At 40.1% G+C, this 72,089-nt stretch overlaps 1 protein-coding gene across 2 annotated transcripts; it reads right to left on the bottom strand.

Annotated features, from left to right (window-relative positions):
* Positions 1–32,172: 32,172 nt before the first annotated feature.
* COG6 (component of oligomeric golgi complex 6) lies at positions 32,173–70,403 on the bottom strand. Of its 2 annotated transcripts, none has more exons than XM_087716926.1 (19): positions 70,190–70,403; positions 66,417–66,560; positions 65,516–65,587; positions 65,022–65,080; positions 63,075–63,186; positions 61,684–61,766; positions 61,429–61,499; positions 60,198–60,291; positions 55,787–55,915; positions 55,136–55,227; positions 54,412–54,476; positions 54,024–54,115; positions 51,366–51,483; positions 50,238–50,369; positions 48,262–48,429; positions 45,634–45,741; positions 41,351–41,404; positions 40,298–40,377; positions 32,173–32,527 (listed from the first exon to the last, which is right to left on the bottom strand). In XM_087716926.1, exons 1-19 carry the CDS (start codon positions 70,361–70,363, stop codon positions 32,485–32,487), a joined length of 1,890 nt encoding a protein of 629 aa, XP_087573052.1. In that variant the 5' UTR covers positions 70,364–70,403; the 3' UTR covers positions 32,173–32,484. The 2 variants fall into 2 exon arrangements, with proteins under 2 accessions (XP_087573052.1, XP_087573051.1); XM_087716925.1 differs by lacking the exon at positions 32,173–32,527 and adding an exon at positions 38,968–39,423 and having other exon boundaries at positions 70,190–70,401.
* Positions 70,404–72,089: the final 1,686 nt, after the last annotated feature.

The raw sequence follows: 72,089 nt of genomic DNA, 5'->3' as shown, positions 1-72,089 counted from the left end.
CACCTTGAAGCGCACCCGGAGACCAACAGGCAGCCAGTGCAGCTCGTGGAGGATAGGTGTTACGTGGGTGAACCGAGGCGCACCCACGATCGCTCGCGCGGCTGCATTTTGGACAAGCTGAAGTCGTTGGATACTCTTCAAGGGCTGCCCCATGTAGAGCACGTTGCAGTAATCCAGTCTAAAGGCAACTGGACTATGTTTTTTCCTTGAGGAAGAAGAGGACGTTTTGCTTCTCATCCAAGAAGCTTCATCAGTTCTGGTTGGATGGTAGAGGGTTCTGATAGGATGGAGTAGGATGGTGGTGGAAGGATTATATTTCTTTCCTTCCATCCCCCTTCCATCCCCTCCCCATCCTGTTATAACTAATCCTTCCACCCCACCCCACCCACCATCCAGCAAGAACCTATGAAGCTTCTTGGATGAGAAGCAAAGCATCTTCTTCTTCTTCCTAAGGGAAAAAAAAACATACTCCAGTTGCCTTTGAGACAACCTTGACCTGGATGACTCAGAATCTCCATAGACATTTACCCATACTGTGGTTTCTGTATGCTTGGTGGAGATATGCAGAACCAAAGTTAAGGGAAGGGAGCAAATGTAAAGCTGAGGAGGAGTTCTGGGGGAGCACCAGGTTTGTTCGGCAGCTTGCAGAGCTTCAGGGCTGTCTGAATCAACAGTAACACAGTTAGGATGACTGGCTCACTGAGAGCTTTGAAACAGGAGCATGGAGCAGCAACAAGGAAAAACTATTTTCATGGATGCAACCAATGGCTCATAGAGCCTGAGAAAGACAAAATATGCCCAGCATCCAGTCTCTAGACTTGCTGGTTGCTTTGAGATGTACATAAGTCACATTGAAGGGTTCATTTATTACACATTTCAATGCCAGATCTAAATGAATCTGAGTTTGTTTTTTAACCTATAGACAAGGTAATTGTATCATTTAGACCAGGAGTCCCCAACCCCCGGTCAATGGACCGGCACCGGTTCTCCACATGCCAGAAACCAGTCCACGCAAAAGAGTGAAACCTCATCTGTGAGATGCAGCCAGGACACGAAACCATGCTCCAGTAGTGGGTTCCGGCTTCTTCTACTGCCAGTTCGTTCAGGGGCACACTTCGGGCAAGCATGCGTTTGATTCGCACTATGTGTGCATGCGTAGTAGGTGAAAAATGCTTCTGCGCATGTGCAGAAGCAAAAAACAAGATGGTAGCATCTATGGCGCCGCCGATAGAACTGGTTCAGGGGCATGGCCGGCTGAGTCGTGGCACGACAAAACCGCGGTCCACTAAAGCGCGCACGATTAAAGCGCGTCGCTGACGTCATTACCGCGGAGAAAAAAGGGCGCTTTAAAAAGCGCTTTTACAGCAAGCCGATTCACGTAAAGGTAAGGGTTAGGTTTAGGGTTAGAGTTAGGTTAAGGGTTAGGGTTAGGTTTAGGGTTACGTTAAGCGTTAGGGTTAGGTTTAGGGTTAGGTTAAGGGTTAGCGTTAGGTTTAGCATTAGGTTAAGGGTTAGGTTTAGGGTTAGGTTTAGGGTTAGGTTAAGGGTTAGGTTTAGGGTTAGGTTTGGGGTTAGGTTTGGGGGGGGTTAGGTTTAGGTTTACGCGTTAATTTTACCTTTACCTCTCACAGCGTGCTTTTTTCATCGCGCTGTGATGACGTCAGGTACGCGGTTTCGGCGAGCGCGCTTTAGTCGACCGCGGTTTTGTGGTGGAACCGGCTGAGTTACTACCTACTCAGCCAAACCGGTCCGAACTGGTAGGAACCCACCTCTGCCATGCCCCCTCTGGTCCACAGAACCCACCCCCCCGAACCAGTCCCTAGTACCCCTAAAGTTGGGGACTGTTGATTAGACTTTTTCTGATGACTCCCTTGCGGACTTCATGTGACCATATATTTCTGTAGAAAACTCCCAGTATAATTATGGCATTTCAATGTTTGTTATTTAATATTATCGGTCAGAGAGAAAACAAAGAACAGAAAACATTGGGTTGCTATTTTCAACAGGACTTATATAAAAACCACAACAACGACACGTAGTTTAACTTTAATCCAAAGAAGGAAGTAAAGTATTTTATAAGCTACGCAGTGATCATTACCTCTAGATATGACCATTCAAAACAAAGGTGTTCATAACATTGTTATATTTGTCATATTTTATTTTCCTCTATCCTCCCCTGTTATTCTTCCCACACTTCTCCAAACATGGCCAAAGATAAATTTCTCCCAGAATAATAAGTCACAAAAGTTGTACACTGACCTATCTTTGGGGAAAAAACCAACATAACATATATTTCTACAAAGGTTGAAAAAATATTTTTTGCTTTTTTTCCCCCCTGCAACTTGTTAACACTGCTAAGCTGTTGAAAAATATTACCCCAAAAGAGATTTTTTTTACTAAGCACTTTATTGAAAAGCAAACCAAATGGATGAAATAACATTTAAATTTTAAATAAAAAGAAATGCATGACTCGTCTTAAGGAAGTCTTTTATTGCTAGCTTTGTGTTTCCTTAATGACGTGTATATGCATACTTATTTCAAGGTCCTACTTACCATTCACAAAGCGCTCCATGGTAGTGGATCTGGCTATTTGAGAGACCGCCTTCTGCCAATTACCTCCCTCCGTCCCATCAGATCGCATAGAGTAGGCCTCCTCCGAATTCCATCCGCCAGTCAGTGCCGACTGGCGACTACGCGGAGGAGAGCCTTCTCAGTTGCAGCTCCGACGCTATGGAACAATCTCCCCGTGGAGATCCGCACCCTCACCACCGTCCAGGCCTTCCGCACAGCCCTCAAGATCTGGCTATCCCGTCAGGCCTGGGGATAAGACTCTACTCTCGCCCCTCCCGAATGTTGATTGAATGTTGTGTTTTTACCGCTAATTATTTTTACTCACATTTTCTTTTTGTGTTTTGTCCTGCACTCCCCTCCCCTATTATTGTAAGGGAAATGTTTCTTAATGTGGAGAATTTAACATATTTTGCACAAATGCTGTCAAATACAAGTAGTCCTCAACTTACAACCACAATTGAGCCCAAAATTTATGTTGCTAAGTGAGACGATTGTTAAGTGACTTTTGGCCCATTTTATGAACTTTCTTGTCCCAGTTGTTAAGTGAATCATTGCAATTGTTGAGTTAGTAGCACAGGTTTTAAGTGAATTTGGCTTCCCCATTTTCTTTGCTTGTCAGAAGTTTGCAAAAGCTGATGACATGACCTCTGGACATGGCAACTGTCGTAAATACAAACCAGTTGCCGAGCACCCAAATTTTCATCACATGACCTTGAGGGTGCTGCAATGATCATAAGTGTGAAAAACAGCCATAGGTCATGTTTTACAGAGCAGTTGTAACTTTGAACGGTCACTAAACAAACTGTTGTAAGTCGAGAACTATCTGGACTTGTCTAAAACAGTCTAAATATTCACACCGTTTAACTAATTCCCTCCAAAATGTTTCCTTTCCTCCCTCCAAAGCTTCTACCTTTTTTATTCCCTTAAAAGCAAACAAACCAGAAGTTGCTACGCTGACCACGGAGATGAGCTGGTGGTTGCGAAAGCAGAAACAAGGAGAAAATCTCCAGGTCATTGAAGAGACTGTGTCTAGCCACAGCTACTTAAAATGCACCCTCAGGAGAAAATGAAGAAGTTTGCACCAGCTGAGGACCAGAATAATTGGCTTAAGCCACATAAGGGATAAAAATAAACGTGCTCATTTTCTCCCAAAGGAGCAAATCTTAGCCAGGCATGCCTCAGCTAGCCAGGAGTGTCTCTCATTCCCAGCCTTGACAAAACACCACCCATGACAAGGGTCTCCCGTTGCAGAAGCTTCATCCAGAACTTCCCGATCTCTTTAGAAGTGCTTTCAAGCTGGTCTTCCCCAAAATTTAGGACTCTTTCTGATATACTGGCCATCCTGGTTTGGGAATTCTGGGAACTGTATTTACGACCCAGCTAGAGGATAGCAGATCGCGAAAGGCTTGATTCAAGGCACAACCCAAATGCTGGAAAGCCATCTGAGGCTAGGGAGCAACTCACCAACTTCTAGAGAGGCATCTCTCGAAATCACACTTCGTTTTTCAAGTCTGATTTCATATCTGGAGGACACAATCAATCGCAAAGCTCAGCTGCTGAGCCGTGCACATTACGGAGGATAACCTGCGTGCTCAAGCATCCTCATGAAGTGAACTTTAGAATGCAGTATGCCAAGCTGATGAGTCCAGTTTCTGTTCTTTAGCCTCACCGTGTTCACAGTTTCCACAAAACTGCTTACGGGAGACTTTTTATTTGTTCATTTCATCTGTGGTTGTCTGACTAAGATCTTCTCGACCACCGCCGCCCAGTTGCTCTTCGCCTAGCTCTCTTTCCCCGAACGAGTGTTGCAAATCACTCCACAGCTTAGTTGGATCTTTAGTGTTGTTCTAACTTGCATCTGTTCTTCGACCTGCTCATGTCTAGTTAGCTCTGGTGGTTTTACTTTTCGCCTTCCTTTGCTTCGTGGTCCCTTATTGTATTTCTTTGCTGTAGATTCTTCTATTCACTCATCTCTATTAGTCTAATCTTCTGAGCAAAACTGAAGCAATGCATTTTCTCTCTCTGCATCGATCTGTGCGTCTTTCATCTTACTTGCATAGCAGGCAAAAATTAGTCATAACTATTAGGACATTTTATAGGCTTTGATGCTTGGTACAAAAAAATATTTTTTTACAAAAATGTCTTTAATAGTTTCTGATAATGCACCCGAACATGTGTCTTTTTCAAACTGGTCAAACAACCCAGTTCTTGTATAGTCCTGTGATCATAGGTGAATGTCATGGGTTCATCCCATGACTCTGAATTCCCATAATGACAGCAATCAAACCAGCTCTTTTTGAAAAGAGTAGGTGAAAGGCAGGCAAAGTGTGCAACTGATTCTTCTCTCTGCTGTGGATTAGGCTCATGTTGATTTTTCTCCCTCCCTTGCTTATTATGCTGTCATTCGAGGGTACAAATAACTGTTATCTCCCAATGGGCCTTACTGTAGGAAGCAGTTCTGTAGCCTACACCAGGGATATGGATCCTATTAGTCTCAACCAGCCACAGTTCAACCATCTTTCGAGCTTATGTCTTGTCTTCTATATGTTTGGAGCAGTGATGGCGAACTGTTTTCTCCTCGGATGCCAAAAGCACACGTGCGCTATTGCATGCGCTTGCATGCCCACCCCCATAATTTACCCCTCCTATGCCATGCCCCCTGCGCATGCATGCGTGATCCCCCCGCTTCCCTGCGCATGCACGCACGGCTTTCTTGGAGCCTGGGGAGGGCGAAAATGGCCTCCCCCGACCCCCACAGGAGGCCCTCCGGAGGCCAGAAATGGCCCATTTTCCGACTTCCAGTTTGTGCATTGGGCTGTTTTTCTCCCTCCGGAGGCTTTTAAATGGAAGGAACAGAACCTTTGCCTAACTGGGCCCAAGGCCAGCTCCAACGGTGATCCAGAAGGATACCATGATGAGTGCTATGAAGAACTGCTGAGAAGTTGCAAAGAAATATCATGGCGGCACTCTTCCCATCCGATTGCTGGTTTGTCATTCACAGAGATGACCAAGTTAATCTTGGTCTTATATCCTGGCCAAAGCCCAACTGGAGGAGGCCCTGATTATAAGTATCTTCCAAATTGATCTGGAATGACAAGCTGCCACCTTCTCAATTAGCTAAGCCAGAAGCAGAACGTTTGAGATCGGCTTAATATCCCAGATGGTTTCCTGGTTTTAGTGCAAGATTTAACATGGCTTTCTTGGAACAACTCCGGACCGACTCCTCCTGCATTAATAATCATCTTTAACCATGAGTCACTTCTCCCTTCGCCAACTTAATCAGCCACAAGGAGTGCGAAATAAATGATGGGGTGCCAGGCCTCGCCTTCTTCAGATGCTCTGCTATTCCCATTCTTTAAAAGACTCCCAAAAAACCATGACAAGCAGTCCCATCATCGTCTATGCCTGGCTCAACCCTGATATTCAAATTCCTTGAAATCTGCCCATTCTGCTAGCAAAAAAATATAGTAACTGGTCCAGGGGTGAAATTCAGCAGGTTCTGACCAGTTCTGGAGAACCGGTAGCGGAAATTTTGAGTAGTTCAGAGAACCAGTAAATACCACCTCTGACTTGTTCCGCCCCCATCTATTCTCTGCCTCCCGAGTCCCAGCTGATCGAGAGGAAATCCTTCCCCTCCCACGGCTACCAAGCCACACCCACAGAACTGGTAGTAAAAAAAATTGAATTTCACCAGTCAACTGCTCCCAGACTGGTCTGCCGGCCCCTTCCTGAGCATCTTGCGACAATAGAAAAAACAAACCAAGGCTGGCTTATGCTGTGGTAAGTACAATTCAGTGGTGGGATTCAAATAATTTAACAATCGGTTCTCTGCCCTAATGACCATCTGGGTAGGTGGGGCTCGGTGGTCATGTGATCATGTGGGCATGGCCAAGTCAATGTCACTCAGGTCGATGCGCGCTTCGCCTTAGCTGTTACAATGTAATAAGGGTTAACCGGAGAGGCAGTTTCTGTAAGCAGGTCAATAAAGATTAGGCTAGAAACAACACTAGAATGTTTCCTTCCTGCCTTCCTTACAGGATTAGCCCTGTAAAGTGGGGAAAAAAACAGAATGAGATTTCTTCCAACAATCGGTTCTCTGAACTACTTAGAAAATTACCAACCGGTTCTCCCAAATAGGTGCGAACTGGCTGAATCCCACCACTGGTACAAATACTTCCCACTGTCTCCACTGCACGGAATAGTGTTCCAAATGTGGATTAATCTCTGCTTGTTCTGATTTGCTTAGAGATTCCTCCCATGTGCGCTCAAGCTGTCCTGCTTTCTTTGCTGCCATTGCAGCAAGTCAGAAACGGCTGCAGGGAAAGCAAACATTCCTCTATGGCCCAGGACTCTGAACTTTCATTACCCAACGTCTGCTGTAATGAGTGAGTGGAAGCCAACTGCTCTACCCTTGAGTTGCCTGAAGCACAGGGGCCACCTGGGCCTGTTGACAGCCATAGGAAAAACCCACGGGCCCATCAGTTTATCAAAACCACCTTCCTTTGGTCTTACAACATCCGCGAAGGCCAAACTGAGTTGCCTTCTTATTCTTCGCCTTCATCAGAATCTGCTGTCCTTCCAGAAAGAAAAGCCCTCCCTTTTTCTTCTTTCTGGACAGCTGCAGACTTTCTAAAGCAGTCCATCACTACACTCTTCCTCATGATATTGTTTATAAAATCATATAGCCTTAATATTTTTTTTAAAAAAAATAGAGCACATTCGCTCCTCCAAGCTAAAAGTCAATTTGCAGACATATCAAACAACTAGCTGATAACCCAGGAGATTTATTTATGCTAATGCTGTATTAGACAGGAAAAGGAATGAATTATATCTATAGTGTCAAGTCAAAGTAATGCTGGAACACACACACACACACGCACACAATAGTGGTGGGTTTCAAAAATTTTTGGAACCTCTTCCAAAAGCAGGTGTGGCCTGCTTTCCGGATCCACTGGTGGAACCTCTTCTAATTAGTTCGGTAGATTTGACGAACTGGTTCTACCGAACTGGTGTGAACCAGTAGGAACCCACCTCTGACACACACACACACACACACACCTGAATCCAAAACACACACTATCATTGTCAAGAGTACTGTGATTTGACACTATAGATATAATTCATTCCTTTTCATTTCAGCGGCCCAGGCGTTCCAGAGTTATGCTGGAACACCCAGACACAGACACACACACACACACACGGGGGTGGGTGGGTGGGTGTTAGAGATGTCTTACACACCACAGTATTTGTTTCCAGAGAGTAAGTCATCTGTGTACCAAGTTTGGTTGGAATTGCTCAAGGCATTCCAGAGTTATGCTGGAACACACACACACACACACACACACACACACACACACACACACACAGATATTTTTAGATGATAGATAGATAGATAGATAGATAGATAGATAGATAGATAGATAGATAGATAGATAGATAGGTGTGGATGGATGGATGGATGGATGGATGGATGGATGGATGGATGGATGGATGGATGGATGGATGGATGGATGTAGATCGATTAAAAGAAACAGCAGTTTCTTTTATTTACATTCAGTGGAATTATATTTTTTAAAATATTGATATAGTCATATATTTTGTTGTTTTTAATCCACCCAAGGATGGGTAATACCTAGTTGGGGTCCAAATGTGACTCTTTGACCCCATTTTGTCTCTTGTAGTCACCTCTCATCCTCCAGTTCCTGGTAGAGGATGGAGAGGAAACAATGAGTTTTGTTTGATTTTTAAAGTTTTAAAGTTGCATCTGTTGCACCACTCTGAAAAATGCCACCTCCCAATCTGGGCTAACTGCAGACATCAGTATGGCATGTTCGTTCCCTAAAACTCTGGACCCACCAAACAGAAATGAGCCAGCTCCATTTCCACAATTTCAATGATGTGATTTCATTCATTCTGTTTCTAAGGTATTATAGTAATGTTTGGCAGCTTGTAAAAGATTAAAAAAATATATAATTATTACACTGAACAAAATACAAAAATATTTAACACATTCATAAAAACACATTGCCCTGGGGGCAATCAAGCCTGAGATGCATAATATTTGATGGGCTCATATACAGTGGTATTCAGCTGGTTCGGACCGGTTCAGGCAAACCTGAACCTGCAAGTCGCCACTATCGGTTTGCCTGAACCGGTAGTGGCGACCTGCAGGTGGAGACGCCCACCCACCCCAGTGCTGTGCCATCCTATTTAGCCACGCATGTGAGCAAAGCACATGCACGGAAGGCGTGCGCACTCACATTTTTGGTGTGCAGCGAACTGGTGGTAAAATTATGTGAAATCCACCTCTGCTCATATAGCATTTGACCCAATGCTTGAGAGAAGAGCCAGGTCTTTTAGACCCTGCTTAAAGGCCGTCGGATCTCTGGGGTGGGGTAATGCATTTCCAAAAGAGAGACTTAACAACAGAAACCACTCTCTGCTGGCCTCTCTCCCTGAAGTCTAGGCAAGGTAGGAAGAACAAATGGAACCATGGAAAATACTTACATCTGCATTAACAAATTACAATGTGTAGATAAAAAAAAAAGAGAGGTCTCTGGGGCTGTGCATAAGGTTTGGTGGCCTGGTGTTGCCCTGGAACTGTAGCCTGTGCTCCTTTGATGCCTAAAATAACCAGAATTTGGTGGCGAGACAAACATTTTTCTCCTCCTCAACACCCAAAACAATGAATTTAGCTTAAGTCCCTTAGGTTAAACGCAAGAATACTGGAATTAATCACACCACAGTGCTCACTATTTAAATTTTCAATCACTCAGACTTGGGACATGGACTTTTTTGACGATGGGAGCCACATCAGCTTTTTTCCAGTACTCAGGTAGTTCCCAGGCACTCCAAGAACTTTGGAAGATGTGGTTCCATGGTTCTGAGATCATGTCTGCCAGTTCCTGTTTAATCTCAAGGCACGCTCAAGCAAACCCAGGGAGAGCATGAAACTTTCCTGCTTTGACAAAGTGAACTTTGGGACCCAAAGTGGGCAGGGGCTGAAATACATGGGCCAAGGGGGCTAAACAGATCTAGTATATAAAGTGGGATGAGAAAAAGGGAGAAAGGGAGATGAAAAGGGTTACAAATAAATCTGGATTTATTTGATTCCTTCTGATTTTGGACTATCATAGTCTCATCTCTCTTCCTACATCAGAAGATTAGAATGGCGCGCTCTCTCTCTCTCCCTCTCCCTCCCTCCCTCCCTCCCTCTCTCGCTCCCCTTCCTTCCCTCCCTCCCCCCCTCTCCAAAGGTGGCCTGCACTTACCTTAACAACCGGTTTGCTGGTTGTGAGTGTACAGCCTTCCATGCATGCGCTTCACTCACGCATGTGCCTTGTGCACATGCGTGAGGCATCAAAAACAAGGCTAAACAGGACAGCATAGTACTGGGGCGGGTGGGCAGACCCAGCCACAGGACACAACTACCAGTTTGCCGAACCGGTCCGAACCTACAGCAGCCCATCACTATCACTCTCCCTCCCTCCCTCCCTCCCCTTCTCCCTCTCCCACTTGAACTCAACTGCCAAGTAAATGAGAAACCATAAATACTGCAATAATACTATAGTTGCACTAATTGGAGTTATATAATCTCTTCTCATTATTTTAATACTAAATTACTGGAATTGTGCCGTTTGGGGTTTAGAGCTGTTATTCCAATGCCGCCTAAAAACCACTGGACTTTGCATTTTCCCCTCAAAGTGTATTATATAATATGAGGCAGGCTGCTTCAAGCTGCTAATAGCATGCAATATATTATCTACAAGGCAAAAGAAAAGAGTGAATAATGAAGTTCTGCCTAAGATGAAGCTTTCTAAAAATAATTTGTCAACCTGAGCAGTGCGCCTAAATGTAAGAGCTATGGGGCCATAACACAGAAATAGAAATTGAGTTTATTAGATTCCTTAATATTGGCATTGGTTGTTTTTTGTTCTTGTTCTTAACTTTGCCATGGAGACCGCCACAAATTTACACGGTGCCTCCTGGATTGGATGGCGGTGATGAGGAGAAAAAGTTGTGCAATGATAATAAGTAATCTGAGCTATTGTGTTACTTTCTGAAGGTCACTCAAAAGACAGTTATTCAATGTATTGTTTGCTAATAGGGTAATGTTTATAGTGTGATGTAGACTCAACAATCTGGGGTTATTGTGTTTTGGGCAATGCCTTAACAAGAGCAAAAATGTGTTTATTATTCCCGCAAAGTCCAATATAACTATGTAAAGCATGTGTAAAAAAACATCCAACCATGTTTTCATCACTGTTATTTTTCTCACAACTAGCGCTGTTGCCATATACAGTACCTTTAGACTGATTCTCTGATAAATAATAAAGCTTATACATTTGGGGGACACTTCCAAATGGAATTTAATCCAGGTTACTTTAGGTTAAAACAGAATTGGTCATGCCACACTTGTTGGGTAGCAAAACTTTAATAATCTGCTTTATTTAACAATGCAGAGTTGTTTCTTTCAAAACACAGGAACTATCTGCTTCATTAATGCATTGGGCAGGATAGGACTCTGACTTTTAACACTGTTGGTCCAAACTGAAATTGAAATACGCAAGCATGACAGGACGATCAAAGAAGCGGAGGTACAACATTTGATCAATTTTGAAATTTTGAACATGAAGGTTTAGTTTCCAAATTTGTACCAGGATAGTGCAAAGCATTCAGGAGAGATTGGTCTACCAGGTTCATTGCTGTGAACAACAAACATTAAAGCAGCTGTATTCATAGGAAGACTCAATCCAGCTGTTTGAAGACTTCTCCCAGTTAACCCCGCAGTCATATTCCTGTACAAATAACACTTCTGATGGGAGCTGCGCCTGAAATGAAACCACTAGCCACCAAATGGTTGTCTCCTTCTGATTATAGACATCAGAATATAAGGAAAACAGTTTATGGCAAAGCTGGAAACCTCTCAAATATTAGCCTTGAATGAGGCTCATCTCAATCCCAGGTATATGGTTTAATGGCTAGAGTATGGTAATGTAATAAAAAATGACCTTTCCATATTTTCTTCCATGGGTTTTGCTCTTAAAGTCTATCGAGAATATGCTTTGAGAACATTTTCAGCATTAGTTGTTATTGCTAGGTAGATCTTTTAAAATATTATCATAATTACTCTTCCTTTTTTTACAATGAGAAAAAATTATGTACTTATTTTATAAACATTAGTGGCTGCCCGTCTTACATAAGAACTCTGGGCAGTTGAAAACAAGTTACAAAAATAATAACAATTCTAAAAATGAAGCAAAAGCCAACATGAAAATAATCATAATACAATAGCAAAAACTACTGTCCAACAGACTAAGTCATTCAAACCAGACTTATATTAGGTTCATCTTACATCAGAACCTATTACTGTGACTAGCAATGGGATTAATTACACTTGAATTGCAAATATCTAGAATGATTTGTTGTGAAATATTGGACTTTTTAGTGAGATCAATATTGCGTATTACTATACATATTATGTTCTTGTGACTGTAAACTGGCAAAAGGGGAGGGGAAGGAAGAAGGGAAGAGAAGAGAAAATTTTAAAAAGCCATTTGGTGGATCAGTTTTTATTCCATTCATGAAACCCAGATAATATAATTGGTATTGTTTTGATTTGTGGTAAACCTAAAGTCTTTCATCAAAGGGAGGAGGATTGTGTCATCCAAATGGGATCCTGCTCTACTCCTGGTTTCCAGGAGGTGATTCTTGGGTCTATGACAATTCGCCATGGCCAACTCGCCATAGCCAACTCTCAGCGGAATAATTCGTTGCAGGACAAGAGCTACACTAATATCAAAGAAATGGTGGACTAGAATCATTTTTAAAAGGTTGCAAACGGAGGGACAGAATGAAATGTGAATGACAAAAATTAAAATAATATTTAATTTATTTTAAATAATTAAATTGTTGAATTGTCCTGCAGTGAGCTGGCCATGGCTAGCTGTAGCACATTGTCCTATTCCAGTCATTCTCATGATGTCTGGATGGTCCAGGCCATGGTGAGAAAAACTGCAGAGGAAAAGTCTCTCCAAAAAAGTGGGGTTCAGCCTATCATAAGATTTCCACTTTCTACAGAGGGAAGCTATACGTGGCACGACAAAACCGCGGTCCACTAAAGCGTGCCCGATTAAAGCGCGTACCTGACGTCATCAGCAGCGCGACAAATACGACAGCGGAGAAAAAAGGGCGCTTTAAAAAGCGCTTTTAAAGCAAGCCGATTCACGTAAAGGTAAGGGTTAGGTTTAGGGTTAGGTTTAGGGTTAGGGTTAGGGTTAGGTTAAGGGTTAGGGTTAGGTTTAGGGTTACGTTAAGCGTTAGGGTTAGGTTTAGGGTTAGGTTAAGGGTTAGCGTTAGGTTTAGCGTTAGGTTAAGGGTTAGGTTTAGGGTTAGGTTTAGGGTTAGGTTTGGGGGGGTTAGGTTTAGATTTACGCGTTAATTTTAACTTTACCGCTCACAGCGTGCTGTTTTCGTTGCGCTGTGATGACGTCACGTACGCGCTTTCATTGAGCGCGCTTTAGTCTACCGCGGTTTTGTGGTGGAACCGAAGCTATAAGAGGTTCATTGAATGATTCACAGCCTCTGATTGTGAAGCTGTACATCTGATAGTCATTTAATTCAGTTTTACCTCCGGTGTTTGGTGCCAACTACATGAGATTTGGGGTTAATTAAATCAGGTTCCTCAAGCCTCTTCCAGATGTGTCAAGTCTCTCAGAGTTCTCCAGCCAGCACAGTCATGGCTGACATTGCCGGGAATCAAGGCCCGCTGATCTGGATAGAATTTACTTTGGAAAACTATATTTCATTAATCACCAGTTAGCTGTCTATTGTGTCTGCTACCAGAAACAGTATACTCACTTCCTGTTTTGGGCAGCTGCTGATAACCTTTTTTTTTAATGATTTGCCTGCCGTTATGGAAAGACAGTGCTGGCCTGATCCCACACGATATTTACATTCGTATACAGAATGTGGAAAAAAATAAAAAGGGAGAAATAAGGTCCATATTAAAGTAGGACGTAAAGTGAGATTTGGACATTAAGTGTGAAACCTACTGGGTCAGGCTGGACAGCCTCTCAGGGCCCCTTTACTTCTATATTAAAAGCCACATAGACAGAGTTGGAGCTTGCAAAAGAACTGGAAGCAAGGGCCTAACCACAAGATGTTCTAAGCCAACGTTCCTCTGTCAAAACCTATGTCAAAAGTCCAAACCACAAGGTTCAATTAAAGTTCATTAATGACACGTCATCCATACCTGTAACAAAAGGAGAAGTAAGGCCCCATCTCCTTATAAGGCTTTCTCAAGGTAACCACTAAGAAATGAGTTAAGTGTTTCCGTGTTACGCTGCCTTTGAGAATGTATAAGAATGCGTACTTCGATAATGAAAGTTGTTCAGAACTTGCAATGCTAGTCATGGGCTAGCTTTCTGAACCTGGCTGCCAAATAAACTTCTCCTGTATCCTGAGAAGTCTAAAGCCTGTCATTTTCTGCAACAATATTATAAATTTTTATTTTAAACCCTAATAACTAAAGGATAGGTGTTCACCCCAGAGAAAGAGAGACGATTGTTCTTGACTAGCGGATAAAGAAAGGAGTAAAATATTGGCAACAGGTGAAAATAGGCCCCGTTGACAGCCAAGACGGTGCTGAAGCTTTTCTATGGCTGCTTAGGCTCAGCATTTTTGAATTAATTCATCAAGTCAATGCCTTGGGGGAAGACAGAGTAAAAAATACCTTCTTCCAGCTTAGCAGTCTATCTCTGTGCATTGCAACAGGATTCCATTCAACAGGGAGCTTCAACTCTTCATTGCCACTGCTAGTCCTCAACCCTTCCACCTTCAGTCATTAAGTAAAGAAGAGGATTTGGGTGACTTTATAATGGACTTCGACAAAGTTCATAAGTACAGGTAGTCCTCAACTTACAACCATTCATTTAGTGACTGTTCAAAATTGCAATGGCACCAAAAAAGTGACCTTATGACCTTTTTCACACTTACCACCGTTGCAGCATCCCAGTGATCACGTGATCAAAATTCAGTTACTTGGTCCCTGATATTTATGTAGGACAACTGCAGTTGTCATATGATCACTTTTTGTGACCTTCTGACCAGCAAAATCGGTGGGTAAACCAGATTCGCTTAACAACTGTGTTACTAACTTAACAATTACGACGACTCGTTTTAAAAATTATGGCAAGAAAGGTCCCAAAATGAGAGAAAATTTACTAAAAACTGTCTTCTTCTAAATTTATGTTTTACTGACAAAGAACTAAAGGGAGATAAATCTATTTCAAGCTATTAAGCTCTCATCAGCTAGCCATACCCTTCTGGGATTTGAACGGCAGCAGTATGCTCCATCCCATAATTGGGTAGACCAGGTTGCCCAGATAAAAAAAAAAACATACACCAAAAACCCTAAAAACGGTCTTGTTTAGCAACTAAAGTCAATTGTGGTCATTTAGGATGCCCTGGAAGGACACAATCTGTCATGTCAAACTCGACCGCTCGCTGAAAAAACAAAGGGGGGCCGGGGAGAGGAGAACCTCTTTTATACTGACTTTTATATCAGTTAAAATTACATTTACTGACTTATTCATTACAATATTTTACCTATCCAGGAAATTGTTGGTAAGGCATAAGTTGGCGACTTACAAAGTAAAATATATCGATGCCTCTAAAAATGCCTAACAAGAGTTTCTGCTATAATGCCATCTCCTACAAAAGTTAATATTAAGAATTTTATCAACAAAACCTATTGAAGTTATATTTAGCCCAGGGATGGGATTCAGCTGGTTCAGACCAGTTCGGCTGAACTGGTAGCTCTGATGATCAGCTGAGAGCAAACCGGTCCACTCCGACGATCAGGTTGGCCTGCCCGGCCACCCTTGCGTTTTACTTACCTATATCCTCTCAGCTGATTAGCGCGGCAGAACAAATTGCCACACCTCAGCTGTGTTACTCCCCAAGGAGTAACGTGGAAGATACGTTTGGGTAAAATTGTGCACGTGATCACTGAACTGATTGTTAAACCGGCAGGATCCCACCACTGATTTAGCCGCTTATAAATCCAAATTACTTTCCTTTTCAACTTTCCTATCTCTCCTTTTTATGCCGTTATAGTTATGCTTCTCTGAGATTATATCAAAAGCAAGTCAAAAACTTCCATATGTCTTGAAGCCAGTTTAAGTTAGGTATCATTTCGTTCCTGATGCAACCCATTAAAATACAAAGATGCCTCAATTGGTTGCAGGTTAAAAAAAAAAGAATGAAAAGCCACCAATTTGGGGAAGGCATGCATGCATCCCACTTCCCACAACATGGGCTCAGGAATGATTTTTGTTCGAAGCAGATCATTGAGGTTTATGGCATTTCCATGATACGTGATTTATTTACATATACATAGAGGCTGAGCATAAGGTGAAGGTTTACAGCATTAATACTTCACCACTTCCTGTATTGGAAACAAGCAACAGAGATGAGTCAATATTAGTGATACAATTTTATGCTGGAATGGAAAAAGGAAATTAAGCATTAGATTATTTTTGGTCTTTCCAGAATTCTCATTACCCAACCTGTTCTCATCTGGTTTCTATTCTATCTACTATTATGGTTAAAAGTTATTTTTTGGGAATTATCATCACCCTCAGAATTTTTTTTTCTTACTGCATACATTTTAACAGAAACATTTCCATAAATTAAATGTCACTTTATTTTTAAAAACTCAACTTCTATCACTGTCTGAGGAACCTGAGTTGCACAGGAATCAGAATAAGGTTCTTGCTTCTTTCCATCTAATCTCCATGACTTGGCAGCTCCCCACTACATTTTCTGATTTATCTTCAACAGTCTCAGTGGTGGGTTTCAAAAATTGTTGGAACCACTCTGTGGGTGTGCCCTCTTTTGTGGGAGTGGCTTGCCACCCATGTGACCAGATGGGAGTGGCTTGCTGCCCATGTGACTGGATGGGAGTGGCTTGCCGCCCATGTGACCAGATATGAAATTATGAATTAGTACTTAGGTCGGTCCAAGTAGCTATTCAGAAGTTAGTGGTTAGAAGCAATCATAAAGCAAGATATGGAATTAAAACCAGAAATATTTTGTTGGCTATTTGAAAGGGAGTATAATATATATTTAATTTTACTCATGTTAGCAGCTGCTGGAATTGTGTTTGCACAACAGTGGAAAAACAGAGATATGTAAATGAATAAATATTACAATGTGCAGGAATAAATAAATTGACAAATTAAAATCAAGAAGGCTTTGAATACTTTTTCACATGGGATTGGTTTTAGCAATTGCCAACTAACGGAAACAGAAATTAGAAATCCACAAGTATGAAAGAAAACACCAATTATGTAAGGAAAGGTCCTTAAAATGTATAAGGAAATATTATTAGATCATTATTAATTGAGGTTTGAGGTTTATTGGGATTTATATGCCGCCCTTTTCCCTGAGGGGACTCAGGGCGGCTTACAACCACAGGGGAGGGGAAGTGCAAGGTCAAAACAAAACAATTTGTGAACAAAAGAAAAATAATAAAACACAACTTTCATTCAGCAATCAAACACTCGGGCGGGTGATTGGAAACCTATTCCCAGGCCTGCTGGGAGAGCCAGATCTTGAGGGCTGCGCGGAAGGTCTGGATCGTGGTGAGGGTGCGGATCTCCATGGGGAGCTCGTTCCATAGGGTCGGGGCAGCAGCAGAGAAGGCTCTCCTCCGTGTGGTCGCCAGTCGGCATTGACTGGCTGATGGAATTCGGAGGAGGCCGAATTATTAATGTGTAAATAACTGTGGGACATTACACACCCACCAGTGGTGGGTTTCAAAAAAGTTTGGAACCTCTTCTGTAGATGTGGCCTGCTTTCCGGGTCCACTGGTGAAACCTCTTCTAACCGGTTCGGTAGATTTGACGAACCGGTTCTACCGAATAGGTGCGAACTGGTAGGAACCCACCTCTGAACGGTCTGATTATCTGCTTTCTGCCCAGTGTCCCATCACCTGCATCTACATCTTTAATGAAGTGGAAGGAAGAACTATGTATTACCTTTTCCCATTATTTCTAACTTCTCATCAGAATTCTACTGCCCATGACTCTTCTGGATTGGACTGAAGTGGACTGAATTATAGAAGTGAAATAGAGGTGGGTTGCTGCCAGTTCGCCCCATATTGGGCGAACCGGTAGTGGCGGCGATGGGAGGCTCCGCCCACCCACCTGGATGCTCTGTGCATACACAGAAGCTTCTGTGCGTGCCCAGAAGCATCACACTTGCACACAAAAGCAAACGGGTAGTAAAATTAATTGCAACCCACCACTGAACTGAAAGGAATGCCCAGCTTGGTTCCCTCCAGTGAATTTCCATTCCCAGAATCTACCAGCTCTTCACTACCATTTGGAGATAATCTCTATTGGGGAAAGTTGCAATAAGATCATCTCAATTTAGCCCTCAAACCCATAACCCCTGTTCAGACTAGCAATCGCACTTAGACTTATATACTGCTTCATAGTGTTTTTACAGCCCTCTCTAAGAGTCAGCCTATTGCCCCCAACAAACTGGGTCCTCATTTTACCAACCTTGGAAGGATGGAAGGCTGAGTCAACCTTGAGCCTGGTGAGATTCGATCTGCCAAATTGCCGGCAGCCAGCAGTCAGCAGAAGTAGCCTGCACTCTAACCATCGCGCCACCACGGCTCAATTTTTACTCTGATATTTCTCCATGTAGTCTGGAAGGAATGTAGACAGATCTCTGTGGATCTGACTTATTTTGTGCAAATATGATCTGGAGAAGTTGTGATTGTCTGTACTGTGCTGAAGGTGAAGCTCCAGGAAACCAAGGGCTTGCAGGGACCTTCTGTGTAGCTTCCTGACAGATATCTGCCTCCACCTTGAATCATCAAGCAGAGGGGAAATCCCTGCCAGTGCCAACAATATGCTACAATCAGGGTTTATGTGATCCCTTAAACTTTCTGTTGGAGAGTGGCTGGTGTATTATCCTGAAATACCTTGGAGTGGTATATCTTCTTGGTGGGCAGAAAGAAATATTTCCTTTTCTTCTTTAAGGTTCTCCATTTTTACGTAGGTCCCTGCCCTGCTGTTAAGCTTTTTTTTTTTTCAAAAGCTCCATAATGATTGTAGCCATCTCAGCTGTCATTCAGGGCCTGCTGCCAAAATGAATAAGTCATGTAAACTGCTGGCAGATATATTATGTCAATAAATAACTGCTCCTGATATTGCTTGATTTAACTAGCTAGGTCTTGCAGCTCTTCTCAGGTATTCACTTTTTCAAATATATACGTATGTCAACACTTCCTGCCAGCAGGTAATTTCTGCCACAGGGTCATAGAATTTTCAATGCACGGGTGTCAAAAGTGATTATCTGAGGTGTTTAGCCTAAAGCTTCCCTCCACCCTGGGTTTCCTCTCAGTCTGCTTGTCTGTTGATGCCAGCAAACTGGCACTGTTGGAAACCATTTCTCTGAAACGGGTGCATTTCAGAGAAAACAGGCGTCTTAAGGGCCTCCTCTGGTCACCAACTTAGGAATTGAGAAACCTGTTTTATAATAAGTCAGTTTGATTAGCCCTGACCCGACAAATGCGCGCCCAACAAATGCGCGCCCAACAAATGCGCGCCCGACAAATGCACGCCGACAAAACTGCCGCGACAAAATGGCAAAGTCGAAAGCGCGCCCACTAAAGCGCGCCGACAAAACCGCGCCAACAAAACCGCACCCACAACAGCGCGATTAGGGTTTTTAGGTTAGGGTTAGGGTTAGGGTTAGGGTTAGGGTTAGGGTTAGGGTTGTTAATGTTGTTACCGTTGTTTTCGCGTTGTTTTCGATGGCGCGCTTTTGTCGGCGCGCATTTGTTGGCGCGCTTTAGTGGGCGTGCTTTCGACTTCTCTGTTTTGTCGCGGCGGTTTTGTTGGCGTGCATTTGTCGGGCACGCATTTGTCGGTGAACCTGATTAGCTAGCCTTGTTGACAGTGATTAGTAGCAACTCTCCATGGTTTCAGAGGGTCTTGGAACTGAACTTATGATCTACATGCAAAATAGCTACTCTACCACTGAGAGCTATGATCTTCCTCCACAATCTCAAAACTGACAGCTTGAACAGTTTAGCTACTTCTCAATATGTAATTTGAAATGTAAAGCCCCCCACTTCTTTCTGTTTTGCACACCCAATATATTCTAGAGACATCTCAGCAGTCTACATGCGGACCAATCATGTTGTCACTGGAGCCCATCCAAGTCAGCCACAGATATCATTTAGCTTAGCCCCATGAGAATGCAGTGTTGGGATGGACTCCAAAGGAAATGGTGACAAAAGCTGTTAACTAGGACCTATTCCCTTTGATCCCAAAATTGCATTCGCTCCATTCATTTGTGCCCGACTTTCCTGCTCTGTTAATATGCATTTGCTGCTTAACAGATAAATTTCTAAATCTGTAGCTTGACCTTTGCAGTGCACATATTATGCAGGAAGTGGCAACCCCTAAATGACTTTGGCTGATCTCAAAAAAGCTTAGCAGCATTTGTACCTGGATGGAAAAAGCCTCAAAAAAGCTCAGGTCTGTAGGCTAGACTCAGTGCAAAAAGCATGTTTGAATACTTTTTAAAGGTAAAGGTTCCCCTCGCACATATGTGCTAGTAGTTCCTGACTCTAGGGGGAGGTGCTCATCTCCATTTCAAAGCCAAAGAGCCAGCAGTGTCCGAAGACGTCTCCATGGTCATGTGGCCGGCATGACTAAATGCCGAAGGTGCACGGAGCGCTGTTACCTTCCCACCAAAGGTGATTCCTATTTTTTCTATTCGCATTTTTACATGCTTTCGAACTGCTAGGTTGGCAGAAGCTGGGACAAGTCATGGGAGCTCGCTCCGTTACACGGCACTAGGGATTCGAACCGCCGAACTGCCAAACCTTTCTGATCGACAAGCTCAGCGTCTTAGCCACTGAGCCACCTGAATACTTGTTAGAGCCTGTCATATTTTATACATGTCCATGTTTATGGTAAAGAAGGTCATGCATCTTTTCTGATGATATACAGATGGCCACCCTGTAATTCCACCCTCTCTTTCACTCCTGTTTTTATTCTCCTCTGCTCTGGTCCTGATCTGCCATTATCCTTCACTCACCAACTTTCTTCATCACTCATGAAAACTACTCAGTGTTCCTACTTTACTTAGAGCCAAAGAATCCCTAATTAAGCAACATCTGTACATAATTGGAGAAGAGGAAGGGTCTTAGATGACCTGGTCCTGCTATTAAAACAGACCTTCCAGTCATATTAGCTGGGGAAATCAAACAAATTCAGAGGACAACAGGTTAGGGAGGGATATGTTGCATCCTGGCCCCTTCTTATTAAATAAAATTCTGCATGCAGGATTGAGAATTAAGGCCTAGATGTGGAGAAAGGCTACTACCAGGCATACTACAGTTGAAATGTGAAAGAACTGGTTGGCTAACCTCAAGTGGCTAAGCCGGACAAACTGGGATACGAGGCTGAACTATCACACCAACCTGATCCTGTGCAGTTAGCAATATTTACCATGACCCTAGGATTTAAAATGTGTCAGAAACATTTCCATTGTCCATCAAGTATGCTTTCGCCATTTCAGGCACAGGATCAAAGAAAACCTCAGGCTGTCAAGGTCATGGGTTCATTGGAAGGAATATTTGTTATGTGATGTAATTTGTACAGTTCATTTCTAAAAAGAGGTCAATTGGTCTGAGCTCAATGAAAGGATCATTAATGCTTCATGTTACTTTTCAACAGAAATCTGTCCAGAAATTGACTGTGATGGAGTTGTTCTGCTCTTGGCCACAGGTATGCTCTTCCGCCTATTTCAGACTCGAGCTACAGGACTGAAAACAGATTTCAAGGTTCACAGCTCTGTCTTGGAGATGAAAGCTAAACAGAACATGAAATGGAATAGCACTGAGACATCAGCTCATGCATTCCACTCTTTAATGTCCCCCAGCAAACAGCTAGAATGCTGCTATGCTAGGTTAACATAAACAGTATATATTTATCCATTTATATTCTGCGTTTTCAACTGTTCTTCCCTACACTAACTAAATCAACATTAAAAATAACAATAATTCAACCGAATACCAGCTATCCAGTAGATGCCTACAAATTGTATAACAATACAAAGATGCCAAAGCCAGAGGAAACATTGGGGCAATGCATTGCAACTTACCCCTGCCCATGTCCTTTGGAGCAATCTAAACCTTTCGCTTGAATAAAGGAGCTAGACATAAAACGCGTCTAACCCTTGGATACCCAGAGCAATCTCTCCCTGTTACTTTGTAGAAAAGCTGTACAAATTTGACTATTCAGGCAGGTATCTGGGGATGGTCGAATAAAAACACATCAGATATTTACCTGTTTTCTTTTAACCCTATTGATCAGTTGGATAATTACTGGGGGATTGTGTCTTGTAAGCTTATAAGCTATTCAAAATTTTAGGAAAAGGAGAGGGAGGGAGGGAGGGAGGGAGGGAGGGTGGGAGGAAGGAAGGAAGGAAGGAAGGAAGGAAGGAAGGAAGGAAGGAAGGAAGGAAATGCTACTACTTCAGTACCAATGCTGAAAAGACTTTGAACTGAACTATGCTGTCCTTTTCTATAATAGAAACCTCACCCACTCTCATGGCCTTCAGAAAAGCTGTCAAGAACTGGCTATTCCGGCAGGCCTGGGGCTGTTGACTTCATCGTTGAAGTCCAGCCCCGACTGAAATGAATGTATCCGTGTTGTTTTTTAACTTGTCTATTTTATTTTTATTTTATTTTCTTCCCCTCTTTGTAAGCCGCCCGGAATCCTCCGGGATTGGGCGGCCTATAAATAAAATCAAACTTGAAACTTGAAACTTGAAACTATAATACAATATGTTCAAAAATGATAATTTCAATGCAATTCATAGTAAACATAATTCAGTTTTATATTTCTGTATTGGGACCAATTAACTGCTGCTCTGAAGTTCCTATGTGGTGATGTGAAGGGAACATCTAATCCAACTTGATGTTTTTCTTGTGTGGGGGATCTTCTCTTAGCACTAGCACTTAACTCTGTACCAGTGGTGGGATTCAGCCAGTTCGCACCACTTCGGGAGAACCGGTTGGTAACTTTCTAAGCAGTTTGGTGAACTGGTTGTTGGAAGAAATCACTCGGGCAGAGAACCGGTTGTTAAATTATTTGAATCCCACCACTGCTCTGTACTGACAAAACTATGTGTAAAGGAAAGTGGCAAGTGAACAGAAAAAAACTGATTAGAACAAACACCCCATCAAGGCTAGCATTCTGTTTCCAGGGTCCTACTGAACTGACCATGAAATCCCACAAATCAGATATGAGCATCTTCCACTTGTGCTTCTGAACACTTGGACCTGAGTTAATTTGATACCACAGCTGCATCTCACAAAACCTGGTTGGTTCCTGAGATAACACAATTTCTGAGTTTGCACAACCTCTTGAAGTATAAGCTAACCTCGCACAACACACGAGGGTCACAAAAAAGCTTAAGAAAGGTTAGGGTGATGGATTAGGCAATAGGCCATCTACCAGTACATGATGTGACCTGGCAAAGAGTTACGTACTAAGGGGGAAAAAAAGTGCAATTGTTGCATTTCTCACCAACATTTAGGTGCCTCCTGTCAGCACTTAATTCTTTCCAGCCAAAAGATAATTCCTTTTTCTCTCTCCTTAAGATGTGTTTCTCCAGAAAAACAGAAAGTAGGCAAAAAGCGATGGAAATTTGGACCTTGGAGAAGATTCCTGTTGGAACCTAAGAGAAACGGGCCAGAAAAACGGGGGAGTGTCTCAGAGCAAAATTGCTCAACCTTAACAGATCAAAGGCTAGCATTGCTGCCCATGGAATTCTTGTTTAAATATGACATTTGTTTGCCCCCCACCCCTGCCCCCACCTCCCTGAGAGTTTGTTTAGGTTATGTATGTCCCTTGCTTCTTGCTCCTCTATTAGATTATCTGAAGTACTAAAAGTCATATTAAAAAGATGTGAGCAGGCTGGGAAAACATTATACAGCGGTTCTTCTGTTCCTCTAAACCAGTCCTCCTTTATTGGATGACACAGGCCAGATTAGGGCTATTTTCATAATGCTGTATTTAAACAGGAGCCCTTATTGCTGATTGAAACTTTCAAAATGCATTGGGCTATATGTCCCATAATTCCCACCCTCCTACCTGCCACTGCTATGTGATCGCATCTTTAATGTCTGCCTGATTATTTAAAAAATAAATGCCTTTTGAAAAAGCACCTTTGGGACAACCAAGATCTGGATGGCTGTGAATCTCCACAGATAAAATAAAATAAAATCTTAATTAAACATTACACAAGTGAATTTCAGTTTATTAAAGTAGACAATAACAGTTTAGTTCTCAATAGTTGAGAACTGAAAGCAGCTCCCGTGATTTGTATGTATGTTATGTATGTTTATTATACTTGTATGGCGCCCTATTCCCGAGGGACTCAGGGCGGCTAACAAACAAGTGGGGAAGGGGGGAGATACAAAAAACGAACAAGACAGAAACAAGATACAAAAAGCAGGTTAAAAGCTACACAACAATCACAACAATTCAAGTGGGGCTGGGAACTCATCAGCCCCAGGCCTGTCGGAACAGCCAGGTCTTGACGGCTTTGCGGAAAGCCTGAAGGGTGGTGAGGGTCCGAATTTCCACGGGGAGATCATTCCAGAGGGCCGGAGCAGCCACAGAGAATTTAACAAGTGATTTTCCTCATTCTAACAAAAATATTAGTTTTGCATATTTTAAATTGCATTTTGAATAATGGTTTGGTATACTGTACTTTGTACTTAAACATCAGAATAGTAGTTATTACATTAGATATTTCCTCCAACTCCAAATACTCTTTATTAGTGAGGCAGGCTAGCAGAAAATGGTAGTCTCTGTGATACACACTGCTAGCCCACATGCTCTAGATCAGTGTTTTTCAAATTCAGCAATTTTATTTCGACTTAAGTGTTATTTGTGTGTGTAGACCAGGGGTAGTCAACCTTTTTATACTTACCACCCACTTTTGTATCTCTGTTAGTAGTAAAATTTTCTAACCACCCACCGGTTTCCCAGTAATGGTGATTTTTAAAGTAGAGAAGTAACTTTACTTTATAAAATTTATAAAGCAGAGTTACAGCGAACCCCTACCGCCCACCATGAAAGCTGGAACACCCACTAGTGGGCGGTAGGGACCAGGTTGACTACCACTGGTGTAGACTCTCGCTCCAAAGTGAAAGAAGTGATTGTATCACAAGAAATAATGGCTTTGTTCCATGCCAGGCTTCCCTAACCTGTTGACTTTCATTTGTGTCAGATTACATTTTGATTTGGCCCTGCCGGTTGGAAATTCTGAGTTGAGAAAATCTCAAATTTCTATTCCTGGGTTATGTGTCAGGAGAAGGACACACATTCGAAGCCATATTCTATCAAGTAGGCCTATGGTTTGTTTGCTATTAAATACTCACAGATTTTTGTCACCATCTAGTGGCAAACTCTAAAACAAGCACTATTCTTTAAGCCAGGGTTCTCTTAACTTTGCACTAGGGCAGTGATGATGAACCTTTGGGGCTCGGCACATCAAACTATAGCAAATGCATAACTTTGCTCATGATGTGTCACCCTCCCCTCATACAAAAGAGAAACAATACTCTATCTGCCCCCAGCTAGGCCACTTGGAACAGTGGTAGTCGGAAGCGGCAGAGGGGCTGGGGCAGGGGTGGGTTTCAGGTGGTTCGCGGCGGTCCCCGCGAACCGGTTGGTCGGCGAACCCGGAAGTAAGTAACTTCCGGGAACGCCGAAGGATCCACCTGCCCGTTTCTTACCCGGTTTTGACGAGTTCTGCGCTTCCACGCATGCGCAGAACGCATACAGCGCCTGTGCGATCCTCCAGGAGCAGCTGGAGCATCGCACAGGCGCTAGTACGTATGCATGCACTGCGTGCGTGCATGAGGACGCCGCCGGCCCTGTTCCAACTGAACCAGTTGGAACGGCGCGAGAAACCCACCCCTGGGCTGGGGTAAAGTTGAGGCCCAGTCTTCGGTTTCAGCCCTAGCACCACTCAAAAAGGCACCTTGCACATTCGCCGATAAGAGGGAGCCTCAGGGAATTTGCCCTGCACCATTTACCACCAGGCAGTGTTCTTTTTCTGTTGACAGGCTCCAGGGGCCTCTTCAGTATGTTCTTGAAGCAGCGTCAGAGAATGCTCTTCTGTGGCCTCTGCGCAGCCTCTAACAATCATGCAAAAGCACACTCTTAGTTTTCAGAGGCTCCGGAGGCCATGCAATAGAGGGACTGGAGGGTGCACAAGAGCACATTCCATTCTCATGCATCCTATGCAACCCCCTTGCTCATGGGTCGTGCTTTCAAGAATAGTTGCTAGGGGTTGGTGAACACTAGTGTGTCACCCTAAAGGTAGCAGCATGTCACCTTTGACACATGTGTCAAAAGTTTCCTATCACTGCACTCTGACACCCTCCGGGGAAATAAATGAATCTGTGATAAACCCTCCCACCTGTCATCATCATCATCATCATCATCAGTCATTCAGTCATGTCCAATCCTCAGACACTTGATGGGTCAGCAGTCTCCATGCCTCTCTGTCTCACACCACCTCCTTCAGATCTTCCATGATCATCCTTTATAGTGTTCAGCCAATGGATATTAGGGTGAGCTGATTACTCCTAGCATGATTGACTTTTCGAGTGAGTTAGCTGACATGACGTGGCCAAAATATGGTAGTCTTTGTTTGGTGATCTTGGCTTCAAGTGACACCACCTCATAAATTAATTGGATTTCATTGGGGTTAGGAATGGGCAAACAATATAGTGCTTCTTTGAAAGATACACCTCCAATCATTTTCATGACTTAGGCTCATTGTTATCAACACTACTGGTGGAGTGACCACTGAATACTGAACTCCACTAATATGTACACTTCTGTAGATATGGGTTTAAAGATCAATCAAATCTTGCTCCAGGCTTTGTTCCTTGCTCTGCCTATACAGGCCACGACAGACTTCTCTAGGCCAAGAGTCGATAACACTCTTGCTTTGTCTATATAATAGCAATAGCAGTTATATAGCGCTTCATAGGGCTTTCAGCCTCTCTAAGCGGTTTACAGAGTCGGCATATTGCCCCCACAATCTGGGTCCTCATTTTACCCACCTCGGAAGGATGGAAGGCTGAGTCAACCCTGAACCGGTGAGATTTGAACCGCTGAGTTGCAGAACTAGCAGTCAGCTGAAGTGGCTGCAGTACTGCACCCTAACCACCGCGCCACCTCGGCTCTCTATAAGCCTATCAGTTTTTAAAAAGCTGGTCCCCATCTAAGTTGCCCAACACTCCCTCGGGTTTAAATGGACCATCCTGCCTTAAGCATTAGAAAAGCATCATCTCAAATCTAAAGATACACAGGGACACAAATCTAGCTTGCTTCAAAGTTTTCAATTGTAGCTTGAATTGTTATTGCTTTGGTTATCAAGATTTTTGCCATGCTACTACTCCATTATATCACCAAAGGAGAAATCACATTTGTGGATTCATGTTTGCACTGATGAAGACAAATTGTAGAACTTTCCTCACTTTCCTCTGACCACTTGTTACAGATGTACCCTGGCAATATTGTTTTTCTGCCATATCCTGATGATTTTGTCTTCATCTGGTCCCCAGACTTTCAGAAAGTCATCTCAAATGTACCAGTGTTAAATTAGTATTGTCCCCTTTATTCCAATGTTTTTGGAAGGCCACCTCAAGGCTTTGTCCTGCAGCGGATTAGAAAACAAAAGTGGGATATGAATCAATAACGGGAACAGCAAACTAGTCGTTTGAATAGTTTTCCACTAATTCAAGGATGGATTGCAGAGCACTGCAATTCAGCAGTGGAGAAAAATTAAGTTGAGATGTTGGCATTTGAAGATATAAAAGTTATCTTGAAGCACTGCCCTCTCTCTACCTGAAGAGCTGCAAGTATTGAAGTCCTCTGTGAAAAATTCCTAAATTTAATAATTGAAGAGCTTCTCATCATTTCAATCTTATTAGAAGCCTACTTTAGATATTTCTTTTAAATGTTAGCACATAAATCTTCAAGAAAAGTATTAACATTTCTGTTAACTTTGGGTGAGGGGCAGTGGTGGGTTCCTACTGGTTCGGCCCGGTCCGGTTGAACCGGTAGTGGTATGGTGGCCTGGGTCACTGGAACCGGCCACGATCCAAGCCTGCCATGCCCCTGAACTGGTTTCCGGTTGCCGCTGCCACCACCGCCGTCTTGTTTTGGAGTTCTGCACATGCACAGAACAATTTTAGTTGAAGTGCGCATGTTCATGCAGTGCGCATACGAGCGAACCGGGAGTAAGGCCAACTGGAACCCACCCCTGGGGGGGGTTTCTTTAGGCAGAAGAAATATGTATAATATAATTTAATTATGTTTCTGGAAAAAATAGGGGACCAAACATTTACCTAAGAAATCTATTACTTTTCTGCTGCAAATAATATAAACACACTTAAGTTTCTTGCAGAGGGACCAAACATTAACACTGAAAAATAAGATTAGAGACAGAGAACTATCTTATAAAGGGTAGCAGAAGAAGCTTACTTTGTGTGTGTGTGTCCCCCTCTTTAAAATTATCTGTCTTGCAAAGAATTATATGGGTCAAATCTGTTCCTCATATTTTAGGATGCATGTCTTCCAGTGCAATTTGTTTGAAATGAGAGATTTGGGATGGACGAGCAATTACTGCAATGAACTGACGAGGTCTATGAATCTTACTAGTGAAAACAATTCAGCGCATAAATTCACAAAACATGTAAAATGAAATAAAAATTAATAAAAATGTACTTCCCCCTAAATTTCTGCCGCTTGCTACTATTTATTTTAGGGCTACTAGGTAGATCTAGGTTGCAAACATTTGGGTGACTGGTGGGTGGTAGCAATATTAGAGGTTTCTGAATCTCTTTGCTATCTGACAGTCATCCCAAATGTTTGCAATAAAGTAGAGCTGGTAGCTTTATTTTCACTAAGCTTTATAACTTATTAGATCGCCTGATCCTGAAACAGCCATCGGTTTGAGCATTTGGAATTATTTAAGGTCCAATGCCTATGACAGGATAAGAGGCCAGCCAGGCTTGTTAACTTTTTTTTTTTTTAAAGGTTAGTGTGTCATACAAAGAGAGCCAGAGATTCAAAGTAATGCTTACTATTATTTCTGCTTTGCTGCATCCCCTGAGCAAAGGACAGGACAGAGAGCACACACTCAGCCTTGCATTTTCCTTGAAGTACCATCAGTTACAGGAAATTGAAATTGAGGTACAAAAATGAAATGAAGTAGCAAATGGATAAACTTCCTCCTCTTGGCTCCTGAATTAAGATGAGTTCATGAGTTCAAACTCTGCTAGATGGGCAACAAGGTGTACTATGAAAGGCATAGAGGCTAATTCTTCTCATGGTTCCACCACAAATCCGCGAAGCCCTTCTGCGCGGAGACATAAGCGCGAAGACTAAATCGCGCCGTTCTAAGCGCTAGGGAAAAACGCGACCCTACCGCGATGACATAATTGCGGAGGGCAAAATCGCGCATTCCCAAGCACTCACTACCCTAAACCTAACCCTAACCCTAACCCTAACCCTAAACCTAACCCTAAACCTAACCCTAACGCTAAACCTAACCCTAAACCTAACCCTAAAACAAACCCCTAAACCTAATCCTAACGCTTACCTTAAATGAAGTCAGCTTTCTGCCGCGGTGCCGTTTTAAAGCGCCCTTATGTTGCCGTGCTGTTGTCGCGGCGGTGATGACGCGCGGTGATGAGGTTCACACCTATTCGGTAGAACCGGTTCGTCAAATCTACCGAACCGGTTAGAAAAGGTTCCACCAGTGGACTCGGAAAGCAGGCCACACCTACAGAAGAGGTTCCAAAAATTTTTGAAACCCACCAGTGGTCCTTGGATATGATTATTCTACACTATCATGCTCATATTTATAAAACTCAGTGCCTCTGTGAAAGGTAAGGATGACTACTGCGTTTGTGGTGCAATCAGAACATTGCGTGTGTTGAAGTTGTTTTAACGCAAACCAAAGATGCCTTTTAAAAAACAAGTTTACATCATATTCTTATGCATGCCAGTGCTGTGTGTGAGGTAATTTAAGGTGGTTCTGACAAGTGTCGTCGGCATCTTCATATCCGGTCACATGGGTAGCAAGCCACTCCCATCCGGTCACATGGGCGGCAAGCCACTCCCACAAAGGAGGCCACACCCACAGAGTAGGTTTGAACAATTTTTTGAAACCCACCACTGCCCTGGTGCATTGCTTAGAGCAGGGTTTCCCAACTTCAGCAGTATTAAACTAGCTGGGGAATTCTAGGAGTTGAAATCCACACAACTTAATGTTGCTAAGGTAGAAACACAGGCTTAGAGGACTCAGAACGGTTTTCAAACATTCCAAATCTTCCATGCTGTTAAGAGACACGGTGGTTCAGAGAACTGACTGCTCAGTCTTCACGGCCAGGGAATCCTTCTGAAGACCTCCAATTCAAATCACATCGAATGGCCTTTTCAATTTAGAGAACGTTCTGCAAAACTGGTTGTTTCCAATCTTGAGAGTCACCATAAAGCTTGTCTCGCTCCGGATTACTTCGTGGAAATCAGGAATAAAGAGCAAGGAACCGTGGATTGGAATGCAACTGGATATTTGGACAATTTGTTTCGTTTGTTTTGCTCACGTCTTTCTCCCATTCATTAGCTACCCACTCCCTAAGTCTCTGAGCAATGGCAAACAAATAACCGACTGAAGACACCATTTGAGCTCACAGGACGCCCCTTGTTGACGTAACTGCAGTGACTTCCTGAACATATTGATTCTGTTTGGGGAGTGAAGCCAAAAGCCGATGACAGCAAAGTTCATAGGTTTTTTTGCTCTTCCCTGTGTGGGTGGCAGTCAGATGTTGGTTCTCTGGAGCAGTCGGCTGACTTCATCTACTTTGCTCTAATGGATTGAATAGATGACCATTAAAATAGAAAGGCCAGCGCAGCAGCTCTTAATTTCTAACCTACCTTAAAAGCATTTGCTCTTTAGTTATTAATTAAGGCTATCCTTTTAATAAAGCATCCAAAGAATTATTTTCTTTTTCTCCAGTGGCCATCTTTATAAGCATTTCACTTTAGCCATTTATTTAGTCTAATAGGAGTTTATTATGAACACAAATTACCTCCTGGCAGAAGGGGGAAATGACCAGCATGCAATGTATTATATTGAGGTAAAAAATAATTATTGTGCCATTTATTTTTCCAAGGACAGGCATGTTGTGATGCTAAAGTCTAAAGGAAAGTACATTGATTTACAGGAAATTGTTCATTTTCATGGTAGTCATTTACAAATGTACTTTTAGAGGCCCCGCTCAAATGCTGATAAGCTTTGTACTGGTCCAGCCAAGTCGTCTCCAATAACGTCAGAAGCTCTTTAGGGGCAGGTGTGCCTTCTGCTGGTATTCAAAGTTCAGGAAAACACTACCTTTACAATCTCCTCATATAGACAAAACCCAACTGCTTTATAGAAACCTATCTGAACGGAAAACAGCTTTTTCTAATTTAGCAATAGGAATAGCAATAGCAGTTAGACTTATATACCGCTTCATAGGGCTTTCAGCCCTCTCTAAGCGGTTTACAGAGTCAGCATATTGCCCCCAACAACAATCCGGGTCCTCATTTTACCCACCTCGGAAGGATGGAAGGCTGAGTCAACCTTGAGCCAGTGAGATTTGAACAGCCGAACTGCAGAACTGCAGTCAGCTGAAGTAGCCTGCAGTGCTGCATTTAACCACTGCGCCACCTCGGCTCTCTATTTGGTGACACCCCCCCCCAAAAAAGGGCCATGTTTGGCAGAGATAAAGCCTCTGGTACACTGATGTCAAAGATGACATGACATGCTTGGGTGACATATCAACATTCACCAACACCCAACAACTATTCTTGAAAGCATGGCCTGTTCTCACGTGGTTTTTGGCGGCCATGGAGGCAGCATGAGAATGCGTAGCCTCTGAGCCCTCCAAAAGCCACGCAAGAGAACCATGGTCTCATGTGGCCTCCAGAGCCTTTTTGAGTGGCAGCAGTATTGCTAGGGTTGAAATCAAGGCCCGAGCCTCATCTTCAGGCCAGTTCAACATTGCCACCAAGTGCTGCTATTCAGAATGGCCTAGATGTTGGGGGATGGGAGGGAAACAATTGGGTTTTTTTTCTTTTGCTGGGTGGGAAGATGTGTAAAACATCAGCAGAGCCAAATTAGGCATATTTCAAATTTTTGAGGTGCCAAGCCCAAAATGTTTGCCATGACTGCTCTAATCCAAGGCATCTGGAGATAATCAAGTTGTAAAAGGCTGTCACAGAAAGTACCAGAATATTCTGAAGAGGCAGGAGTATTACTAGATTTTAGACAGTTTATTGTTAGTTTGATCATCGTCAGCATGTTATTATTTAGTTGAAAAGTAATGCACAATTGTAGAGAAATAAAGTTGATCATGACTGAAACAAACATTACGGTAACTATTATACCTGTCCATGGGTAGTGTTTAGTAGATTCTACTATAACCTACACTTAATATTACATGGCTCAAGAAATTGTGACCTTACAACTGATGTCTCCTAGTAACCCATAGAAGTTAGTAAACATCACTGATCTCTTACACAATCTCATTGATAGTATTGGATGTTTTGGTCATTTAGTGCAAGTTGTAAATCTCATTGCTTTGTGATCTAATCCTGCTCATATACAGGAATCCAGTAGAAGCTGCCATTGGCATCATAATGTGGTTCCATTAATTTCACCTGCTTTCCCTCATGAATATCTACCCCATCTCATAATGGAATGGGCTCCGGTAAGTGAGACAGTTCATCTTGCTTTTCAAAATTGGGAGAAAATATATTTTCTTTCTAAAATCTTCCCTCTATGAAAGAAAAAGTTCAGGTCTTTAACAAGTAAAACCTATTTACACAGATTTCTCAAATATAAAAGACAATCAGAAATAGTAGTTTAGTTTATTAAACATTTATAAACTAACACAGTTGGTAATTAAGATGATTAACTTTTATTACAAAAAAGCAGATATTGCAAAGATTTGGTCACTGAAATTGATGAGTAAAACAAATGCAATATTATTTTGCAATAGTAAATATGCTTTTGTTATGTATCATTATTTATTTACCTTTTAAACAAAGAATGAGTACGGAGGTAGAAACATATTTGTGCTATCAATAAAAATTGCACTTTAAAATTCATCCCTGATTTTTTGAAGTTTATTTTTTTTTCAAATTGCCAGCATATTTCAGCTTTGGCATAGTACTTAAACAAGATGGCTGAGCTTGTTTCTTGAGTGGAATCTTCTCAGAATGTAGCTCAATATACAACTGATGAAATACCTCCCCATAATTAATTTTAAAACCTTATCAAAGACAAAACTACATGCACTTGGACAAGACGTTGTCTGGAAAAAGCCTACATGAGTCCTGATGCTGGGAAGAGATTGGGTTTTTAAAAAAACAGCATTTATCGAAATAACAACTGGGCATTATGAATTGAGAAAAAACATGCAAGAATTCCAACAAAAATGATATTTTGCAGAAATATCAAGAAGTTTCAGCAGGACTGTACCAGGTCTTGTGTTAGAGAACTCGAAGCACTTAATACACACCGCTGTTTGGATGGATGGATACACTTTATTAAAGTTTTTATAGGACCTCTTTAGTTGATTTTGTGTCAGAGAACCAGCAGCTAATACACCCAAGCTGAGTGCTAAGAATAATGCTGCGAAATAATATTCACATATACAAAGTTAGTAAAGTTTGAATAGGATCTCGTTGATAGTATTGATTTCAAGACTTCTTGTTCAGGAAAATAAAAGTCTTTAAAAACAGGCGTGAATAAAATTAATTATGGTGGGATGGGGTAGTTACTTCTACCAACACTTCCACCAATTTCCTCGGAACACAGAAGTTAGCAGACCAGGGAATGCCTAGGATAGGAAGAATCAACACTTGCTTTCTATTAGCAGCTGTTTCTCCTGAGCCAGAGGCCTTTATTTTCCCAGAAAGATATTTTGGGATGCCACACAAGGCAAATCAGTTCAAATGTCTTGTTTGGAAAAAAAAATAATCACCAGCTGGTACTGTCTTTGGCTAATTAGACTTGGTGTCTGTTCAAACACTATAAACAGCAGCAAGTTCCTAATTTCTTCCTGCTAAATCTAATGTACAGTAGGGTCAACTGAACATTTTTTTTACTATCCAGCACCACCACAAACAGGAGACTCACAAGGTAAGTTTCAGCTCTAGGTGCACTGACAACTTTTCTGGATCCTAACTCCTTATATAATTGTGGCAGCTTCTTCTTATACAGGTAGTCCTCAACTTACAATAGTTTGCTTAGTGGCTATTCAAAGTTACAACAGCACTGGAAAAAAAAAACATGACAATCTTTGACACTTATGACTGTTGCAGCATTCCCATGGTCCCGGGATCAAAATTCGGATGCTTGGCAACTGACTCATATTTATGACAGTTGCAGTGTCCCAGGGTCATGCAATCATCTTTTGCAACCTTATGACAAGCAAAGTCAATGGGGACGCCCGATTCACTTAACAACCGTGTTACTAACTTAACAATTGCAGCTTTTCACTAAACAACTGAGGCAAGAAAGGTCGCAAAATGGAGCAAAATTCATTAACAAATGTCTCACTTAGCAGCATAAATTTCGGGCTCCATTGTGGTCTAGGATTATCTGTCCATGAAATTGAAATTCTACTAACGCTCTCAAAGGGCAGGTCAACAAATACTTTGCTTGCATGAAAGGAAAATGAAGGCTGGCAATGTCATGCCCAAATGTCTCTTGCCAGTTGGGATCAAAATCCATCCGTTTCTAGATTTTGTTTTTTAAAAGCCGAGGTGGCGCAGTGGTTAAATGCAGCACTGCAGGCTACTTCAGCTGACTGCAGTTCTGCAGTTCTGCTGTTCAAATCTCACCGGCTCAGGGTTGACTCAGCCTTTCATCCTTCCAAGGTGGGTAAAATGAGAACCCGGCTTGTTGTTGGGGACAATATGCTGACTCTGTAAACCGCTTAGAGAGGACTGAAAGCCCTATGAAGCGGTATATAAGTCTAACTGCTATTGCTATTGCTAAAAGGGGGGATACCAAGTGTTTGCAAAGTAGCAGCATAAATTATATTCATCTACATATAACAGTAGCTCGGTAATAAAATGGATAAGCTATTTTCATTATTTATCTAGCAGACTAAGTCTCTTTGTTACACGGCCTTCCAAGGGATTTTAGCATCCTTTAGCTTTGAAAGCTTTTTAAGAAAAATGTTTCTAACAGAGTCTCAGACTGGGTTGGGGCTTCCAAGAAATTGGGGTGGTAATGGTCCATGCCTTTTTTTAGAGCTGATCAGCTTTGCATAGGCAGAATAAAATTTTCCTCTAAGCTTTGCTCTTTATTTGGCCTGAGCTCAACTGTAGCGCTGCAAACTCAGAGAATACATACAATATGTAGATTAACGTTCAATAATTAAAAGTAAGTGGCTGGGGGGGAAAAACCTGGAAATGAAAAATGTTTTACTTATGTTTTAACTGAAGGAGCTAAGTGATAATACAATTAAGCTGTGAAATAGAATATCAATGATACAATGAAAGACTGATACATATATGAATTGAATACTTTAGAACTTTTTGGTTCTAAAATGGATAAGGATAACAATGAATTTATGTATACTTGATAGAGGATTGGTGATACAATGTATAACCCTAAGAATATATTATAAAGATATCTTGTTATTAAATAATTTTAATAAGGAAGTAATTAAAAATTGGTATATATATGAAGTGACTATTTAGAATACCTTGTTGAAAAATGAAGGAATAACATCTTTGAATATATGATGTACAAGGACAATAATGAACTTAAGCATACTCGATAGTTGATTGGTGGAATTATACATAATTGAAAACAGTGATATACAAATATAAATGGTTGGTAAATCTCTTTCATATCGGGATCTGTGATTATATAAAAGTATATTGTTATTAAACAGACAATCAAGAACGTAAGGGAATTAGGTTTATTGAAAAAAAATATTAATTGTAATTGAATATACATTGTACAATGAAAGTGAGGTATTTATATTAGATGAAAAATCTGTGATTGTAAATGTAATTGAGAATATGGATGCAAAAACACTTGTAACCAAACGACATGCTGTATGTAATGGATGAGATCATTTTTTTAATATATTTTTTTAATGTTTAAAAATAAAAAAGATTGCAAAAAAATAATAATAATTAAAAGTAAGTGATAAGAGTTTCTTTATGCCTAACCCTAACTCCAATAATTCATTTTATTCAAGGGACTCTCATACATGTATCGTTTTCAGGGATCATTGAAAATCTTTACCTCTTCCTATGTAAAATCAACATGGCATTCTACATCAATAATATTCCCAGTTCAGGGGAAATTTGATTTTCCTAGGTTTAGTTTTTGGCATGGCAAAACAAATGGTATATTATTTTGGTATAAAATATATATTGTTATTTCATGTACTGTAGAAGTTAAAATGTTAGAATAGCCTTGAAAATTTTAGTTTCATTTGTAGAAGTTTATGAACAGAAGTTTGCAAGTCTTTTACACATTTATAGCTTCTATTTCACATTCAAATTGGATTCCCTAGTATTACTGTGACACGATGCTAACCCAATCTTGTTACTTCCATGGAAGTAATTGCTGCCTTATCCTATATTCGTTGATAGTATGTCCTGCATATAAGGGCTTCTCACAAGCAACCTGCAAAAAATAGCAGTCTTATTTGTATTTCATCAAGAAATGGCTTACCGTATTTTTCAGAGTATAAGACACATTTCCTCCCCACTAAAAGTGGTTGAAAATTTTGGGCATCTTATAGACTGAATATAGGCCCGTTTCTAGGCTCACGAACCCTCTGTACGTTGTGTTTTCATCGTCCCTGGCCCCCAGAAGCACTCTGCAGGCCAAAAATGGGCATGTTTTGGGCAAAAATGGGACATGCGGTGGGTTCGGGAGCCCCAAAATCGGCCTGTTTTTGGCCTGCAAAGAGCTTCTGGGAGCTGGAGAGGGCGAAAAAGGGATGCACGGAGGCCAAAAACTTTTTTCCTTGTTTTCTTCCTCTAAATCTAGGTGCATCTTAATAGTCCGGGGTGTCTTATAGTCCAAAAAGTATGGTATTTCAAGTACTATTGAATATTCAATCTATTCTCTAAAGCACCTGAAAGCAGGACAAGAAGCAATGGATGGAAATTAATCAAGGACAGAAGCAACCTAGAACTAAGGAGAAATTTCCTGACCATTAGAACAATTAATCAGTGGAATGAATATAGAAGCGATATAAGATTGATATATACAGGTATGATGACATAACAATGGTAATGTGATGATTGTAAGATATTATAGAGGGGAAAAAACTATAAAAAATAAAAAAATGGAATGATTTGCCTCCAGAAGTTACGGATGCTCCAACACTGGGAGTTTTTAAGAAGAGATTGGACAACCATTTTTCTGAAATGGTATAAGGTTTTCTGCCTGAGCAGAGGGTTGGACTACCCTCCAACTCTGTTATTCTGTTATACTTTCAATGTTATGAATAGGGAAGTGCAACTCTGAGTGTAAGTTTTGCATCTTATACCTTTTTCATCCTTATATTAACTTTTCTGCTTTTCTTTAGCACAATATCCACTGCTGCTTGCAAGCACTATGAAATGAAGCAGAAAATCACCCTAATGTGGATCAGATGAATCAGGAGTCCTTACATAACTAAATGCACTTTAGCAGATGGCACAGAATCCTTTAAAAAGGTATTTCAGTGGTTGAATTAAATTTAGAGTGACACCTAAAATTACTCTGTAAAATTCTTCACCACATCCCAAAATGATATTAAAGAACATTTACAGGATGAGAACTATTCCGGTGCTCTTTAACCAATTTTGCTGAGAAGCATAATAATTCGGAAAACAGTCCACTTTTAATGCCAGAGAAGAGGAAGGTGAGTGGCATTAACCAAACCCAACCTTCTTATCACCCTTACTCTCCTATGTTCAAAGGAGAGAATCCTGCATTGGAGAGAATCTGTCAGCTTCTGCTTTGCTATCGCTTCAGCTGCCATGAAACAGGGAGGGAGGGCATGGTATTTGGGAGGGGTTACTCTTTGTGCTGGTGGAAGGTTCTGGAGTTCACCGACTGATCGGACTGCGCATGCGTGGGTGTTTCCCGCCAGGTCTAACGGCATTGACATTCCATCTTCGTGATGCCTTTTGAAGTTATCTTGCACCTGACATTTGGAAGACTTATGATTGGACTGGGACTGTGATGCCAAGGGGTGGGAATGGGCTATTCTATATATCAACTGCTTTCGCGCCTAATTAATCAGACTTCGCTATGCATTGCCTTTTAACCATTCTTAATTAGTAAAAGTACATTTGATTTCTACGCATGGAGTCTCGTGGTCTTTCTTTCCTAATTAACTAATGGAGAGGAGCTGACAGAATCTGTTGTACTTGGAAATGTATCCCAGCACTTTCAAACTAGGCCGCACAGAATTGCACCAAGGATCTATAAGGAGGAGATCAGGCTTCCCAATAAGGCATTCAACAGAATAGAGTAGAACAGAATTCTTTATTGGCCAAGTGTGATTGGACACACAAGCAATTTGTCATCATTATCTCTCATATGCTCTTCAATTCTCCAATATTTTGGAGACAAATTGGCACATGGGAAGAACAAGCTATGAGCAAAGAAATTAGTGTTATGTGGGCTTACCCATTAATATTTACTTTACTTTTGCAAGTTAGCAAAAAATATAGCTTTCCATCCTTTTTAAAAGCCTTAGGTGCACATTTTCAATCTTCTCTTCCGACTTTCAGGAAAGCGCTTGAGACCTTTCTCTTCAGCTGAATCTTATTAGTTATTTTAATAGTATTAATGATTTTAAATTTTAAGTGTTTTTTTTAATCTTCATTGCTAGCGTATTGAATACTTGATTACAGAAAGGACACAACTTGTAGGATTTTTTAAAAATAAAATTTCTGAAAAGCTATCCTAATCCAGTGCCATTAAAAATGCAAAACTCATGGAATCCAGTCCTTCTTCCCCAAAAAATTATTCCTACCAGAGTTTGCTAAATTTTTGGTTTTTTACTCACTAAATCAATAACAAAAGATATTTTTCAAAAAATCTGGGAGTATTAGCACTGGGATTTTAATCAAATAAACTAAAGTGTGGTTTGTGCATAGGCTCAACATAAATTGTTAAAAACTCTTGAAGGAAAAATAGGACAATACCAAAACTGGCTCAATCACCAAAATAAGAAAATGCTTTGGTTCCACCATTTATTTTATCATCACAATAAAGAGTAATCTGAATTATGACAAAGCTTTCCCAAGTTGTAATAAATTACTTTAAATGCCAGCGTGCAGCAAAGCTGCCGTCCAGCAACACAATTTAACATACACAGCCCAAAAAAGTCAGTGAGGTTTCAGCTAAGTTACATGTATAATTGCAACCCAAGCAACAGTCTTCTTCAAGAAAAAACTCAAGTTGTCCTTGCCTGTTTCAAAGTTGCACAACGTCCGTTCTCATGTAATGCAGTCGGTGTATTAAAAGGCAGGTTTTGGGCGATAAGATTAGGAGAGAAGCGACTGAACCTGATGAGGAGATCTATATAATATAGTTTCCGGATCTTTATAAGCATTATCAGGATTCATCACAGCTGCATACAGTTCAGTGTAAGCTCGGCAGATCAATTCTGTGGACTGTTTTATTATCTGTTGTCTAAAACACAACCAGAATTAGACATGTAAATATACAAACTGATGATAACAGAATAAACATAGAAAGTGCCTTGATGAGCAAGATCCTGTCCTCTTTCTTTGCAGGAAGAAAAAATGAAGGCCACCCTAATAGCTCCCTGCCTCTACCCACTGCAAATGAATACAACCTCTTGTTCTTGCAAGCTTCTTGCAGAAGGCAAATGCTCTTGGGCAGCAATGGCTGGATGGTCTGAGGCTCTTCACAATGCAAAGTTATGTGATTTCTGAGGCCAATGTGTTCCCCACCCCCAATTATTTGGCAGCAGTGCAAGGGTTGTGTCTTGGCCTCTGAAACAGCCACAAGGGATGGCTTGTGTCTTTCTTTTATGAATTTTTATACACCCATTCCTTTTAATGATAATGATGGAAATAAATTGCAGCAATCAGTTTAATCATTCTTCTGGGATTGCCCCCCCACACACACCCATGTCCCTTTTCTATACTGGAACAGTATACAATTTGCAGCTAAACATGCGGATGCAGTCCCTTTATCCCTCAAACAACTGGTAAGATGTAAAATAGATATGCAAGCAAACGCAAAAGATGGCTACAACCAACTTCCTGGCAAAAGTACGGCACCCATTGAATCAAACAAACAATCTGTTTCCAAAATGGTTTCCTGCTGCCTGCCTCACACAATAAAAACCAACTGTGAATCAGTAAGCTGTCATCCGCCAGTGCATCGGCCAGTCAAGGGCACTTGAAACATGCTTAGCCCCCAAATCAGCCCCCTCATGTTTGAGCCTTTGACTGTGAGTCTTATGTAAGTCCCGTGCAAAGGAAAACAATGAATTCTGATTCTGTCTACGAAAAGAAAAAAGAAATATTTTACTTACTTAACAGCTGTGCTCAGGAGAAAGTTTATCTGCGGCATTAACAGGCCATCAGGAGCAGACAAATAACGATCAAACTGGACCTGTCACGCAGAGAAGGGTAGATATTAGTCAATGTGTGGTCCTCAAAAGGCCCACGGCTTAGAAAGGAAGAATTAAAGCCAAACACTCTCCAAATGTATTCTAATGCTCCAGGGAAGGGAGAATCTGGATGCACAAAAAGACTGCTGACCCCCCAATATACTATACCTCAACCAAAACTAAGCTACAGCATGGAGATTTTCACACTAGCCCAACACTTGCACTGGGCAGCTATCCTTTGTATGAGGAAAGGGAGTCAGTCCAGCCTATCTTGTTCTTTCTGCTCTCTTCACATTTGCCTCATTCTAGTCACTGCTCCTCACTACATGGGTTAATTTCCTCTCACAGAAAAAAAACCCTGTTCCTTAATTGTAATATCCTTTATAGTTTATAGATGTCAATTATTATTTTTTCCCAATTTGAATGATCAACAACTGTCAAACTTAAACATATTTTGAAGTGTCACAGTCCAGCTTTTGCCTTAGAATGCAATTTCTGAAGTCTCTCATGTTATAAAACACTACCAAATGTACTATAGCAAAATATCAAGATCTGAATCAATGTCATGTCCTCCTTAACATCACAAGAAATCTATTGTTCTGTAGTAGATTAACTAGAAGCAAGTAAAGAATTAAATTCTAAAATTCCTTTACATTATAGTGAAATATCAGACACTGATGGGTTTCCATTATTTATTAAACCCACAGACCAACCCCCTCCCACACACACACACACAAAATCCTGAACTGAACTTTAAGAACATTTGGCTTTCTTTTTGCTTTTTTTCCTTTGCCTTATTTCTAAAATTTTAGATCGAAAACACCTTGGAAAACAAAGTAGCCCTCTTATATCTAGAGGAGCATCTTATAAACAGTGATAACACAATGAAAAAGAAACTAAAAACCCACTCTCAAAATCCTATCCCAGTTTTCCCCTCTTCTCCTGTACAACACAGCTGAAAATTATTTATCTCACCATTGCAGCTTTTAATGACATAGAATCCATACTGGGTACATTAGCCAAGGGACCCTAATATTAAAGGAGAGGTAAATAAATGAATAATTTACACAGAATCAGTGTTTTAATAAAATCAATCTAAAAACTATTTTGCAACAAACCCTAAAACTGTAGCATACTATGGATATTTATGGAATCATGCAATGATTATAGCAACCGAATTTTGGAGAGGACAAGTGTCACAAATCTCTAGATCAAAATTTGAAGTTAGTAGCTTACTTATCTGGTGAAAGGAAACCAAATTAAGAGTGCTAAACAGACAGCTATTGACTTTATGGAGGACAACTGATGTATAAGTTCACTGACTAATGATGTTTTTGTGGGTCTATTCATGAAGAATTGTCTCATGGAAAGGAAAGAAAAATATGATTTTTGTAAAGGTTCCTAAAGCAAAATAAAATGCGAATTGAGGAAACTTTAGGTAGAAAGAAAGTACAATCTAAAAAAAGAGAGGAGAAAGATTATCATTCAGGCAATTTGTGAGAATTTAGAATGCAGGGCATGTGATTAAAATTCCAGATGATCAAAACTGGGAGATCAGGCAACTCTCCTAATCATCCAGTTTTAAGAAGGTCAGCGAAAACACATTGCTTACAGTAGCCTGGACCACTTTATAGCAATAAACTAGAATGTGAGTTATATAATTCTGTAGTATGACTTATTAAACAAACCAACAAAAGCAAAATTGAGTAAATCATAATCAAAAACCTCTTACCAGCTTATGAATTACAAAGTTACACTATTTTTCACAAAGTGGCTTGGTGTTCTAAAACTAAAATAATGTATTTCTTTATTCAAAAACTACCAAGGATACCAGTTAACCCCTGCTTATCTTTTTGAATGGGAGGTTAAAAAAACCCAATATGAAAACTACAAAGTAAATTCCTGGTCATATGCGGGTTAATTAAATGGAGACAAATCTACCTAATACAAGTTAAAACTTTAAAACTCCACACGCCAAAATCCTATCTATTCTTTTTAAGATACCACTGCAGATGTGTCTTTTTCAGGTAGATCAGGGCCTCATGACTGCCTTAAAAACATACCTGTTGACATCCCTTCGGGGTCTCCTAAAATCTTATGAATAATCTAGCTTCCTCCCAGCATGTTTAAGATTGTGTCCATTTGGAGTTACTTTTTATTAAATAATTCTACCTGCAAGCCTTATTTAATTTGGTTGAAGAACAGGTTTAAGAGTATGAAAATAGAAACCATATTACTCAAACTAATTTTGATAACATGAAATTGGGTCTTGTCTCTCACCAAAATTTCAAAAGTCTTAAGATATTTCTGTTCCAACAAGAACTTGCTTGGTTATTGAGTCTTAAATTCTGAATTATATTTATTTCAATATATTAAACTTTGCCTCTGTGAAATCGTAACCTTGATATCTCCTGTTTCTCATCCATGCTTATGCTAACGTAGAGGAAAATGCTCTAGTCTATCATAATTGTTCCTATAAAGGAGCATGACGATACCTCATTGATGGAGGAATGCAAGTAACGTTAAGAAAAAATAAATAACTCAGGAAAAGCATAAAAAACAAATGCAAGATAACCCTGTCTTAACAGTTTTTGTTTAGTGTTAAGAAGAGGGTGAGGGAAATTCCTGGAGGCTTTCAAGATTCTGTCATTGTGCCAATAAAGAAAAATAACATTCCTAAAATCTTTACCCTGTATGCTTTCCTCACCTGGCCTTCCTTAAAGGGCTGATCCTTGCAATGTAATCTGCTTGATTGCATTTGACTCATTATAAATAAACTAGCCAGAAATAGATAGCCTTCCATTAGGCCATGCTTGCAATTATGATGAATTTGCTCCAACAAGCAAGGATTCTAAGCCGAATTGAAAGCAATGACTTCACTAGCTTACAAATGTAAACTTATTTGAATATATTAGTGAAGGATGAGAGAAGAAAAGAAGTGAAAGAAACGAAGAGTGAAAGTAGAATTCTGCAGGAAGAGGAAGGACAAGCGTGTATGAAAATGGATTAGAAGATTGGAAGCCACCCAGAAGATGGGCAGCTATATTGTTTTAAATAAATAAACCAACAAATAAGGTAATCGTACCAAAGAATGAAAATTGATACAAGGAAAATGGTTACAGAATGCTGTTTAGAACAGACACAAAAGTGTTATGCTACAGAGTGCTTTAGGTCCATGAGTGTGAATATAAAAAGAGTTTATTTTTATTTTATTGTAGAAAAAGCAACCGGCTTGAATTATGGAAAGTTTTGTGTGAGTGTGCAGCTGAAGGCTGATTGTTAAACTTCCATGATGGAAAGAAAGTATCTATGAACATAAATGGAATGTTTAGTGAATGGTTTAACATCGACTAGGCCCTCAGTTAGGTATACACAAAAATAGAGGACATCCCTTTAATTGTTGAAGGTATTTATGGATAAACATATAAAGAATGCTTGTAGCAATAGAACAAATGTGTTTGTAGAGGCATGAATATACTGTACATGCACTTTTGCACACAATTACAGTGATAGCTGAGGACTCAAAATTATTTGTAAGAAACTTGGGGAAATGTTTATTATTAGAATGGAAAAATCGATAGAAACATTGTACTGTATATCAATTTTAGCAGAAAGTTTGTAGACAGTATGTGCCCAGATGTAAGGAATTAATGTTTATCAAAAGAAGCAGAAATTGGCTTTATATAAGAGCATGGGATTGCCATGAAGGAAAGGAGAAATCCATACAAATTATAGTTTGGTGGCACTGGTGAGCATATTACTATGTGTATGAATATGCTTCAAACAAGAATAGTTGGCAGCTATGAAAAAAATATGGAGATAATAAATTGTGTTGGTATAAATCAAATTTAGCTCTATTTTTTCTTCTTACCTCATGCCTTTAATTTCTTTGACTTACTATTTCTTACTCTCTTTCTGGGGTTTGCTTGCCATGAAAGGAAACAGTATGGTGGGTTTTGCATGTTATGTAATTATAACCATGCACATAACAACTCCTTTTTGAAACTAAGGCTTTCAGAAAGAATTATCCTTCCTGCTAACGAAAAAGAAACCAGAATTCTGAAGTATCTATTTAGATCCCAACTAAATATAGTAGACTTACATTTGCAGTTCAGGGTATCTGACTGAATGGAAATATTGACTGAACAGATATAGGAGTTTCCAAGTAACACAAATATGCAATCAAAAATAAGCAATCCAGTAACACTTACTCAGTATTTGTACGTCATAATTGTCTATTAAATAGCTAAGAAACAGAGCCATTTGCTGTATACTCCCATTGGCTCCTTCCAGGAATAGGAAGACTGGTGTATCTTCCACCTATGCTTATAAACCATTCCTAATGGTCAAACATGTTACTCAAATGTAGGATGATGGGAATGGTAGCAGGTTTCTTAACCATGAATATATTTTGTAATCTAAAGATATTCACATGAAAAGCTTAAATGTTAGGCAAAACATATGAAAAGAGATTTGTCAGAAATGAGCAATATACTCAGATTGAACAGCCAAGAAGCAGATGTAGAAAGAGATAAAGATCTTAGCGAGGAATATGGGAGACAAGTCAAAAAGAAAAAAAGCACAACAGTTAAAGTATTGAAGCAGGCAAGAGATGATGGATAGATGAGTTTTCATTTTTTGGTATTGTTTTGATTTGCTTCTCTTTTCCTCTCTTTTTTCTTTCATTTTTTTGTAGATAGGTGACATGATTAGAAGTTAGATAGGATAGAAAGAAAATGGTTTTAACAAAGGATGATATGATTAAAAGTTAAAAAAAGAGATATGAGTTATGAGTTATGAGTTATGAAAGTTTATTTATATGCCGCCCTTTTCCCTGGGGGGACTCAGGGCGGCTTACAACTCGAGGGGGGGGGAAACAAACATTTAACACGTAAGAACAATACATAATTAAAAAGCACAACATAGATAGAAAGAGAAAAGGGGAATATTAGTGTATACACTTTTATAGAAGAGCAATAATTAGAGAAAATATGTAATAATTGAATAGTGACAGATTGCAAATTTATATAAATATGTATTACTATTAGAAACATATAAGTTGGTTGAAAGTTGTAACTATAACTAATGCTATTAGTTTTATTTGTATTAGAATATATGACACCCAGGTGCCACGCTGTTCACGCAATGATGTTTGTAAAATAAATAAATAAAACACACACACACACACATACACACACACACATGCGCACACACAGATATGAGTATTGATATTGATAGTTTCCAAAATTATTGCTCACCTGTTCTGTCTTGTGTTGCTGTACCATGTTATAAATATAACTTAGACCCACTCTAGTTAATATGTAAGACGCTTGTTCATTTATAAGGGTATCCAAATGTGCTTCAATCTAAAATAAAGAAAGTGAATTTTTCACTTTGCAAAATATTTACAATTATCATATGTAATTTATTAATTTAAAAAAAATTGATAATGAGTTTGTGTAAGTTACATGCCATGAGTCTATGGATATATAAATTTAATCTCCCAGCTAGAGTTTATGTGTGTTTTGAATTGTACTATGTTTTCTCTCAATCATTATACCTGTATTGCAATTACATTTTGCACAAGCAGACTAGTCAAAAAGTTAATTCCATAGTGTAAAGTTTTTTGGGGCCTGTGTTTGAAGAAGAAGCAAACATCAATGAAGAATGCACATTCTTTAATTTAAAAAATTCAACAATGTTGTTAAATTAATTGCCAAAGAAGAAATAAGAGGAATACATAAATGATAAATTGTATTTTTCACTAATGGACATAATTTTTATCAAAACCCATGCATGTCCAGCTTGTAACATAAATGTAAGATTGTAAATGTCTGCTATTCTCCAAAATGTATGGGAAGTATGTTTCAGATTCAGTATATCATCATATACTGATATTCAGTAGATATTCATCATATCTATTGTTTTTAATATCACAACAGGCTCAGTTCGGATAGTATCTTAGTTTAGTTAGCTGAATTGTTAGCTGAATCTATTGTCTACATAGGTATCTTCCTATCTTTGCATTTTGACTGACCTTGGAAACAACAATTAAAGTTAGGGAAGGGCAAACTCTTCTGTGCATCAAACAGCTGTTTTGAAATAACCAAAGCCCAGACTGAAATATGTATGTTTCAGACAATATATAGGACAAAATGTGGGTCTTTTTTTCTGGGTAAAAACTGAAATGGTTATTTTGGTGGGGGAGAGGGAGTGGGAGCAGGACAAAGGCAAGCCCCAATGTTTCCTTGCTGACATCATCAGGGGAGGGAGATCAAAATGGTATTGGGAAGATTGGGGTGTAAAGAGGCTGGTGGGATTTTCTGTGCCCAGGTATCATTAGGAGCTGAGAGGAGACAGAGAAGGTGTAAAATACAGAGATAACCACCATTACATAAATATCAGCTTAGCTCTTTAAGAGACCATGGGGTTAAGAAAAAAACCCTCAAGACTGCCCCCTAGATTCTTTTTAATATAAGAAGGGAGATAATCCTTGTCAGACTTTTAAGAGAATGTTATTGTACCTTATTGTAAAGAATCAGGAAGATGACTTTAAGAAAAATAGGCAAAAAATGTTATATACAGTAATAGGCAAGAACTGTTATATAAGCAAAAACAGTAGGAATATTCTTTAAGTCCCAGGAAACAAGATGGAAGTATCTCAGGCAGATTTCTTCCTGATTCATTGGGCTATAACAGGGTGAATAAAGCATAAAAGTAATTGTGTTTTAAAGATTCTGTTGCTATATTTTATCTCAATAAAGTACAGCCTTACTCTCCCTTTTTGGAGTCCGATCTATCCCAAGGGCTGACACCTTAAAAGTAAAGCAAGGTGCCAATTGCTCATGTGAAGTTTGCTTTCTGATGTTGTCTACTCAAAGGTTGGGCAGGAGGGAATAGCAATAGCAATAGCAGTTAGACTTATATACCGCTTCATAGGGCTTTCAGCCCTCTCTAAGCGGTTTACAGAGTCAGCATATCGCCCCCAACAACAATCCGGGTCCTCATTTTACCCACCTCGGAAGGATGGAAGGCTGAGTCAACCCTGAGCCGGTGAGATTTGAACAGCCGAACTGCAGAACTGCAGTCAGCTGAAGTAGCCTGCAGTGCTGCATTTAACCACTGCGCCACCTCGGCACTGCGAAGTCTGGAATGCAGGAGACTGAAGATAAATCACTTGGAAGAAGGGGGAAAAGAGTGGAAGATGTGCCCTAATCTTGTAGTACTAACTGTGAAATAACACCAGGATCCTTCTAGGTTTCCTTTCACCCAAAACCAAATCTTCACTGCGTGTTTGTCAACAAAACATTTAATCAGAACTTTTAAGACATAGTGGTTCATTTGGTTTAATCATGACTAAAACGAAGGAAGAAACCGTGGCACTGCAAGCTAAAAAGTTGTTTGCATCTCGGCTTAATAGGCTGCTACAAATGTGATTTAGTAAAGTTAATATGTAGGATAGACATAACCAGATAAACTCTTTCATTCAATCATCTATTGCCAAACACAGTTCAATGATATCTGGTCCTCCCACCCATCTCACAGCTGGATCTAGAAAAATCTAAGAATTTCATCTAATTATAATATAATATAAAAAGTTTAAAAATCAAGAACCATCTAGTAAATTATCCACTGGATAGCAACTGCAATTTTTTAAAAAAAGCAGCTTGCAAATATAGCTCATAAAATTTACGTTTCACTGCGTTGCTGCATCGGGGTTCTTAACCCCCATTAATGATTTTTTTTTTGTGGCTGCATGCACCAGAGTGTTTACTTTAAATATAAAGCTGTGAGGATACACACATTTAAGAAGATTGTGTTGTATTTATTCCCTGTTAATGGTTAATGGCAAAGAAAACATCAGAAGATTGACTTTGGACATTTACCTGATATTGTAACATTTCTAGCCTTTTATCTGTGAATTCAAACAGAGCCAGCATTGTCTTCATCATATGAAGTGAATTCACCATGAAGGTTGCCATGTCAGCAGACCCCAAGTTACTGGCAGACATAGTACACATCTGCAACAGAGGATCCAGCACACAAGACAGGACCTAGAAGAAAGCAGGAAGAGCAATATAACTGATTCAGAGCAACCCTTGGGTATTTTCCCATTCTATTACTCCCCAAAAGAAGGAAGCTAATGCTGGGGGGGTGGGGAGGGTTGCCGACCTTTGAACACAATTTCAGATCTTATAAATAAGCACTTCCAGCCATTTGCTCTTCTAATTTCCACATTTCAAGCCAGTGTGTTTGCCAGCCGCTTATGCAACCTCTTCTACATTTAGTCATGCTTTATTTGTTAATGTCAGAAAAGGATGTTGCATAGGAAGGTTGCGTAGGCATAGCCAGTCCGAAGCAGAAGTGATAAAAACATAGATAGCGGATGATGCTTGTTGGTGAGGCTTGCAGTGTCCAAGCTATTCGGGGGGGGGGGGGGAGCTTGAGGCACGGTTCAAGTTGCAAGAATGCAGTTTTAAGGTAAATGTTCAAAACAACCGCCTACTCATTCAGCACAGAGACAACACAGGCTGCTGGCCAAAGTTTCCCCCATTGGAAAACTCAACAAACATCGACCAAGGTTGCCTTTTTTAAGACAGTTGGCTTTCCCCATTCTGAATGGGGTCAGTATGTTTCTTCCAAAACTTGAATAGCGGATCATCGTATGTCTGACCTAATCTTATCATTTCTTGTTTTGAGGTGTTAAAAAAAAATCACCCTGGCCATTAAGTGAATCTTAAGGTTGTTGAGCGAATACTAACAATACTATTGTTCGCTATGAGGTGTTTTGGCCAAAAAATAGAAATGCCAATTTTTGGCCAAAAAAATCTATTAAATCACAGTGCTGATGATAGCGGGATGCTGCAAACACCTATAAGTGTAGGCCAGTGATCAAGCACTCAAAATAGGCTCACCTGACTGGGGTGGGGTGGTTGTAACTCTGGAACTGGGTTTTAAGTACTTTGGGGGTAGGGGGGTTCTGCTGTAACTTTGAACAGTCGCTAAGTGACTGGTCGTATGTCAAGGACTACCTGTAGCCCAACTTACAGAACTTGAATTTTAGAAAATGAGTGTTAAACCAAATCTGCAAAATGTATTTCAAACAATTTTGAAAACAGGCTATTTCTTGAAGGGAAAAAAAGATCATATACGTTATTAATTCTAGTTTTCAAAATGAGCTTAGAAAAGTTAGCATCCATCAACAAATGCCTGTATTGTATTATAGGCTTATAGCTCTCTTCCTGAGTTTAGAGTATTGGAGTAGCCTGTTCTCTACTTTTGTAGCCAGAGTGGCAAGCTGGGCATTTAATTCAACTTAGTTCCTCGGTGAGACTAGCAGATACAGCCAAAGTTTATAGAAAGGATTAACTACTATTACTGATCAAATTTTAGGCAGCTTCCTTTTTTGAGAGATAAGTAACATATACAATCTGAAATAGTGAAACAAATGCTGCCATCTTTTCCACATCCTTAGTGAAATGGTTGGCGATTAGCAGGATTACATTCAGAGGTGGTATTCAGCCGGTTCTGACCGGTTCAGATGAACTGGCAGCAGAAATTTTAACCAGTTCAGAGAACCGGCAAATACCATCTCTGGGTGGCCTTACCCTGCCCTTTGCAGGAATTGAATTGAATTGAATTTATTAAATTTCTATGCCGCCCTTTTCCCCGAAGGGGACTCAGGAGTCGCCACGCGTCCCGTTTTGGCTCCCAGCTAAGTGCAGGGCCGAAAATGGGAGGTACCCACCCAGACACATGACAACCTGGCCATGCCCACCAAGCCACGCACATGTAGTAATTTTTTTTTACTCCAACCACTGATTACGTTCATGCACATAAGATGAAATGAACATTACTTTACTTGTCCAAAGTCTGTTTGACGAGTATCCAAAGGAATAACACAAGAGTCATGGGATGATAGTACTTCACGCAGAAGAGCAAGTGTTTGATTCAGTGTATGACTTGGACCAAGGTCTGCAGGTGGCAGTTCAACCTACAAAAGGAAGCAGAATATCTGAGTTCAGAAGATGTGTTTACATTGAAGCCTAGGTACACAGAGGAACAGAATAGCAATCAAAAACTCCGCAAATGAATCTATTATGGTTTATTAGAACAATGTTCTGCAGTCTGGTGTCATTTAAAAGATTTGGGCTTCAACTCTAATAATTTCCAGCTAATGTCAGTTTGGGAAGACAATGGAGTATACAACATGAAAATGGTTACACATACTTGTCTATTTACAATTTTTGTAATCTACTCCAATCCAAAGACTCCTGTCATCACCTAGACCAGTGGTAAGTCAACCTGATCCCTACCGCCCACTAGTGGGTGTTCCAGCTTTCATGGTGGGCGGTAGGGGTTTGCTGTAACTCTGCTTTATAAATTTTATAAAGTAAAGTTACTTTCTTACTTTATAAATCACCATTACTGTGGAACCGGTGGGCGGTTAGAAAATTTTAATACTACCGGAGATACAAAAGTGGGCGGTAGGTATAAAAAGGTTGACTACCCCTGACCTAGACAAGCAAATATGAAATATTTAAGCAAACATGAAATCTAGGAGGTTCCAGATTGGGGGAAAGAAATTACAACTTTGAATATGTCAGCAACAATCCTTCAAACTCCCGCCTACTTTGAAAGGAAGTGGAAAAAAGGAAGCCATGTTGCCAATGACAGTCAATCAGGTTCTGCACGTCTTCAAACAGCCCACTCCAAGATGCCCTTGCTATGGGTGCTACCTCTGTAAAAATGGTAGCTAAAGTGTAGAAGCGAATTGGAAAACATCTAAGACTTGTGACTGACAAGCGTGCTGATTGACACAAGAAGCGGAGGTATGTAATGCATAATACACGAGTTTGGGCTAAAACACAGATCAGGTTTCCCAAATTATTGAGCAAAGGATTTGTTGGTGACTAAGACTTAAGTTAGCCTTTTGTAGCCCTATATATTTAGCAGAAGGATATGTATGTAAACTCTTTTTCAAACAGACCTTATCCAGCAGTTTACTCGCATGGAGACTCAAACTATTGAAGAATATCTTTTTGCTCAAAAGGTGCATCTCTTCTATCGTAGTTAACAGCATGGCTGCACTGTTTCCTATAATATTACTGAAATCGAAAATAAAAAGTATGTGTGTGAGACAGGAAATAAGAGATTTTATTTGATTTGGGAATTAACAGTGGGTGTGGCCAACCTGATGTCACTCATGCACACTATTCCATTTAGGAAGCGGCTTTTTTAAAAAGGCCATTTATATTTTAAAAATGTCATGCTTTGCAATAAAGAAAAGTTGTCTCTCCCCTCAGTTCTTCCTTTCGATGTTTCTCAAGAGCCAGAAGGAAGTTCACCCTGGGAAACTACCTTGTCATCATGAAGCAAGACCATGACTGAAGCTGGGAGAAAGTTGCCAGGGCAAAAAAACACAAACTAAAGCAAACTCTGCTCATCTTTGAACAGATTTAAAGGATACTGAGACAAATGACCACCCCCTCAGAAATTCATTAGGTCAAAAATAAAGTTCCTTTTCTCCTCAGAAAAAAGAAAAGTGGGATATAATCAGGGTAGAATTTCATTTCTGAACCAAGAGAAACTTTTTTTTTTAGCATTTTCCTCCAAGTGCGTGGTCTGCTTCCCCCCAACCCCCCACCCCACTGGATCAACCAAGTGTGGATCAAGTGTAGATCCATTGGTTGCGACAGAAATTGACCAAATTGACAGAAATTGACCAGTTGACCAGAAATTGTCACCTAAGCCTTATATAATAGGATGAGACAGAATGACTGGCCCGAAGTCACCCAGCTGGCTTTCATTGCCTAAGACAGGACTTGAATTCACAGTCCCCGGGTTTCTAGCCTGGTGCTTTAACCACTAAGTCAAACAGCTCTCTAAAACTCCATCCTAAAAGTCTGTCTTGTTCAGTGATGCAGGAATACATTTTACACCATTTGCCAAATTTATCAGATGAGGCCTAAGGGCTCCCCACCATTCTCCTCTTAGAGGCCTCTCCTAGACGGCCATGGAGAAGCTGTCTTTTCCCAAATCACATAGACCTATCTCCAGTTCAGTGGTGGGTTCTAAATTTTTTTACTATGGGTTCTGCGGGCGTGGCCAGGGGGCATGTGATTGAGTGGGTGTGGCCAATCACTTATGCACACTCAGTCACATGACACTCCCCCACCAAGCCACGTCCACCAAAACGGTGGCAAAATTTTTTGGGATTCCAATGGAGAGAGGAGGAGGGGGAAGAGAGGTGAAAAACTCCCCAAAATAGACCGCCAGTGGATTTAGGGTGTGGAAAAGCTGTAAGTTTCCTAGAAGGAATCAAAGCATTCAATTTTGCAGCCCGGAGGCCACATCCGTATTTATAAATCTGGTGGGCAAGTAGGGGGCGGAGGGGGGGCAGAGAACAACGGGAAGGGTAGGAGACAGGAAATAATGCAAGCAGAGGCACTGGACTGTGCAAGCAGGGAGGGAGGGAGGGAAGAAAGTTCACCCAATCCTGACTCAGGACAAGGAGGGGGAGGAACCGGCTGCAACCCCCCAAACACCCCCAGGTGCGGTGGGAGCTGTGGGAAATCGCAGAGCCTGGATTGCACGTGTGTGCTTGTGCCCTGCAGTCACAATACTGTGGCCCAAGGGACCATAGAAAGACAATTCTGGATTGTATCAACAGATCCTGCACCAATCCTAACAACCCTGAAAGTACTAAATGTTGTTTGTTTGTTACATTTATTTTATGTCTTTCCTCCAGAATTCAAGGTGGCCTCCTCTATGCCCCAGCCAATTCAACCACCGCCTCTCCTTTTCTGGCAGGTACCTCTTCCTCTTACAAGTTCAACATGGCTGGGCTGAGCTCTTGCTCGCTTTAGCCACTGTTCATTGTCTCCGCCGCCAGCCCGAAATGCCCCTCACCTCGCCTCCCCGCAGTGCGTCTAGACTGAGGGGTCACAAACAGGAAGGCGTAGTGAGGAAGGGAGGGGGAAAGCAGCGGGGCTTGCACTCTGGCTACCACCAGCTCCCTCAGCAGCATGCAGAGGGTTCCGATGCCCCCACCCTAATCCGGGTTCCTCCTATTGCATTCCGTTTTCCTGCCTTTGGGTGGAGGGAAGCGGGCCCTGCACGACATCCTGGCTCTATGCTCCACCGCCTGCTTGACTGGGCGCCTCTCTTTGCCACCGCTCAAATTACCCATTGCAGGAATTTGATGAAGCTGTGTGGTCCTCTGCTCCACCCGAAAGCACGAAAACGGAAGGCAGGGCGAGTGTCTAAATGGGCCAGTTCAGGGGTGTGGTCAGCCAGCTGTCACTATTTGTTCAGCGACCCCTGCCCAATAACCACTACTGGTTCACCCGAACCGATCCGAACCAGGAGCAACTAACTCTGCTCCAATTCAATGGGAGATGGAAGTATATGGCAACAGTGAGGTATGTAATGGGATTATCCATTGAGATTCCATAAAGTTCAATATTGTCACTGATACTGTTTAAATATGATCAGAAACTGCCAAGTGCTGATGGCATCAAGCTATGTAACAACATTTCTCAATGCCACATATTACATTGCAGTATAGGGGCACTTTGTTATACTACAATGTAACCCTTGAACACAACCAGTTCTTCCCAAAACAATCTTTTAAAAGTTTGCTTACCTAATGGTGTGATGATAAAATTTGAGAAGATTAGAAATTTTATACAGAAGGACTGCACCAGGTTCAGCTATAATCACCTGTTCAATTCGAACCTAAAGAAACATTTTAAGAACATACTGTTGAAATACACACTTCCTCTTCAAGAAAACGTAATGTACAATTTTAAGATTACAGTATTCCTTTTAAATACTCCACGTTCATTATTCAATTTTGTTTCACATCATAATAAAAGGTGCATTCTCCTTGGGAAATAAGCAATCAGTAAAATTCCTTTTTGTGCAAGTAAATATGCTATTATTTGTAAGCTGCTTTTTTGTTCTTTGCTTCTTAACATACGGGGCCAATGCAGTTTTAATACCAAGGGCTTTCATAAAACCAAACATTTCACCTTGAGTGGCCGGCAAACCCCTTCTGTGATGTGCCCAACTATTTCTTGCATAGTTTCTTCCACTCCTGAAAATAAAAGCAGTGCACATTAAAAATAGGAATGTTAATCCCTGTCATTTAGAAAAAAAAGAAATGCAGCCACTGTCTTGCCCCCAAAACAGTGCTTCTCCTAAAGTGGTAAAGATTCCACATTCTTCCAGCAGCGCATAGCTTCACCCCATATGTAATCTTTAGGACAAAAAAACCCCAGATGAATAGAATAGAATAGAATATACTTTATTTGTATGCCGCCCTTTTCCCTGAGGGGACTCAGGGCGGCTCACAATTCAGGGGGAGGGAAGGACAAGACAAGTACACACATGAAGACAATACATCGTTAAAAAGCACAACAGTCATACTATTCGGGTGGGGTTGAAGTCTTTAGCCCCAGGCCTGTCGGGATAGCCAGGTTTTAAGGGCTATGCGGAAGGTCTGGAGGGTGGTGAGGGTACAAATCTCCATGGGGAGTTCGTTCAAGAGGGTCGGAGCAGCCACCGAGAAGGCTCTCCTCTGAGTAGTTGCCAGTCGACATTGACCGGCTGATGGAATTCGGAGGAGGCCTAATCTATGGGATCTTATTGGCCTAGTGGAGGTAATTGGCAGTAGGCGGTCTCTCATGAAATTCCCCTCCTCAGACTCCTGCCTCGGAAGATCCCAAACCCACAATTCTTGGCTTTCTGCGATACCTTCTGTGGTTATGTGTTTCAAGAGAGCCTCCAGGTGCTCTTTTTCGGAAGCAGTAGCCTGATGCAGCCAAGCCAACATGTCTCCCACATATCTAAAGCCAAAAAAACAACAACATTATATTAAAAACGAAGCTTCCTTCATAGATAGATACTTAGATAGATAGATACTTTATTTGTATGCCGCCCTTTTCCCTGAGGGGACTCAGGGCGGCTCACAATTCAGGGGGAGGGAAGGACAAACAAGTTACAAACATGAAGACAATATACATCATTAAAAAAGCACAACAGTCATACTATTTGAGTGGGGTTGGAGTCTTTAGCCCCAGGCCTGTCGGGACAGCCAGGACTTAAGGGCTACGCGGAAGGTCTGGAGGGTGGTGAGGGTACGAATCTCCACGGGGAGTTCGTTCCAGAAGGTCGGAGCAGCCACCGAGAAGGCTCTCCTCCGGGTAGTTGCCAGTCGACATTGGCCGGCAGATGGAATTCGGAGGAGGCCTAATCTATGGGATCTTATTGGCCTGGTGGAGGTAATTGGCAGCAGGCGGTCTCTCAAGTACCCAGATCCAATACCATGAAGGGCTTTGTAGGTGACAACTAGCACCTTGAATAGTAATTAATGCTATACAATGTGCAATGCCACAAGTAATGTACCTCAAAGGATCGTGTGAATGCATTTCAATAGGTCGAGGTGTTCCTCCTGGACCTCCTCTAGTAAGAGCATCTATAAAGCCCCGGACCACAGTACTTCTTCTGGCTGTTCCAAACTCATCAAGAGTATATCTATAATGGGAGAAAAAAATATGGACTTACAAGTTATGGACATTTTAGTTGCCCTCCTTAGTGATCAAAGTGCCTTGTTTTATGGAAATGCAAGACTATTATGCATACAATTCCACTGACTAGATAATTTACCAGCAGATGCCCACACCAACGTATTTTTAATGGCCACAAAAATCATACTTTTGTTTGTCATGCTTCAGCATGCAAACAGCGACTTACGTTTTAAACATAAGAAAATAAATTATTTATTCCGTTTCAACTATCATTTTCATTAGGATTCAATATAAGATGGGAAATTACAGAAATTACACAAACTAGAAAACATAGGCATTCAGGCCACTATCAAATTGCCTGAAAACAAGTAAAATGATTTGTTTACTTGCTTTAAATTAGTGGATAATAAGCCAACTGGAACAAGTTGTAACCATTATTTGTTCTAGCAATAGCCAGGACAACTCCAGAAGAAACATTTAAAAGAGCAAAGAATGCTACAAAAAGAGAAGGGACTTTTATAAATTAATGCTTATATTAATAAACAACACAATTCCACTTTTAACTCCATATTAATTCCATAATTCCAACTGTAATTATGTTTTAATTCAGCAGAAAGCATCTGTTGGAAAAACCAAGCCAGTCTATTCTTTGATTCAACCTCAAAATATTAAGTCTTTAAAAATAGCACAAGTCCCTTTATCTTTTTGTATGACTGCATTGTATGCTGTATGTGAACCTGATGCCTTATTGTTCTTGCGAAATGGATGAGGAGAACCGAAGGGGAAGTGACTGTAGTTTTGGTGAGAAACTCATTATCACTTCTACCCTTTGGAATCCTAAAAAAAACTTCACTTTTAATACTGGAATACATTCTAGTATTAAAAATGAAGGTTTTCGTAAGAAGAAACGTCAATTTGGGACAAAAGTTAAGGAATATATCTGGGGGAAATTCATCTTCATTTCTAAGATGCCTAAGGAATATACCTATCACTTTCAGCAAGGCATGTATCAAGTGAGGTATATTGCATTAAGATAAGACAGCTGTTGACATGGTTGTGGTAGACATTCCAATATTGCCACCTTGTGGTAAATCTGAAATATATTTATATTCTTTTCACAAGATATCTCATAATATCTAAATAATAAAGAATGCACGCCACATCATTAGACTTCTGGGCCATTTCTATGAATGCCTTAGTTGCGGCCTATATAGACCCATAAAAAGTATCCCTAAAAGTAATCATACAGAGAGGAACCAAATGAAATAATTAGGAAGTAATCGTATTAACTGCATTTTACTGTTAATTAAATTGAATTAAATTAAATTAATCATTCTTGACTTTTACATTTCCTTCTTCTATTTTTGGGTGATCTACAGATAAAAAATCTTATTCATCCCAGCTTCCAAAGTGGGGGGGGGGAATGCAAATCGATGTGCCTCTATGAACAGGGAAGACAGCGTGATGGCAAATACCAGTAGCCCAGCATTAAATCCAGAAGACTGCCCCCTTGTGCTCCAAAAGGCTATTTCTCACAAGGAAGCCCATAGGTATCCCATCCGTCTGATTGCCAGGAGCCATGGGATAGACAGCCACAGGCCAGCCTACATGGGTTTGTGCCCTCCACACTTTTATTTAAACACATTTGGAAGACATTTATTTTTTTAAAGTTTAAAATATTTTTGGAGCAGCAGAGTAATCGAACTACTCAGTGAATGTTCCTTTATCTTGGATTAAAGATAAGAACAAAGAAACAATTTGTAGTTTGTAGTTTGTAGTTTATTATGATTTATAGGCTGCCCTTTTCCCTGAGGGGACTCAGGGCGGCTTACAATACATGGGAAGGGGGGTGCAAAACAAAAACACAAGACAGTGCATAAATAAAAATAAAACAATAAAACACAACTTTCATTCAACATTCGGGTGGGGCAAATTAGAATCTTATCCCCAGGCCTGACGGGATAGCCAGGTCCTAAGGGCTGTGCGGAAGGTCTGGACAGTGGTGAGAGTGCGAATCTCCACGGGGAGATCGTTCCAAAGGGTCGGAGCTGCTACTGAGAAGGCTTTCCTCCGCGTAGTCGCCAGTCGGCACTGACTGGCGGCTGGAACTCGGAGGAGGCCTAATCTGTGCGATCTAATCGGTCGAAGGGAGGCAATCGGCAGGGATTGTCGGCAATTTAAAGCAGTGTTTCTCAACCTTGTGGACTTCAAGTTGTCAAGGTTGAGAAACACTGATTTAAAGGATTTAAAAATAATTAAAAACGAAAAGCCTGCCAAGAGTTTAAACTAAGAAAGTTTAAAACAAAGGGAATCTGGAATCTGGAATTATTGAACAAAGTATTTTTGAAACAATTAAAACACTGAATATGTATTTCTCTGGGAAAGAGTTCTATTTGAATAGATTAGTTTTGCAAAACAAAAGATAAGGAAAGTTGCTAAAGCCCATCTGACTAAAGAATTATGGAATGTTGAATAGGTTTAATGATCTGGAACAGGGGTGTCAAACTCAATCATGTCGTGGGCTAGATTGTGACATATCACAATGTTTTTTTGCCTTTGCAGAGCAGGGGTGGATGTGGCCTGCACGGGTCATATGCCGCCCGCAAGCCGCTAGTTGACAGGCCTGGAGAAAAGAGAGAGAAAAGGAAAAAGAAAAATGTCTTTACTTTTATTTCCCCTTTCACAATTGGAATGGCTCCTACTAGCAAAATAGTGAAACTTAACAGAGATGACAGAACAAGGTATTACACCTGAGACATTCCAAAGGATCTTTGAGGAACTGGGGAACAAAGTTACAGCTACATTAACGGCATCAGTAACTGCTTACATGAATGTATTATTTAAAAGAGATCCGAAAGATGAAAAAATAATTCTGAAGAATCTGCAGGACAACTGAATGGAGAAATGAAACAAATTAAATTTAAGGTGAAAAATAAAGCAGAAATAATGGCAAGGGAATAGAAATATCAAGTCAAGAGATGAGAAACAGGCAATGGACTATTACTGGATTTAAAAAATGCAGAATCTTGTTTGAGACCAGGGGTTCTTAAAGATCAACTTGATGAAAATTGTAAAGAGAGCATTATCGAGGTCTAAAAAACATTAGGATGAAAGGAAGAAGATGTAGATAGAGATCAGGTCCTATGACCTTTTAATATCAGAGTAAGGATTGATTAAGCCAGAATACCACCTAAGAGAAACAAATTCAAAATTAACTTGTTTGACGAGGATAATAAGGGTTTTTATAAAACAATGGAAACCTTGTATGGGCTTTCTGCTGAAAATGGATTAATGACTGAGTTAATGACTTGGATTTGCCATTAGAAAAGGGTTGGATAAGGGAAGAAGCGAAATATGCAGTGTAACTTCAAAGGAGAGGAGTTGCTTGTTTGTAACTGCAATTATGCCTACTAATAAAAAATATTTTATAAAATACCCACAAACTCAAGTCTTTCCTCAACTTTAACAGTAAAAGTAGTCTTCGACCTATGACCTATGATCATTCATTTAGCGATTGTTCAAAATTATGAGGGAACTTAACAATGGTTACAACCAGTCCACGGATTTCTGGCTGTCTGAGCATGTCCACAGCCATGTGATTGCAATTTGGCCACAGTTCACAGTTGCAATTGGTTGCAGCATCCTGCAGTCCCGTGAGCTCCTCTCGCAACCTTTCCGGATAGCTTCTCCCAAGAAAGTCAATGGGCAGGAAAAGTTGCAAGTGACAGGAATAAGTCCTCCCCAATTCTCACTGCACCTCCCCCATACCCCTTACATACCCTCTTGCCCACCCATGCATTCTTCCCAACCTGCACACACACACACACACACACACACACACACATCAAAACCCATGCCTCTTAGGCACCCCTTTGCACCCGCTCTGAGCAAACCTCTTGCACAGCCCAACACCCTCATGTACATTCCTGACCTGTGCCTCTTGTGCAACCTCAAACATCATTCCTGATCTTCGCCATTCACAACCCTGTCGTTCCCTTCCCTATCTGGCAGCAGCCACTACCCTACCTGTCAATCTGGAGCTTACAACTTGGGCTGGCTTCCCCACTGACTTTGGTGATTTGCCTGAATCACTTTCAAATCATTTTACCAGTGCTCTTTGGCAAATTCATGCATATTCTCAATGGTAGCCCTTGCTTCTTATTCTGGATAAATTCTCTCTAAATGGTCACTCAGAATTGAGACCAACCTTATCACAAACTCATACATCCCACCATACTTAATTTTCTCCACATATTCATGCTGCGTGCTTAACTAAAGCAGAAACTTACTTATAGAGAACAGGCCTGTCTTGCAAAGCTTCCATTGCCTGAGCTAGAACTGGAGAAACATCACAGGTTTCTTGTGTTAAAGCCCTGCATTCACCTGTAAACAAGCCAACAGTCTGATGTCAGTATTAGTAAGGATTCAACAACATTTCTCTCCTCGTTTCATTGGTAACACTGAATCCTAGAGAAAAGATTACATTTTTATAGTGCCCTTTCGTAGAAGCCACAGTCTAAATTCAGCTGCCCTGGTGAAGTCTAGTTAAGATACAACTGTACTTTGCCACTCTGGCAGAAGCCCTCTGTATATTTAGGAGTAGTCGTCCACCCTTCCTGTGGGTACTTATTATGGGAAACACAGAGAGAGCCACAAAGAAGCTGTGGAAAACACCATGGCTATATAAAACAAGCAAAGTGGGGATGCAGACTTTTTCTACAAACAGTCAACAAAGCCAGACTTTTTAGAGAAACACAATGGCAGTGATTGTTCATGTCTAGAAGACAGAGGAGAAGAGTATGTCCAAATTGTCTTCAAGCTGAAAAGCAATAGTAACAAACCATCAATATAAAAACCACCAATTTTAGGATGAGAGAACTACAAGAATGACAAAGCAGATATTTAAGAACTGCCTGAACAATAAAGCAGCTTTAAATTCTACTGTTGTTTAAAAACAAGGAAATCATCCCTGACTATCAAAATACAATCTTCTTTAAAGAAGGCACAGTGGCACAGTGGTCAGAATGCAGTATTGCAAGCTAATGCTGCCTACAGTCTGGAGTTCAATCCTGACTGCCTCAAGGTAGACTCAGCCTTCCATCCTTCTGAGATCGGTAAAATGAGTACCCAGATTTTTGGGGGCAATATGTTAACATTGTGGACTGCTCAGAGAGTGCTGTAAAGTGCTATGAAACGGTATATGTCTAAATGCTATTGCTACCTTCTTTAGATTACAGAACATATACTTCTAAACTCTGAAATTTCGGTAGATTATTTGGTACAGAAAAGTAGCGTTTGAGATTCCTAAACAAATTTCAGATTATAATAGTGTTATAATGGTACCAGCAAGTGCAAACTGATTTGCCAGAAACTGCCTTAACAATCTTATACATTTTGAAGAAAATTGAGCATAGAGTAGTAGCTACATTTACTCATGCCATACATACTTCTAAAAGCCACCTATCTCCATCTACAAGAAAGAATACTTTAATGGGGGAAAAAATAAAATAACTACAATACCTTGGGCCCAACGATACAGCTGTTCATAAGAAGTCTCCTGGAGGAGTGCCATCTGTTCCATAATCTCCAGCCTGCAAATTTAACATGTTCTTTACAAAAGTCTTTACAAAAAGTGCAAAAACATCTAAACCTGGATGGCTTTACACTTGTCTTCATGTTTTTATTTTCCAATATAAATCTCAATATGTTAACAACTCAATTTATGAGGTTTTACTTAGTTGATGGTCCCAGTTGCTTTATACAGTGTGAACTCACCCTGATCTTTGTTGACTGGTGCGCAGAAGAATCTTGACATCATTGTGAATTTGCTTTATTCGTCTCAATACTTTAAAGAAATGCTTTAATAAAAAAAGTTCAAAATTAAAAGCTGTGATATTTTACTCCAACTAACTTTGTTTACATAGCTATTGTACATTCAGATAATCATACTGCAGCACACTTGGTACTTGTATTGGGACTACAACTTTCAGAATTCATCCCCAGCTGGCTTGAAATTTGGGGACTGCTGTTTCATGCTTGCAGTGTAGCATTTAAAACACAAAACGGTATTACAAATTCAGGTGGGTTTAAACTTGAAACATTTTGCATATTCATAACATAGAGAGACAGCTTCATACACAGAGGATCTGAAATGTGTTTAATGTTTTTACTTTTGATGGTGATAAAAATATATTGGTTTTGTTCCCTTTTTTAAAAATAGTAATGGCAATATATGCATTGTCTAAGAGAAGAAAATAAAGAACAATTTCCATATATCATTATAATTGTCTATACAAATTCTGTATCTGTGTGTAATCTGCTCATAAGTGGCAAGTGCCATCAAGTCTTCATTGGTTTTGCTCCCTTTGGAAACAGGTTCTTCAAATGCGAGAGACTGTAAGGAAGACACCATCTCATTATATACTGAGTGACTGTGAACTCAGAACAATCATTCAAAAACATACAATTTAGAAACCAAAGCAAATTGACTTCGCTCATTCCAGACCTGTTCAGTGTTGTGTTCCAAATAGGCTACATTGAGCCAGAGTTTTATAGTTTGAAATAAAGATTGCAGTGCAGCACATACTTCCTTTGTACCGTATTATTTGCTACTGTGGCTAAAGGTTAAGCATACCATAGCATTTTATTGCTGTTTGCTAAGGAGAACAGCTTCCCTTTGTTTCGACACCAGCCTCTGTTAGAAGCTGATTATTTTATTAGGCACGACGGACTAGCAACAGGAAAGAGAAGAGACAATATTACCCAGTTGAGCAGTGGGCAATTACAATCTAAACAATTATTTCTAAGCTAAACAGTATTATGTAGTATCAAGCTATTTTCACCACTTCCACAAGTGGACATTGCGAATTTCAGTCATGGCCCTTCTCTTCACCAATGATTATAATCCATTCTCATGTTATGAACACTTCCTAACTACTCCCATCTCTGAATTACGGAAGATTCTTTTATGTAGGCTCTTCCAGCCAGAATCTTTGCAAAGGGTAGAATTCTTTTCTAAAAACTCCATCCTTATATATCTGCTTTGGATGGTTTTCCTGCAAGTAGCACAATTATTCATATTATCCAAAGAGAAAATGGTGATCAGAAAAGGAAGTCTGATTCAATATGTTAAATAAGGTTACTGTTATGTATTTTAGGATGCTTACTTCAGTAACTGTCCCATCTCTGGTGCATCGAAGGACGTTCATCTCCTCTGGAGAAAGTTGGAATTCTGCTATGAAAGCATCTGCTATTTGTGCTTTTAATTCTAACCTTTGGCTGCAATAAAAAATTGATTCCGTTCATGACCATTATAATTTGTTTCTCATAAGCTTAGGATCTGGCAGCCATTCAAACAGAAAAGTCTTAGAGGGTGCACTTTTATCTTCAGAACAGGAAGAAAAAGAAAAGGGGATGGACATAAGGGGAAGTAGGAGCTTACAGATAGTCTTTGACTTGCAACCAAAACTGAGTCCAGAATCTTGGTTGTTGAGCGAAGTGGTTATTAAATGAGATGACACAGGAAGTCTGTCTGTGTCAATCTCACTTAAACGCCCATGTGGCTGCTTCACTCAATGATTGCAAATCCAACAGTAGTGTTTGCAGTTCTTAAGTGATTTCAAGTTGTTAAGCAGAATCCCAAATAAGGAGCATGCAGTGCCTGGGGTGGGGGAATGAGGAACCCTGCTTCTGATTTTTAGCTTCTGAGGGATACACACTTGAATGTGGGCTGTGCCAGGCCTCCCACCCCACCCCAAGGCACACTACCCACTTTATATCTATGCAGCCTCTATCTATCATGCTGCCTTTATCGTGCATGGAAAGGAACTCCTTCAGTGGGGAGTACAGAAATGGAACTCATCAGAATCTGAGCTTGATTTCTGCAATCCACAGAAGGATGTCATTTTTCCTTTGTACACAGAAGGAAATTTTTCCCAAGGGATGCAGAAACAGAAATTCAATTCATCAGGATTTGAGCTTCATTTTTGCAACCCCATGAAAGTATGTCATCTCTCCTCTGTGCTTGGAAAAGAACTCTTCCAAGGGTTCAGAAATCATCAGGATCTGATGTCAACTGATGCCTTCTATTTTCAAAAGTGTTTAACGTAAAATAAGTTCAACATTTTTTCAATTTTATCATTTGTTAAAAGAGACATAGACATCCAGAATACAGACATTTTATCTACTTAAAAATGATATATAGCAAAAAATGTATATATGTGTCTTAAAACAGCAGATGTGAGGAAGAACTCCATGAACCAATAGGAGAAAGCAGCTGATTAATACACTGAAAACTGAATGTCTGGAAATATTTGCCAGTTTATGATTGTTCAACCAGCCTTAAGTTTATATCTAATTACTCGGCACAAAAAATCCACAAATTTTGAAACACACACAAGGATTTACCACTTATGTACTTGTACTTAAAAGTGCAAGAGTCATTTTTTCGGAAGGGTAAAGCCCAATAAATGGAGGGACTTCATATCAGAACATACTTTGTATATGATTTTCGGATTTAAAAAAATCAGTATAGAGCAATATATATATAGAATAGAATGGAATTCCCAGAAAGGCCTAGTTGAAATTTGGATTGTGGCCTTTTGATTGAATATTAGATTCTTTTTAGTCTTCCTACATACAATAACACTGCTGTAAATCATATTTTATATCATTGCATACATGCTGGCTTATGTTTTGGTTTTATTCCAAAACTGCTTTAATGCTAGTTTTAGGTTTTAGAACTTAATGGCCTTGTATTTTATTGATTTTTCTCTATTTTGTGAAATATCTACAAAGATTCATCTTCTGTGAAATTTAGAAATGCAGTTAATAAATGAAGCTTTGAAACCATTTTATTTCCTTCTCATGTGACATCCATTTTTTAAACCTATTGCCTAAATTCAAAGATAAAAGCAGAGCTAGTAGATGTTCAGGATGCACTAACATCTTACCATATCACATAGTGGAAATTATTTCTCTAGAAACTATCTGAGAGATTGCTGCACCTAATATAGCAACATAAAGTAGCCCTAAGGAGATTATTATTCAGAATAAAAAGTGAATGATGGAATCCACAACACCATTATCATTTATCTTAAGGGGAAAACGTTTACCTCTCTGCTTGAAGTTTTGTTGTTTTGACAATCAAATCCTGAGTTTGCTCCTTAGTTGCCTGGAAGACATATGGATGATTAAAATAAGTTGCTATTAACGACTTAGTTTAACTTTTAAATATATATTACTTAACTATGGTAAGAATGAGTAGAAGGGCAATTTAAAGAGTCTAAAATTTCCTGTTTCCTCTCACTGACTGGGACACAGGGTGAGCCTTTTAAAAAATATATATGTATATATCAAACATATATTGCTTTCTTAACATGAAACAAGTTTAATGTTGCCAGGCTAAAGAGAGGATTATTCTGGAACAGACTCAGGTACATTATAGAGCTGCTTCAAAAAATGCATCAATATTTTGTTTCATGCAAATGTTTTAGCACCTGAACAATCTTTACAGTCCCATTAAAAAACACTCTGTGCAATGTGTTGTTTGAAAGTAACATTTCCAGAGGGGAAAAAATGTGCAATTTCCCCAACACCTGTACAATACCTTCAAGTGATTAGTCATATCCTGGCAGCAATTGCTCATTAATTGCACATCTTCACTGATGTTTTCAAGCTCCTGAAATTGCATAGAAATACACATTATAACATTACAAATATACATTATGACAGATGGCCTAAAATATTTATTTATTAAATGTATACACTGCCCTTTTTGCAAACTGAGGCAACTCTAGGCTGCTTACAACATAATAAAACATATTAAAAATTATAAATGTAAAAACAGATTGCATCTGTTTTAAACATTAAAACATTTAAAACATTAAATACAGATTAAAAGACCACAGGTTTTGGACAGAACAGCAATGATGCTTCTTTGTCATTGCACCAACTGCCTACAGCTTCTTCATCAGAGCCTCATGCCCCAAAAAACTTAGGTTTAGAAAAAAAATAATTAATACATTTGTTCAAATCAATAAATAATAAAATTCATTATTATTTCAGATTCAACTCAGTATTAATTTCAGTGAATCAACCATTTCTCTCAATAAATTCAATATTACTTCTGCCAGCAGAACTGAAAAGTTTCCCTTGCCATCTAAAGTCCTTGAAACTTGCTCCAGAAATTTGAGAACCTCCAGAACAAATGGGAGAAATTATAGGAGAAGAAAAAGAGATGGGTGACCTGTTAGAGTAAAGAGAGCTCAAACATAATTACATTTTATATCTTTTTAATTTGATTATATGAATACATTTGTCAAATAATACACACATTGTTTCATTAAACTGTATTTTCTACTGATCTAATAAAAAAAACTTGAAGAAAGTGTTAAAGAATGCATAAGAAAAACAGTAGATTTATATAACAACCTGCAGCATAGCAGCTACCAGAGGAGGTTATCTTGAGAATGATTCTTTTCAGTAAGTTTCATGATACTTTTCTATACCTCTTTCACTTGTTTGAAAATGTAGACAAATTCTTCATTGATAGCTAAACTACGATGTTCAATATCCCCGCGCAGATTTCTTCTGGTACGCAAGCTGTTTTCCACAAAAAAGTCTGAAAGAGTCTTGAGCGCTTCTAACATTTCCTGCAAAAATATGCAATAAAGACAATGTTAACAATTCAGATATAAAAACGTACCCTAAGGGGAACGTAGTTCTAGGTTTTCAGTCACCATATTTGTTCATGTTAAAAGTGCAAAATATTTGAAATAAATATAAAACACACACTTTATGACACATTTAATTACTTCTAAGTATAGACTAAACTACACAGTATAGTATAGTGTAGTATATGCTGTATATAAGGTATAGTATTAATAGTTTGGCTTTTTAACATATCTTAGGAGCATGTTGTGGGAATTACATTTACCATGAGCAATTTTTTGCCACTTGAAACATGGCTCTAACCAGTCACAAACAAAAAAATTAGCTATGGCAGAAATTTATGGTAGGCACTGAGGCAACATCTGCAGGCCTTCTGGTCCCCATGACCCCAGAGGAACTACAGGGGAATCTCTGCTGTAGAGAACAGCTTTAGTGCAGTTCAAAGGGCAGGAAAAAGCATTTCTAAATGCTTTTTTCTCCTAAAACTAAGGAGAAATTTCCTGACAGCTAGAACAATTAATCAGTGGAGCAACTTGCCTCCAGAGGTTGTGAATACTCCAACACTGGAAATTTTAAAGAAGAGATTGGACAACCATTTGTTTGAAATGGTATAGGGTTTCCTGCCTAAGCAAAGGGTTGGACTAGAAGATGTCCAAGGTCCAACCTTCCAACTCTGTTCTTCTCTTATTGCGATACAAATATTAAAAAGCAGTTTCATAACTTAAAACCTGCTTTCTCACAGAGGTCCTCCTTGCTAACAAATCATATACATCACAAGATCTATGATTTCACAATGCAGTTTGTACTCACACTTGTGAGTTATGATTAAATAATAGATGTTATCTGTTGCTATAAATACTGTGTGTATGCTTCACACCTAACTCTGGTAGCATAGCAGCATCACTAAATCTGTGAACATGAAATAGACCAGCAATTTAAAATATTTTTGTGACTGTGCATACTAATTGTGAAGATCCATGCCTCACAAAATACAGCCTTTTATACATCTTTTATGAAGCAGATTCAAGGCTGATAATGCCACCTGTTTGTAGAGAGGTGAGTTTCTTTTGTAAAGTATCTGTATACATTTAAGAACACATAAAGATCTTCCTTCTTTATATTTTTGCACTAATCAGCAGATGTTGAAATAAACTTGAGGATGGTTTTTTTGGGTCAGCGTTAAGGAAAAAAATCAATTATTCTATAATACATTTAATACGATGACTGTAAACAAAGAATGGAATTTTATAGCCTAAATGCATAATATGAGGATACAGTATTCATGTCTTAAATGCATGGTTTGGGCCCCAAAGTAGTCCCAAGGAACTTTTTTCACTGTAATCTGTTGCCACAGTTATAAACTGTGGTTATAAATTATGAGTGTCTATGTTAACCCTCCCAATCCATAAAGCATGCCTTAAATCCATAATTTTGCCATTCAAAAAACATTGTGCTACGCATTTTATAACAACCATTAACATAAACTTTAATCTAATACAGCACCAGAGGAATTTACATATAAAAACTTTAGGATGTGTTAAGAATTTGTGGCTTGGATTTCTCAAAACACCATCATAAAACAGACGAACCATTTTTGCTATACTGTATTGATATCACAGAGGATTTTAATTCATATCCATCTATCTGAACTATTCAACTATTTTTGGAGACCAATATGTAGCAGTGATTCTGTGACGTTCAATGTGATGCAAGTCACATGATGTGACAATTGAGGGCAACATTTCTATTACTAAGTGAGACATTTGTTAAGTGAGGCTTGCCCCATTTTACGACCTTTCTTGCCACAGTTGTTAAGTGAATCACTGCAACTGTTAAGCTAATAACATGGTTGTTAAGTGAATCTGGCTTTCTCTGTGACTTTGCTTGTCAGAGTATCACAAAACATGATCACATGATCCTGAGACACTGCAACCATCATAAATATGAATCAGTTGCCTAGTAGCTGAATTCGGAGGATGTAACCATGGGGATGCTTGGTTTTAGTGTGAAAATGGTCATACATTTCTTTTTTAGTGCTGTTGTAGTTTCAAACAATCACTAAATGAACAGCTGTGAGTCAAGGACTACCTGTATAATAATCCTTCTTCCTCCTATTTTCCCACAACAACAACCCTGTGAAGAGGCCATGAAAGAGGCCAGTGGCTTTCATGGCTAAGACAGAAGTAGAATGCATAGTCTCCAAGTTTCTAGCCTGGTTACCTCAACCACTAGACCCCATAACCACATTTGTTGAAATTTTATTGATCATTCTTTAGACTACAGCTGATGTGGCAGTTTACGTGAGGAAGTGAGATGGATATTTCTAGTTTGCAGGATGTTCTAAAACTTTTTTAAAAGTATGTCAAACCTTCTAGAGATATAACATATAGATTTAGCTTCTTCCATCCTTCCTCATGCAACTCAAAAAGCACATATCCATATTTCAGCATTTTGGTACCACATATTGTAGCGTAATCTGAGAGAAGATGCTCTAAGGAAGACAAACATCGATCTAGGGACTGTATGATCCATGGACCACAGACTGCCCATGGTTCTTTCAGTAAGCAAGAACCTCCGTTTTACTTTACTATAATAATCGGGCCATGTCACACATTATGATTTGGCTAATAATCCTGCGAATTGCATTTAATTCACTAATACATTTCACAGATGGTTCCTGAGAAAAGCACTTGATAAATGCAGCATCAAATTATAATACACATCATGTGAGTATAAGTCATCACAGATACAATCCAATGGAAAAATCTTCAGAACATGCTTTTAAGAACAGCCAGTTTCCACACTGCTCACCTGTACATTTCACTTTCCCGTCATATACTTAAACTGCAGCTATGCCATGAACAAATTCACAAGTTTTAAATAATCACTGTGGGATTCAATTCTCAGATCTAATCCTTTGGGAAAAATGGGTACAGGGCATGTAGGCAGCAATTTCTGGGTGTCAAATAACACAGTGGTGCTGGTGCAGAACTTAGCTCATAGATCCATGGTGGGTTTTTGAAGTGAATATCTTACATTTCTATCCACATCCGGGTTGAATCACAGGGAATCCTTGTACTGTCCTACAGTACCCATTTATTTGTACCCATTTTCTGTGTTGTTATTCATGTTTATTCTTCCTGTTATCTTGCTTATGACTGCAGGACTGTAACTTTGTTGCTTGAATCCTTATGGTTGATATTGATTATTTCCTGGTTGCTTATTTGTACTCTATGACTATCATTAAGTACTGTACCTTATGATTCTTGACGAATGTATCTTGTCTTTTTATGTACACTGAGAGCATATACACCAAAGACAAATTCCTTGTGTGTCCAATCACACTTGGCCAATAAAGAATTCTATTCTATTGTACATGAGTGACAAACTAACTAACTAAATAAAAACTAGCCCTTTCCAGTGTATTCAGTTACAGCACCCATCTTGCCCTGAAGCAGCACACTCGCTGGGGATGATGGAAGCTCAATATAGCCAGCTAGGGCCTGTTTTTCTGTCCTCTGCCTTTTAGCCGAGACAGAGCCGGCTTTATTTTTTCAGAAAGGTGGAAGGAAAGGGAGAAAACGGGAGGCGACGAATCAACCTGACTTACTTTGTCCGCTTCCAACCGCGTCTCTAGCACTTTGCGGAGCTTGCGGGACAGCGGGTTGGCGCCGGCTCCGCCGGGCGGCCCCTGAGATAAACCCCCCGTCGTAGGGATAGCCGAAGCAGCAGCCCCAGCCGTGAATGAACGCGGTGGCAGGTGTTCTTCGGATACTGCCGCCATTTTCGTCCCGAAACTGCCGTGGTGGCGAAGGCAGCACCGGGACTCGGACAAGGTGCGTCGACGCACAGATTCCCTCCTCTCCTCTGCCCAAGAAGTGTAGTTCCTCCCCCCCATCTCTCTCTCGACTAGGCGCCTCATAGGAGTCAGAGGGAAGCTTTGCTTTTTCGTGATTAGGACAATTAAAACGCACCTTTTGCTCCTCGCTTTCATCGCAATAATGAATTATCACATTAATAGGGATCTTGCATCCAGGAGATACAGGTAGTCCTCGAATTACAACAATTCATTTAGTGACCGTTCGTAGTTACTACGACTTATATGACCCTTTTTCACACTTATGACCATTGCAACATCCCCATGGTCCCAAGATTTACATTCAGATGCTTGATAACTGGCTCATATTTATGGCGGTTGCTGTGTCCCGGGGTTATGTCACTACCTTTTGCGATCTACCGATCATCAAAGTCAATGGAGAAGTCAGATTCACTTAACAACCAGGTTACTGATTTAACAACTGCAGTGATTCACTTAACAAACGTGGCAAAAAAGTTGTAAAGTGGGGCAAAACTCATTTAACAAATTTCTCATTTAGCCTCAGTTGTGGTTGTAAGTCGAGGACTACCTGTATTTAACTCTGATTTTTGGTAGGGCAGAATTCAGATTTTCCTCCTTTTCGGTGTGTGATTTTCCTCCTTCTTCAAAATTCAGTAATTGGATTACATGCATGAAATAATTCAAATTTGAGCACCATTTGACAAATGTTGGTTCTTGTTAATAACATTCCTAGTTCATCCGAATTCCAGGTGATTCAACCGACACAACATGTAGTTTTCTTGTCATTTGTTTTCTTTCTCTAGTGTAGTTTATAGCTATGGGAATTCCTGGTAGTTTCCTATGTAGATATTATGATGTTTAGCTTTTTTTTTTTCTGCTTAGCTGAAGTTGGCAAGGTGCTGCCACCTGCTGTGATTTGGCAAGTAATTTTATAGCAATAGTTTGTCACAAGACTTAATTCTATCATAACAGGCTTAGTGGTGGGATCTATATTTTTGCATTGCCTCTATTATCTATAACCACAAACTTTCAAGTCCCCAACATCTTTTTACTCAAAGAAGAATGATGACATCAGAAACCTCTTAACATCAGAAACCTCTTGGGAGATGGAGAAAGATGATTCGTATCTATCTTATCTATGGCAGGTTACGAGCTATATTTGTGACAAGATTATATTGTTTGATGAAGATAAACAATCTCCAAAATTACCAAAGTAGTTGTTCAATTGTACAAATTGCACAACTGGGACAAAAGTTGCTCAGAATACCGTAAATAAACACTGGTTTTTAGAAATCTAAAACCCAGTCTCTTATACCAAAGCAATGCTATTTTGCTTAATTGAAAAGCATAGATCCTTTGAAAGATGGAAAAGTTATGATCATACAAAATGTATATACATTTCTATAACATTTTCAAAGTATTTTAAAACATTATGATACTCTCCGTCTCCCATATTGCATGGGGGAAAGAGAGGTTTTCTAAAAAGATGATATCTAAAACTTTGACGATTACAGTAGGAGATGACTTATTTGATTCTTCAACGTTGTGAATTCTGTCACGCAGAAAAGTAATTGGCTGACAAGAGTGGGAGATAAAATTCAACACGGATCTTATAAATATGGACAGATAAGTAATTGGGAACTAAAGAGTTACACTGTTGGATCTGAGAGAT

This window comes from Thamnophis sirtalis, unplaced genomic scaffold (assembly GCF_051295495.1).
Source record: "Thamnophis sirtalis isolate CommonGarterSnake01/CBP01778 unplaced genomic scaffold, rThaSir2_p1.2 scaffold_5, whole genome shotgun sequence".
Lineage (NCBI taxonomy): Eukaryota > Metazoa > Chordata > Lepidosauria > Squamata > Natricidae > Thamnophis > Thamnophis sirtalis.
The sequence above is the reverse complement of the archived record's forward strand: the minus strand, read 5'-3'. Positions and strand labels throughout refer to the sequence as shown.

Bases quoted from the DNA above. Each gene is read 5' to 3' on its own strand.
- COG6 (XM_087716925.1), bottom strand. From the start codon at position 70,363: ATGGCGGCAGTATCCGAAGAACACCTGCCACCGCGTTCATTCACGGCT. The intron at 51,484-54,023 runs GTAAGCAAACTT...TTTCGATTTCAG, and splicing joins TTTTATCATCACACCATTAG to TAATATTATAGGAAACAGTG. The intron at 41,405-45,633 runs GTGAGCAATAAT...CTTTAATATTAG, and splicing joins AGCAACACAAGACAGAACAG to GGTCCCTTGGCTAATGTACC.